This window comes from Cryptomeria japonica, chromosome 8, assembly GCF_030272615.1.
Source record: "Cryptomeria japonica chromosome 8, Sugi_1.0, whole genome shotgun sequence".
Taxonomy (NCBI): Eukaryota; Viridiplantae; Streptophyta; class Pinopsida; order Cupressales; family Cupressaceae; genus Cryptomeria; species Cryptomeria japonica.
In genome coordinates, this window is record NC_081412.1 from 734,724,489 (window position 1) to 734,796,577 (window position 72,089).

Below are 72,089 nucleotides of genomic sequence, written 5' to 3' on the forward strand. Positions count from 1 at the left end.
GGATCTATAACACTTCTTGATAATGGAAGATGAAATGATGTTTATTGGGTTGAAGGTTTGAAATACAATTTGTTGAGTGTAGCACAACTAAACAACATAGGTTACTGAATAAAATTTCATAAAGGAATTGTCAAAGTTCATGACAAGAATGGAAAGTTAGCTACTACCAGGACACAAACAAAAGGTAATAAATTTCACCTTGACTTAACTCAAAATATGTGTTTGCATGCAAAAATTGATGATACCTGGCTATGGCATAAGAGGTTTTGTCATGTAAATTTTGATAATCTGATCAAAATAAGCAAAAAGCATAGAGTAAGAGGTCTACTAAGTCTTGAAAAACCTGAGAATGCTATGTGCCGAGGATGCTAGATGGGTAAGATGACAAGATCAAGTTTTACAAGTAAGTCTTACACTTCTAAGGGAATTTTAGTGTGTGGGGGAAAAAGTGAAAGTAAGCAAACATGCCCTAATCTCACTTTCAATCACACATTTGTGGAATACGAAAGAGCCTAGAGGTATCACACAATTGGCTACTTCTTTTTGTGAAAGAGAGAGCCACGGGCTACCTATTAGGGTTTCTATTCCTTTGTTGTAATTGAAAGATAAAATGATGCAAGTTCAATTCCTAACCCCAAAGTGTAAGTATGAACTAATAACAAGATTGCAGAATTGAACTTAAACTATGGAAAGCTGTAAACACAAGGACAAGACAAAAATGCAAATGCGTACCCAGAGTCAAAATCTGAGTGGAAATGTTTGGGACGGGGGCGTGGGTGCCACTGTCCTGATTCTGCACCTGAAACTACCACTTTGCAACCTGGAAAACGGTCCGAACTGCTAAAAACTATTGTCTGTCAGGAGGACCAGGGCGCCCAGCGCCCCTATCCCAGGGACCAGGGTGCCTAGCGCCCCTGTCTTGGCAGGACCAGGGTGCCCCACGCCCCTGTCCTGGTCTTCTGCTCTGAAACTTGGTGTGTGGTTCCGTCTCCATCTGCTTCTTTCAGATCTGCAACTTGCGGCATCGTCTGAATCCCGAAATCTGCACTTATATCTGAAAAAGGTGTTTGGGCGGCTATATAGGGTTTTGCCTTAGTCAAACCCCTGCTTCGGTGATTTCCACCTCCACGAATAGCCAAGTTGTATTGTAAAAGTAATGTGTGTGCAGACCTTGTGTCTGTGCAAGATCTAAAATGCAAGTAAGCAAACTAGAGCAACCTAGAAAGTAAACCCTAATTGCTTGTAAATGACAAAAAAAATGCTCCAAATCAAGATGCCAAGTGATCTAAAGCATGAATGTAAGTGACATAATGAGGCTTATGCAAAGACATGAAAACAACATGAAATCATACCCAACCCCAAGGGAGGGGTACAAGCCAATCTTCAGTCGGTGATCCCTTATTGCTCTTCAATGACTTCAAAGCCCTAAGTGAATGAATGAAATTGATGGATGCTTGATGGATGGATGTTGAATGTTGTTGAAGTCTTCAAAGATCTGCTCTTTCGCTGCATAGAAGGTCCCTTAAACCAAAAATTCTGATCCTTTCAAATGACGAAAGAGAGCTCTTATATATGAAACCCTAGGTCTTAATTTCAACTTTTGGCTGACCTAGAGATTGAATCTCCTGCCAATTTGTTGGGGTTAAGCTTTATTTTATGATTGGATTGCGCTCCTAAAATTTCGGGAAAAATGTCCAGGACCATGTGCACTCCGGGCGCCATGGTCCTCTCCGGGCGCCATGGTCCCGACAACTTTTCACCAAATTTTCAGGGCCGTCGGATATGATGATTTTAGAGAGAATCCCAAAGTTATAGCTGATTTCAAGATGTTTTGACCCCCGAAATCAAGCCCCCAAGTTCAAAATAGGACCTAATTAGGGTTTTAGATTAAATGATGTATTGGAAGAATAAAATGAAAGGGGCACACTTTAATGAAAAGGGCCCAACTTTATGATATGGGAGATGATAAAATAGAACCTTAGACCTAATTAATTTAACTAATTAAGTGCTAAAGGGAAAATGCAATGCAAAATGAAAAATGCGCCAAGGCGGGTGCTAAACTAGGTGTGAAATTGTACCACCCTAGCAAGTGCGTACAATTTATGACGCTACATTTAGCCCCCACTTTAGCGGTCATATGAACACTACGTGCATATGCAAGCTAAAGTACAGAAAAGTAAACATTATTTGAAAAAGGATATATCCACAATTCTATCGAACGAAGCCCCTAGCGGTATCTGCAGTACACAGTTAGGAACCACACCCTACAAAACACACATTAGATCACAAAATCACCTAATGCTTACTAAGGAAGGTGATGAAAATTCGAGGGTAGCTATATGCCCCCCCCTATTTCGGCTTGCTAATTTTAGTGAGTTGAAACAGGGTATCATGTTTACCACTTCGAATTGTTAAAGAATATTGATGACAAATACTCACAAGAAGATTTGATATGAGATCAAAAACTAATGGAGAATCATTTGGTAAGAAAGAGGACTAAATCTCAATTCCAACACAACAAAAAGTGTGAGGATTTGATAGTTCTCTAACACAAGATGAAGGATGTAAATGGAAACAAAATGCAAAGAGAAGAAAAGAAAGGAAAAAAAGCATGAATACACACATTGGTGATCCATGAGAAGAATAGTGAGAGAGAAAACATGGACTTCTCGCCCCTAGATCTTGTCTAGGTGATCCATGGGAAAAAGGACATGGAAAACTAGCCCCTAGAGTCTGTCTAGGTGATCCATGTAAGGGAGGAGAGTGAGAAAGTCTAGCCTTATGCCGCTAGTTCCACTCAACCTCGTGCATTTGTGTGTAAGTGAGGTTAGAAGCACCTCATAGGAGTCTATGCCCGAGTATGCTACAACCTGTATATGTATAGTACAAAAGCGTGACATCTCGCTCTAAGAGTCTGTGCTCTGGTTCCAAGAATAATCACCCTACATAAAAGAAAAATGGAGACATCTCGCTCTAAGAGTCTGTGCTCTGGTTTCGAGAATGACCCATTGCTCAAAAAGTGTAATGTTTATGTCATAAGAAAAGTAGAACAAGGATACCTACCTTCATCACAAAAGAAGATACCCCAAAAATGCAACAATGTCATAGATCCAAACAAGGGAGTTTTTGCACTCTTTAAGCAAGGATAAGATAGTTGAAAAGGGATATCTTGTAGTATGTGTAGAGGAGATCCTTGGAGGAGAAGAGATCTTTGTACAAAAGACACCTATCCCTAAGAGGAATTATCTTAGACAAATATAACCCCTTCTAGAACAAGACAAAGAAGAGAATAAGAATGCAATACTTCCTTCTTTTGCGAGGTGAAAGTGATTCTTAATGAAGGATGACGCTCTTTTTAACCCAGCTGGGAGAGTGAATTCATTATGGATGTATTTTACCAAGTGCAAAAGAGGTTGTAGTCAAGGACTTACACCTCTTGTAAGAGAGAATCCTTGAACAAACAACAACAAATGCATACAAGGAATAACATCAAGTAATAAAGTTCACACCATCCACGAAATAGGGAAAAGTGGATCCTTAGATAAAAATAAGAAAAGATCATTGCCTCCCAAGGATAAGGACAATGAGAAGGACTTACACAATCTTCTAGGGAGAGATATAGACATAAGAAAAATGTACTACATACTCACATGAGTTCATGCAAGCAAGACATTAGTGTATGTAAAATGCTCCTCACAAGAAGTGGGTAGGATAAGAAAGAGAATACACACTATTACTCCAAAGGGAAATTTTAACCATAAAAAGAAGAGATGTATGAAATCACTCTTGTCCCCATAGGAACAAGAGATAACATAGAAAATTAGGCTATTCTGTTGCTTCAAAAATATGATTGCACTTGAAATTGTACCATCATGAATGACAATGAGCCCCCAGTAAATGAGCTACCAATGTCACATAATGATGAGCAACATAATAGCCATTAATGTTATTTAAAGACATGATAGACTGAATGAGGTATTTGAATATGACATGCTAAATGCTCAACTATAAGTGAGATCAAAAACATGTATAAAATGATAAAAATTGAAGAAGAAAAGTCACAAGAAATCTTAGAAGAGGGATGAGTGTAATTTATTAGAGCCTTATCCCTGGAGGAAAGGACTTTATGATGAATAGGAGATAAAGATTCATAAGTGGATTTAGAAATTTGAGGGGATTCATAAAGAGATTTGTTCATCGCCAAGATTTCCTTATGAGGGGAATGAGAGTTGATAGAAGTAGAAGATGATTTAGTTGAAGTGAGATCATCATCACTACTAAATATAGCACTCACATTGAGAGATGGTCTTTTAGATGCTTTGGTGGGCTTAGAAAGATTATATCCAAGTCCAAATGAATATTCATGCATGTTATGTTCTAAAGGAACTTTAATTCCTTGTTCATTTGTGCCACAACCATTTCCACTATAGCCACTCTTAGCCAAAATATGAAAACCACGACCATAACGATTAGCCATTTCAGAAAGAAAAGGTGGTTTTTCATAAGATAAAGAATCAAATTCTTCAGAATTAGAGGTGTGAGGAGAAGAAGTTTGAGAAGCGGCCACAAAATTATTTCTCATAGGTTCTGGTAAGACTGATTGATCTCTAGTTTCTTCCTTCTTTTTAACTTTAAGCTCTCTAGGAGGAACCCTATACTCACCTACAAAGGTGGGATTAAAATCAAGAGATCCCCAATCATCTTCTGCGAGAACCTTCTCAGGATCAAAAGCCTTTTCATGTGTAGATTCAAGTTGAGAAGAATCTTCTTTAGGAACTTCAGACTCATCCAAATAATTTTGATTATCAGAGGGTGATGATTCATCCATAGGTATCTTGTTTAATGAGTCATCACTAGAAGAGGAAGGCTTAGAAGAAATCCCTTTGGAAGTAGATGTTTGCAAACAAGCTTGAAAATTAGTATCACCTATCAAGGTATATGTCTTATTGTTATAAATAAATTTAACTTGTCTATGCAATGTAGAGGGGACAACATGTATACTATGAATCCAAGGTCTCCCTAATAACAAGTTGTACGTTAGATTTCCCGACATAACATGGATAGGAGTAGGCAAAGTAATAGGTCCCACTGTGATGGGTAAGGTGATAATACCTAATGAAGACTTAGCCACATTATCAAAGCCTCGAATGGGACGAGAGTCAAGCTCAATAAGGGATGTATCCACATTCATCTTATGCAATAGATTAATGCTACACACATTAAGTCCAGAACCATTATCTAGCAGTGTTCATCTTATAGCTGTGTCATTTATGATAACCACAATCATCAAGGGATCATATTGATGTTGAATTTCACTAGTAGGTAACTCATCTTGAGTAAACACAATTTGAGATTTAGGATTCATCACAGAGTTAACCAAAGACACTATATTACTAGATGTATTAGGTGGAGGACCATTCATGTCTTTCAAAGCATCTTGTAACATTCCATGATGAGCGGAAGAAGTTTGGATCAAATCCCAAAGGGATATCTTAGCAGGGGTAGCTTTAAGTTGTTCTACGAGATCATATTCCTTACTAAGAACTTGTGAAATACGTGGAGCTTGCAGAAGAATAGGTTGGGAAGGAGTAAGTGAAGTTGGGATAACTGGAGGAGGACTAGGTTGCCTATTGTTTCTAGTATTATAGGTATGAGCAACCGCATGATAACTCTCTCTAGTTAATTTCTTAGCATACTCATAAGGGCTCTTAGTAGAATAACCTCCTTGCACAGTAATAATAGGTTTCTTAGGAGTGCAAAAAGAATCATTAGCATAACCACCTTGAACCACTAAGATAGTCTTATTTAAAGGTTGAGAATTTTGAGAAGGACAAGCACCTTGGACAGTGAAGAGAGGTTTGTTAGGTATTTCATTCACATGTATCAAATTGATTGAGGATGGTTTAGAGGAATGAACAAAAGTGTTGGAAGAATTATTGATAGTCTTCTCTTGCACTAAAATCTCATCACGGATTAAATCAATTTTAGGAGAGAGACAAGGGGTAGGCATTGATGTTCTAGTAGGCAGAGTAATACTAGGAAGGGTCATATCATCCTCTATCATCAAAGGATCTACATGGGGAATAAACTCTCTAGGAGAAGGATCAACATTACTCCCTAAAGTCTCACTTTTGAGAGGGAGATCTTTGAAAGAGATGTTAACCATCTTGCTTTGAGCTACGGTTTCCTTATGAGTAGAACCAAGTTGAGGAGAGGGAGATGCTTTATTTTTAGAGGGAGAATAATTGAGATTCAAGGAAGGTGAGAAACTATCAAGGGAGTTTTCAATCTTGATTTCATCCCCTTTGGCTAGGGTTCTCTCATGAGGTAGAGAATAATCTACACCTTCTTCTAATGGTTCATCCCAAATAGTGAAGTTGTTGAAAGGAATGTTTGAAGTATTGTCAATTTCGAGAGAGGAGATAACATTGTTTATTAATTCCTCATTCTTAGGAGGGAGAGCATCAATAGATGTGTTAAACTCATCCTTTTTCCTCAAAATATGTTCAATATGATCTTTAGGGGAGAGAGAGTTAAGGAAATTGCTTATTATTTCATCTTCTTTCTCTAAGGGATGCTTATGGGTAAGACAAACTTTAGGAGAAGGGTAAGCATTTATCATTAATTCATCATCTCTAGTGGGAATTTTGTTGGAAAAGGAAATGCCATCACTAGGAAATGTAGGGATAATGTCATCTTCTTGCACAAAAGAATCCTCATGAAGGGAGTGTTTTTTAGGAGGAACATGAACATATTTCTCCAAAGATTCATGCTTAGGAAGGAGATCTTTGAAAGAAGTGTTCATAACCTCTTGTTGCACTAACATGCCCCCATTGGAAGGACCAACTTTAGGAGAAAATAAGTCAATTTCCATCAATACCTTTTCACTTAGAGAGGAATCATGTAGGGAAGATGAAGTAACATTAAGAAAGGTGTTTATGATATCATTCTCTTCCTCTAGGATAGCTAAATAGGAAGGGCACATTTTAGGAGAATTGTCAAAGTCACTCTTAAAGTCTTCATCCTTAGAGCATGGGAGAGTCTCAAAGGGATTGGTAGAAACTCTTTTAGGCACTAAAATGTTGTTATAGATGGGGGGAGGTTCTTTAGGAGAAGGAAAAATTGAAACAAGGGAAGCTAACCCATTATCACATCTATGAAATGAATGCATCATGACAACAATTTTCCTCTTTCAAATGATAACACATGCAAAATAGAAGGAAATGTTTAATGAAAGCACTTAGAATGTAGATTTAGAAAATGAAATTTATGATTCAAATGAGTTCCTAAATCAGATTTGAAATTAATTAAGCTATCCACAAGTTCAACTTTGAATTTTAGCAAAAATTTCCTCTAAATTTTTGAATTTTGTAAGAAATTAAAACTTGTAAATACAAATTTGAATTTGAAATAGCATAAATACTCAAATTTGAAAACATAAATCAGAATTAGAGAAGATTGGAGTTCACGTCGGGTTCACCAAAATGTGTGGGGGAAAAAATGAAACTAAGCAAACATGCCCTAATCTCACTTTCAATCACACATTTCTGGAATACGAAAAAGCCTAGAGGTATCACACAATTGGCTACTTATTTTTGTGAAAGTGAGAGCCACGGGCTACCTATTAGGGTTTCTATTCCTTTGTTGTAATTGAAAGATAAAATGATGCAAGTTCAATTCCTAACCCCAAAGTGCAAGTATGAACTAATAACAAGATTGCAGAATTGAACTTAAACTATGGAAAGCTGTAAACACAAGGACAAGACAAAAATGCAAATGCATACCCGGAGTCAAAATCTGAGTGGAAATGTTCAGGACGGGGGCACGGGCACCACTGTCCTGATTCTGCACCTGAAACTGCTACTTTGCAACTTGGAAAACTGTCCGAACTGCTAAAAACTGTTGTCTGTCAGGAGGACCAGGGCGCCCAGCGCCCCTATCCCAGGGACCAGGGCACCTAGCGCCCCTGTCCTGGAAGGACCATGGTGCTCCACGCCCCTATCCTGGTCTTCTGCTCTGAAACTTGGTGTGTGGTTCCGTCTTTGTCTACTTCTTTCGGATCTGCAACTTGCGGCGTCGTCTAAATCCCGAAATCTGCACTTATATCTGAAAAAGGTGTTTGGGCAGCTATATAGGGTTTTGCCTTAGTCAAACCCCCGCTTCGGTGATTTCCACCTCCATGAATAGCCAAGTTGTATTGTAAAAGTAATGTGTGTGCAGACCTTGTGTGTGTGCAAGATCTAAAATGCAAGTAAGCAAACTAGAGCAACCTAGAAAGTAAACCCTAATTACTTGTAAATGACAATGTAAATGCTCCAAATGAAGATGCCAAGTGATCTAAAGCATGAATGTAAGTGACATAATGAGGCTTATGCAAAGACATGAAAACAACATGAAATCATACCCAACCCCAAGGGAGGGGTACAAGCCAATCTTCAGTCGGTGATCCCTTATTGCTCTTCAATGACTTCAAAGCCCTAAGTGAATGAATGAAATTGATGGATACTTGATGGATGGATGTTGAATGTTGTTGAAGTCTTCAAAGATCTGCTCTTTCGCTGCATAGAAGGTCCCTTAAACCAAAAATTCTGATCCTTTCAAATGAAGAAAGAGAGCTCTTATATATGAAACCCTAGGTCTTAATTTCAACTTTTGGCCGACCTAGAGATTGAATCTCCCACCAATTTCTTGGGGTTAAGCTTTGTTTTATGATTGGATCGCGCTCCTAAAATTTTGGGAAAAATGTCCGGGACCATGCTCACTCCAGGCGCCATGGTCCTGACAACTTTTCACCAAATTTTCAGGGCCGTCGGATATGATGATTTTAGAGAGAATCCCGAAGTTACAGCTGATTTCGAGATGTTTTGACCCCCGAAATCAAGCCCCCAAGTTCAAAATAGGACCTAATTAGGGTTTTCGATTAAATGATGTATTGGAAGAATAAAATGAAAGGGGCACACTTTAATGAAAAGGGCCCAACTTTATGATATGGGAGATGATAAAATAGAACCTTAGACCTAATTAATTTAACTAATTAAGTGCTAAAGGGGAAATGCAATGCAAAATGAAAAATGCGCCAAGGCGGGTGCTAAACTAGGTGTGAAATTGTACCACCCTAGCAAGTGCGTACAATTTATGATGCTACATTTAGATCTAGTGCACATTGATCTTTGTGGTCCTATAAAAGTTCAAAGTTATTATGGTGATAAGTATTTCATATTATTTGTGGATGACTATTCAAGGATGATGTCAGTAATGTTTTTAAAACAAAAATCAAAAGCTTTTCAAATGTTTAAATGGTACAAGGCAAGAGTTAAAAATGAAACAAGAAGCCAATAGAAATGTCTTAGATCAGATAGAAGAGGAGAGTTCACATTTGATGAATTCAACTTATTCTGCAATGATCATGGTATTAAAATACAAGTCTCTACACTGAGAACTCCACAACAGAATGGAATAGCTGAAAGAAGAAACAGACCTATTGTGGATTGTGCTAGAACACTGATGATTGAGAAGAAGGTGCCACAAACATTTTGGAGAGAAGCAATAAGCACAATTGTTTACACCTTGAACCGAGTTCAATTGAAGAAAGGTACTTTGAAGACACCATATGAAATCTAGTATGATAAGAAACCTAATGTTAGTTACTTTAAAATCTTTGGAAGTAAATGCTATGTTCATAAAGATGATAGAAATGGCAAGTTTGATCAGAAAAGTGAAGAAGGAATGCTTCTAGGTTACTCTTCTAGAAGCAAAGCATTTAAATGTCTAATCAAATCATCTAACAAAATAGTAGAAAGTGCAAATGTGAAAATTGATGAATTTGCAAAAAGAAATGATGAAGGGAACTCCAAAGAACCAGAAGACTATGATGAATTTGTCTATGTGCAACCAAGAAGTCCTACCAAGAAAATTGTTGAAGAAAATATCCAGTTACCGAGTGATGAAGAAGATCATACAGAGCCTACTGAGCCTGTATTAGCCAAGTATGTCAAAAGACATCATGCACCAAGTCAGATTATAGGAGATAAGGATGATCCAGTGATGACAAGGAACAAACTGAGATAGAACACATGTTTGATATCTGAATTTGAACCAAGAATAGTAAAAGAGGCATTTAACAGTGAAGATTGGGTAAATTCTATGACAGAAGAGATTGATCAAATCAAGAAGAGTGAAACATGGACACTAATCCCAAGACTGAAGGACAAAAATGTAATCGGTACAAAGTGGATTTTCAGAAACAAGCTAAATGAAAAAGGGGAGGTCATTCGAAACAAAGCAAGATTAGTTTGCAAAGGTTATGCACAAGAAGAAGGAATTGATTATGGTGAAACTTTTGCACCTGTTGCTAGACTTGAAGGAGTAAGAACATTGTTGGCCTATGCTGCTTTCAAGAACTTCAAGATATATCAAATGGACGTCAAAACTGCATTTCTGAATGGAATATTAGAAGAAGAAGTTTTCATTGAACAACCTGAAGGATTTGTTGAAGACAATACTAAATATCAGGTATGTAAATTGAACAAAGCTTTATATGGTTTGAAACAAGCACCAAGAGCATGGTATGAAAGATTGCACTCTTATTTGATTAAGATTGGTTTTATAAGGACAAGTGAGAACAACAACATGTACATGAAGAATGATGAAAATGGAATACTGATCTCAGCCATATTCATTGATGATATTATATTTTGTGGAAATGACTCTTTATGCAAGAACTTTGGAAATGAAATGAGCAAAGAATTTGAGATGTCATTAATCGGTGAGATAAAGTATTTTATAGGTCTACAGATACTGCAAATGAAAAATGAGATTTTCATTACTCAATCCAAGTACATAAAGGAAATCTTGAAGAAATTTGGAATGGATGATTCAAAACCAGTAAGTACTCCTATGACTACTAACTGTAAATTATCAAAGAATGATGAATCTGCATCTATTGATGAGACACTCTACCAATCCATGATTGGAAAACTACAATATGTTGTTCACAGCAGACTAGACATAGCACATGCAGTAGGTATAGTTGCAAGATTCTTTGCAGATCCTAAGGAAACACACATGACAACAATCAAAAGAATTTTTAGATACTTGAAAGGCACAAAGGATTATGGCTTAGTATATCAGAAAGGAAATGATTTTGATTTACAATTTTATACTGATGCTGATTGGGCAAGCAACATTGATGACAGAAAAAGCACAAGTGGTGGAGCTTTCTTTTTAGGAGAAAGACTAGTGAGTTGGCTTAGCAAGAAACAAGGATGTGTTTCACAGTCAACAACAGAAGCTGAATACATTGCTGTAGCATTGAATTGTACCAACATTGCATGGATCAAACAACTATTGGAAGGTATAAATGAGAAAGTTACCGAGCCAGTAACTATATTCTGCGACAATACTAGTGCCATTAAAATTTCAAAAAATCCTGTTATGCACTCTAAGACAAAGCACATATCTATCCAATATCATTATCTTAGAGAAGAAGCTCAAGAGAATAAAGTGGTATTGGAATGTGTTAGCATAAAGGAGCAAATAGCAGATATCTTCACCAAGCCACTACCAAAGGACACTTTTGAATATCTCAGAAGCAAGTTAGGGGTCCTACCCATATCTTCTACTCACTGATCGAGTTCAGTGAAAGCATCAATCTAATGACTCTATTGAATATATTTTTGGGAGTTGATGTTGAGTTATACACTTTAGAATGTTTTCTAAAAGTGTATTGGAATTAATACTGGAATTACTATAGAGAATATTACAGGGAACAGGAATTGAAGACAAATGCTTTGACTGAGACTCAGTTGATACACAACCACAGGAAATCACTTCTTACAGAAAGAAATTATGTTTTAGTTCTTTTCTTTTTGGCATTGTTGTCAAAGGGGGAGAATACCTATGAAGGCAGAGAAGACCAATATAGGGGAGAAGACCTATTAGGAGAAGACTAAGAGAAAACTGAGCAGACTATAGATTGGAAAGAAGACTGAGAAAACAAGAGAAGTCTAATGTATGGGGGAGAGCATTTCAGCATTTCAGAATCATAGGAATCCAAATCTACTAAGGTCAAATCAATTGGTTTTGCCATCAATGCCAAAGGGGGAGATTGTTGGCAATACTGTATTATAACAGACAATGAAAGATTGTTGGCATTTCTTAAGGATATTGAGAAGGTTGTTGATGATCATGGACATAACTGATTAAAGATGTTTTACTATCTTGATATTATTATTTTTTCATTGATGTCAAGAAATTAATTTTCTAATTCAGTATGATGTTGCCATATCTTGAGAAGTATGATATGAAGAAGTCGGTGAAAGACACAGGAAAGAATATGATCAATAAGGGGATGAGTAAGGTATTCAATGGGCAACTAGTACCGAGTCAGACAATGATGAAATCATGATGTTTTAGATTGTTTTAACATCATAGATATGTTGTAAAATGTAAAGGTTAATACTATACTATGTTATCAACCAAAGAACCTAGTCGGTAAACCCTAAGGAACCTAGCCGGTAAACCCTAAGGTTATCGCTATCGGTTAATGAAGGCGGAATGTCTACCAAGTGAAGTTTAGTATTCACCGAGTTGTTACCAAGTTGTAACCGAGCTATAACAGAAAGCATTAAATGTTTGCATGCAGTATTTAATGAAAGAAGCTAATGAGCTGGAGCGGATCAATGATTGGTAAGCCATGGAAGAAGTTTGTTAACAAATCTAAGGCAATGGAAAGTCAGCATGAAGATCTACAGCTCAGATTGAACTACAATACCCTGGCACAAGTTCCAAGACTATTATGCAAGTTACAAGGTGGGGTAAAACATTTTCAAATCGAAAGATGCATTGAACCTAGACAAGATTGAAGATTTGATGGCTATTATTGATCATGGGAAATGTGATCAAGGAGATTAAGCGGTAACCTAATTGTTTATAAATAGGAAACTATTGATAAACAATGTATGCGGGCAAGTGTATGCATAGGGATGCTACATAGTGATTACGGAGCACAGAAGCTTGAAGACCTATTAGAATAACATAGTTTAGAAGCCCAGCAGATAGACAAGATTAGTTCTATGTCTAGATTGTATTGAACAAATAAGAATCTGCTTTAGCATTTTAGATGTGAAGTTGCAGATAGATTTTTATTACTGTTATTTTGTGAAAGTGACATAAAATCTCTTAACCGAGTGGACTTAACAGTATTATATGTAAATCCAATAGCAAGGTGACATTATGATAGAGTGTTTGAAATCCTTTGATAAGGTCAATTCTAACAAAGTGAAGATCCTAACAGATCTAAGAGAAATCCCTTAACTGGGTCACATCTAGCAATGTGCTTGTAATATTTAACAGGATTTGCTTTTAACCAAGCATACTCTAGAAGAGTATATTTCTTAGTGGGTCCGAAATCCCATAGTGGCTTTTCCCTATTTGGGTTTCCACGTTAAATCTGGTGTTATGATGTTTATATTTTTCATATGCTTTTGAGTTTGCATGTTTAATAGTTTTGGATATATGACTGATATATATGTTACCGAGGTTGAATCTGATGTTTTTATGGATGACTAAGTTTGTATGATTCACCCCCCCCTCTCATCTTGATGCCTATTGGATCTGTACTTATATTAAGTATCAGAACTATCAACAAGGACAAAAAACACCAGTAGAACATATGCAACAACTCACCGGTATAGTTCAAAGAATAGAGGTAGCATTGAAAGACAGTAAGAAATTTATGGAAAGCATAAATTTGGTTTTGGCAAATATTTTTCAAATTGTAACCACCCAATTACAAGGTTGAAACATGAAACCATACTCTATTGACACCTTGACAACCTTTGTCATTGATGCCAAAGGGGGAGTAGTGGTATGAGAAAATAATAGATAAAGACTCATCTGCTCAGGGGGAGTTTACACATTTTTGGTTCACATATTTTTGGACACAATATTTTTTGGATGACACATTTTTGGATTTTCTCATGAGTGTTGCCATCAATGCCAAAAGGGGAGATTGTTGGCATTTGCACACTCCAATGAGACATTGTAGGTGATTGAAGGTTTTGTCATTGATGGAAACCTTACAATCCTATGACACTGGCACCAGTAAGATTAGACTCTACACCGACACTCAGACCACCAGCACTGGCAGTAAAAGGAAGCATACCGACACAGGAAGCTGACATGATTTTTGTTGTAATATAATTTATTTATTATTGTAAAATCATTGTAAGCCGACTTGGGATGATTTAAAATGACTCCTATATAAAGAGAGATCATTATAGAACATTGTAAGAAGCTATAAGCGAGATATGGAATGTAATTAGGTAGACCTATTATGCAAATTATAGGTTAAGGGTTTATGTAAGAAGCAGAGCAGAAACTGATACTTGATATGGCATTATAGATGCTATTTTGAAGTAGTACAAGACACTGGATTTATACAATCCATTTTGTAAGTCAACGAGACTTCTATTTTGAGCAGTGTGCTCTAGGCACTTGGCCTTCCTGCATGTGCAGGCCCCTCTTGTAGTAGTAATATTCTCTTATTGGCTAGTAAGTGAATATTGTGGGTCACAAATCCCACTGAGGTTTTTCCCACACCGGGTTTCCTCATTAAAACATTGTGTTATGGTGTGTCTTTCATGTGGTTGTTTATATCTCTGTTTATTACATTACTTTTTTCTTACTGGTACATAGTTTTAATATGTTCTACATGTTTTAAGTTAAGAAATTTGATATACCAGTTAGATACTAATTCACCCCCCCCCCCCCCCCAAACCCTCGTAGTATTTGTGGGAATCCTAACAGTTCAAATAATCTTGTTTCAAAAGAGATGGTGAATAATTTGAAATTGAAGAGATTGAAACACCCCAAGCCTTATCAGATAGCATGGATTCAAGATGAACATAAGTTGTTAGTAAGTGAACAATGGTAAAATTAAAAATTAGGAATTATCTTGATGAAGTCTTGTGTGATATTATGCTTATGGATATTTGTCATCTTTTGTTGGAAAGACCTTGGCAGCTTGATAGACATGAAGTACATGATGGGAGAAATAATACATACACTATTGTGGCCAATGGGATGAAGGAAACCTTGTTGCCTTTAGAGGAATATTTGAAGAATGAAGTCTGTATGAATACTAGAATTTTTTTAGTAGAAGGAAGGAAATTCATGGATAAATTGAGACATGAGAATGTGTGTTTTTCCTTTATTCCTAAGAAGACTGAGAGACCAAAACTGGAAGGAGAACACCTGAAAGAGATAAGAGATTTACTGATAGAATGTGAGGACATCATTTCATATAATGTACTTGATGGATTGCCACCTATTAGAGAATGAAGAACCGAATACACAAGTGTAGGATCTGTTGAAGAAAGGTTTGATCAAGGATAGTCTAAGCCCTTGTGTAGTACCAAAAATATTAGTGTTAGGATTCCCAAAGATACTAAGAGGGGGGGTGAATTAGTATCTAATCGGTTAATGGATTTTTTGATCTTATTAAACAAATTGCATTCCAAAATAGTGTACCAATAAACCAGAATTAATGCGGTAAATAAGAACAATAAGCACAACATAGAAAGCACACCATAACACAAGATTTTTGATGAGGAAACCCAATGTGGGAATAACCTCAGTGGGATTTGTAACCCACAATATTCATTTACTGGCCAATAAATGAATATTACTTTCAATAGGGGCTTGCACATGCAGGAAGGCCAATTGCCTAAAGCTCACTACTTAATTACAAAAGAGAAGTCTCACTGACTTACAAAAATGGATTATGCAAATCTAATATCATGTACTGCTTTGATTCAGCATCTGCTATGCCAGGTTCAATACCGGTTTAAGCTCACAAAATAACCATTAGCCTTACTCCAAAATCTTCCTTAATATTCGCATGTTTACATCTACCTTTTCTTACTTGCTACACAAATGATCTATAGGATCTCATACTTATATATGAGTCCTATTACAATTCACCTTATCGTCTTACAAAAAGATATTATAATTAAATACAAAATGCAATAAACAAAATCCTGTCGGCTGGGGTGTCGGTAGTCATCTTTGCCACTGTCGATAAACTATATGCTAGTGTAGAGTCTATCGGTATCAGTGCCATAGGATTACAAGGTTGCCATCAATGACAATACCTTAAATCACCTACAATTTCTCATTGGAGTGTGCATTTCCCAAGAATCTCCCCCTTTGGCATTGATGGCAACACTCATGAGAAAAGTCAAAATTGTATCCAAAATGCGTTGTCCAAGAATCTTCCAAAATTGTCTTACCAAAACTGTGTGCTCCCCCTGAGAAAATGATCTCTTCTGTCATTTATTTTTCTCATCTCCACTAATCCCCCTTTGACATCAATGAAAAAGGTTGTCAAAAATGTCAACTAAGTGTAGTTCTCAGTTGGAACCCTGTAACCGGTGGGTTACAATCTGATATAGATCTGCTAGTGCAAAATTAAGGTTGTTAGTGAACCTTTCACTATCATTTAATGTTGCTTCTGTCCTTTGGATGGTACCGATGAGTATGTGCATTTTCTATTCCGATGTCTTAAGTCCTGGAACAAGTGCCTCTGAAATCGCTTTTCTCAAAGAGATGAGGATGTCAATTTTTGGACCTAGTCTATATTTTAGTTCCTTAGCCTTGAATTTTAATCTCTCCTTATCTTTTTCAAAATTTTCAATTTTCTCTTCAAAACCTGCAATTTCCTACTCTATTACTGATATGGGTTTTGATGAACCTATGAGATTATCAGCAATATCATTTATTTTCTTTTGTGCTCTATTGATCTCTTTATCTATGTCCTTTATCAAAATGTTAGTCTTGCATGAATCCCTATACAACTTTTTAAAGTCCATTATTGTTTTTCCTAGTATCGGTGATAATGTATCAATGTGTTCCTTTCATCTATTTATGGACTCTTCAAAGAATTTTTCTTTCTCTTTATTCATTTTATCACTGAATGTTTCCTCATTAATCTGATCAACTGTCAAAAGATTACTGGTGATATACTTAGACAATGTGTCTAGTTGACTCAAAGAATCTTTATTTTCCACATTACACTTGGGTGCTATCAATTTCAATAAAGAAATTCCATCATCAATAGCCTTATATGCCTGTGCATTACACTCTGTGATTTTCTTGATGGAGTCCAATTATACCTTCGTTACATTTTTTGGTCTTAATTTTGTTAAGGAGGAACCACATGACTGTCCAACTACCTTAACAATCTGCAATCCATCAGTGCGAGTAACCTCTTTACTTATGTTGACCTTTGGTAGGTTAGTTTGAGTCTACATCTCAACTAGCAAAGGTTTGGGTTTCTCAGCTATTGTCGGTGGCACTATCTCTATCTCAACCTTTTTCTCTTCATGTTTCTCATAATGTACCTCTATCGATTTCAATGAGCTTCCCATTGCCAGTTTCTATGATTGTGTCTCAATGTTATCTACCAGTTTCTTTGTATGTACCTCTGAACTGTCCATTTCTAGTTTTTCTAACTCAGTATGTTTCTCATTGTGTGAACCAGTCGTATCTATCTTTCCAGTATCTAGGGGATCATTTGATTGTTCAGTGTGTGTTTCAATCCCAATCTCAACATTTCCAACTGTATCCTCAACATGTGTTTCTACAGCAATATCCTCAGTTGGTGGCTCAGTTGCCACATCTTTCTTCTCAATGGTTTCCTTATCAACCACAATGTTTACTTCTTGTGTATTGACATTGTATATAACACCTCTGAATTAGGATTGGTGTCTTCATGTGTTATCTTTGTTGTTCTCAAATTCTGATTTCCCCAATCCCCTCTGTAAGAAAATATGAAACCTCTGTTGCATATGGAGAGGACAATAAGAAACTAGAATTCTAGAAAAACATATAACAAGGTTTCTACAAAACCTTCTACACTTTAAGCTTATCCAAAGCTCAGGTGGGTATACCTCTTGTGAATACTTTCACAATTTTAATATGAGATCCATAGCAAACCAATGCTAAAAACCTATGAACCTCATCACCTCGATAATACTAAAATATTAAAAGAAAACATGTGTTCATTTTCAGTTTTGACCCCAAGAAAGATAGAAAAAACTCCACAACTGATATCAGTGCCTTATCCAGGCTACAAATTCACCCAATTTAAACAGGAGTTCCAAATTTGGACATTCTCATACATCTCATCACTTCGGCTTTCATTAACCTAATATATGCCTGACATATATATAAATTCTTTCCCTTTAAGCTAAAAACCGTTTATCAAATTCAAAGTAGCAAACAATTGATTTACTAACAGAGATATTTCAAGTATATTTAATTCCTCTCCTGAAGAGAAAGGCCTAAAACATATCTGTAAGATTGCCTTGCAATCCCTATTCAATCGAACAACCCTAAATTATTCAAAAGAAATTAGTAAACTAATGAATGCACACCAAAAGACAATGAAAATTTAGGCTCAGAAAGTTCTGATCTATATATTAATATTCATTTTGAAAATCTTACATAACTCAAGGTAATTTCTGAAAGAACCAGAAAACCCTAGATATATTTTAGCAGAGTTTCTTTATAAATTCTTGTGATGCTTTTTCCTAAAGTCCTCGTATCCATTTATAATGATACGGATGCAAAACAAGCTTCAGACTTTCCTAGGAAAACTTTGTTACAACCATTCTGAATTCCTAATGGCTTTGAAGTTTGTTATTTTGCTACAACATCTTCTAATTATTCTTGAACCTCCTCTTCTTATACTGCATACTTGTTTTTCCACTCTTGGAACACGTCATCACTAGGCCAAGAGAAGTTAACAATTTTATTCTTTAGTTTATTTAACCTTTTCCATGTGTTTCTTAATTGCTTAACCTTTGTCTCCAAAAAACCATAATGTGACTTTACTTTCTCAATTTCTTCAATTGTCTGGATATATAAAGATGTATCATATGTATTGGTGACTTCATTTATCCATTGAGACAAGTTATATCCTAGCTCATCAAGCCACACCTTTTCATCTTTTAATTGAATTGGACTAACAAAACCCCCAGGAAACAATTCATACTTATGGTTAGCATATTCTTTTCTATAAAAGTTGGCCTTTCTCTTTACACCGGCCCTTTCTTCTGCTAACCTGGTCATGTTTTTCACTAAATCACAAGTGGATTTAATATTTGCATCAACCTCTTCCTCTTCATAAGATGAACACATAAGTTCTAAATCCACCTCTCTAGGCATCCACTTATTCAAAACTAGCTCCAAAGTAGCCTTGTCTTCTTTCAGATCAATCAACATATTCAAAATTCTTTTCATATAAATGTACACCATAGAAGCTCCTACTATGTCAGCAAATTTTAAGATTGTGCCTCTAACCTTTTCCTCATACTTATTTGAAAATAGGGCCTGAGCCTGTTTCAACTTTTCCATTTCATCTTGTATGGTCTCAGTTGGTTGAAAACTAGAAGTCATAGGAGAAGGAGGAAATTCAATGATTGGACTGGTAGGTAGAGGTTTTGCTGGAGAAGAGGCAATCAATAAAGTGGAAGATTCACCTTTCTGGTATTTCCCTACTAATTGATTATTCAACTTGGCAATGATACTATCCCTATGGGCTATCTCTCCTTTGGCTTCATTATAAGCCTTTAGAATCATCTCTACTTTTACCTAGAGATCAACCTTTTCCTTGGCTTCCTTCTCAGCTACTACCACACTGAATTTTTCTGATTCCAAAACTATGCTGGTAGCTTCTACTACCCCTGTATCCTGCACTCTTTTCACAACCATACCTCCAAGGTAGCTAGACCCTGAAGTGTCCTTTCTCTTTCTCTCTCATCCCTCCCTAGAGACCACATGACCAAAGCAGCATGGTCCTTGCTAAATGTCACTCCTTCTAAGTGTTTTGTTTCTTTCCTTACTGATTCAAGGACTAGTGCATCTGCTATATCCCACTCAGGGAGAATTAGTACACCAACTTTTTCTACCATTTCTCTCCCCTGCTTAGGAGTAATGGTTTTGAATTCTGTCATCATTTGTTGTTTTACTTCTTCCTCCATTGCAGATGCATTTTTGTGGGGCTATTCATTTTGCCTCTTCTCACATTTGGCTTTGAATTTTTCTATATTTTGCTTCCAAACAAATTGCATGAAAGATCTTATTGTAACAAAATTATTATCATCCAGGAATCCTTCACTGGCTTGTTTGATGATAGGGTCTAAATCTTTTCCTTTAAACTCATCTGCAGTCAAATCCATTTCAACACTGGGTGGCTCTTCAGGCATCCCTTCTTGTACTTCTTCATAAGTATAGGCAATCTCCCCAAGACTTCCTAACTACAATAATTGCTTAGCCACTGCATGTTCATCTCCCACATGGATTGGGGATTGGGATGGAGAGTATAAAGGCTCACTTGTTTGCACCTCTTTTCCCACCCTTTTCCTTTTAGGGGAATGTTGGATTTCAACTACATCTTCTATTTCTCTTTTCCCCTTTGAAGTAGAAGGCTCACCCCTGACTAACACTAACACACTGTATTTTGGCCTCTTGTGCATCACATATTCACCTAGAGGGATGTCCTTAGCAAAGGCAGGCTTGGCTAGAACCAACTTAGCCTTTTCAAGATCATTTTTCAATATAACTTCCCTTTTCTCCCTTAATGTCTGCATTAAATCTTCAAAATAAAGTATCAAAAATTTAGCCTTTCCTCAAAGGGAGTAAAACTAGACAAAGGGTCATAACAAATATCAAATTGGTCGATAAAATCAAGAGCCCTCTTATATGTTATCCTTTTCTCCTTTCTCAATTCCTGTTCATCAAGGTTGAACTCATTTTTGATCAAATCCTCAGGAAAATGGAATTGGTTTGGTTTGCCTTTACATATGGCTCTCTTCCTAAACATACCATTAAAAATATCTTCAAGGTCATCAAACCTTGATACTACAGTAGACAACCTATATGGCTAAAAGAAGTCATCAAAATGTTTCCCACCACCCTTGGTGATTACAAATTAATGTGCAACTGTGACAGTTGGGAAAATTGTCCCTTTCCCCCTATTTGTTAATTTTGCCTCTTGCAAACGCCCAATTTGCCTCAGGACCTCTGCAATTCCTATCTTCAATGGTACTTGGTAGGGGAGAAAATATGGAGTTCCTCTGAAACCATAAACTCTAAACATAGTAGAGACAGGGTACAAGTATATATCACCCCAGTTGTGAACAATCTTAATATCTTGAGAAAATTTCTTAACCCTAAGGAATTCAAGGAGAGCTTTAGGAATTCTAGGGTTTTAGGGGCACAAGAGGATCCTAAGCCTAGAAGCAAAACATTCATCAAAATTCAAATAACTCGCATCCTCTCTATCCCAAGACAAAATTGTGCTCCATAATTGAACAGGCATCTCCTCATCATCCTTTTCCTTAATCAGGTCCATTTCACTAGCAAAATAATGAACCCCTTTGAATAAAAACATGTGCATAAGAAGAGAATACCATCCAAAAGGTCTGTCTACCTTAGCATTTTTTATCCCCATCAACCCTTCATGAATGGCATCAGTAAGGTAGGGTGCAAAGTCAAAAGTTATTGCCAAAGATTGATTCAAAATTTGTGCTAACATAAGCATATAGTGGGTTGGCATGGTTGTTTCAACATCTTCCCCAAAAATCTGACATAGGGACCAATACATCCCTTTAGCCCTCAAAGTGAATAAATTTAGAGAGAAGGGTTTCATGGTGCTAGGGCCTACAACAGTCAGTCCTCCTATTTTGACAAAACATTCTTTCAAAGGGCCACTCCTAAGGTGATCTCTCTGTACATTATATACCTGTGCAAGTGTTTCAAAATTGATGAGTGCTAAATAATTTGACACCTCACTAAGTCTAATCACTTTCCTAAACTCATCATCATTTATCTCAATTAAATATCCCCCATTTACATTTCTAACACACCTGGAAATAGGATCATAGTTATTTGCAATCTATGTCAATAGGTCCAAATCCATGAAAACCCCAGGCACTATGAGCTTTCCAACATCTAACTCCCATATACTATTCATTGGAGCAGAGGCATTTCTCTAGCCAAATCCCACTTTGAAAAGTCCCAGACCTGATATCCCTATCTGTGAGTCCCTTAACCAGTTCCCTTTGTCATACAAACCGTCACCAATTCTCAAACGGGGAGCCTTGGGCACTAATTCTTTCATTTTAGCTACGGTATTGGTAGACATAGTTAATTATTCTATAAAATCAACACAAATGGCTCTATCCTAGTAATTAAACTTCCCTGTGAAATCTCTTCGTGGTGCCATCTCAAAATTATAGCTATTTCAATTAAACTTAAACAAACCTCTGAGAGTTCAAGCACCCAGGGATATCAATTCAAACTGTAATTGTCAAGCAATATGCAGAACTTACTTGTTGCCTGAAGAAATTCGCTCTATGCATCGGTTCCTCTATAAGACTTTTCAAAATGATGCCAATGTTTTAGCTCATGTGAAGATTATTACAACAACTAAGCATTGAATAGAAACATTAAGCCACATGCTTCGACAATAAATTCGCAATTGAATTTGAAAAATGGCTCCAATGGACCACAAAGAATTTTATAACTATCTTGCCTTTTCATTGCTTCGTGAAAGATAAAAACCTCGCACCTTTTCATTGTGAAACAACGCCATCCATCGGATCTTGAAATATGTGCATATATTTTACCTTACTTGAGTCATCTTGCTTAGAAATGGGCCCCGCCTTCTTTTTTCTATTTTGTGAAGCATAAATCTCGTGCATCTTTCCTTTATGAAACAATGCTGACCGTTGGATCTTCCACCATCCGCTCGACCATTATTCTCCACAATGACCACTAGTCTATTTAACTAACCATATGAAACCATCACCGCTAATGGTTTTCACTATTTCACAAAGGTTAATCACCTCAAATCTTCACCATACGAAACAACGTGCAATGTTGGATCAATTTTGAGATGCACATCTTTTAACTCCTTTAACCTTCAAAGTGGGCCCTCCTAGCAAAATCCACTTGTCCTACCAATATCCAGCAAATATCCCCCTTGTTCTGGCCATTCATTTGTTTGAGAACTCTATTGGACTTCACATCTGAACCACCACGTGTCTTAACTAGCCATGAATTTCATCAATATTTCTTCTTAATCAAACGAGCCCCACACAATCTCCTAGGAGCCATGTGTCCAACTGACAGATCACCTTTTGCCTCTGCCAGACATCTAGCTGTATTGCCGCCTTATCCGCCATGTAACTGCGAGCTCTTTTTCGCTACTTTGTGAAATGTAAACCTCGTGCTACTTTAGGGTGTGAAACAACGTGCACCATTGGATCTTCTCAGAGATGCACTTCTTTTATCTTTCAAGCCATTCCTTCCCTGGGCCCCAGCTCTTTTCGCTACTTTGTGAAAGGTAAACTTCGCGCATCTCTACCACGCGAAATAGTGCCAACCGTTGGTTCTTGAACAAGATGCATGATTTTTTAACTCATTCTTTAGCTTACATACCGAGCCCGCCAATCTTTTGCTACTTCACGGAGGATAAACCTTGCCCATCTTTTCATCATGAAATAACGCGGACCATTGGATCTATCGGAAGATATTCAACCTTTAGCATTCCTTACAACTGCTTTACTCGGGCCTACCACCTATTTGCCATTTCATGGAGCATATACCTCATGCATCTTTCCTTTGTGACATCATACACACCGTTGGATTAGTTAGAACTTGCACAACCTTTACAAAGCTCGATAAAGAAATAAAAACATAGGAGAATGCAAAAAACATTATTAAAACCTACCTAAAGCAAAACTTAAAGGGGGGGACCTCTCCTTACGACGGACCGACCCTTCCACTTAAGTGGAAAAATTAACAAGGAAATAGAACACAGGGATTTCGAGATAGAAAAGGGTAAATTGCAAAAACCCTAAACCCTTAGGCCAACAACCCATAGAGGCAAAATGAAGTACAAATCACAATTTTGCAATTTTTTAGCAGATTAGAGAACAAAATCACCCAATAGTCAAAATAGTGATAACAGTCTCCATACTCTCAACATTATTAGTTACTGGTGGTGTATCAAAAGTTTGTGCCAGTGGAGTATTAGAAGGAGGTGGGGGCAAATTGTCTGTTATTTTTATGCCCAGAGGACCTCCTACCTTGCCTTTACCTTTATCCTTTTCCTTTTGATAGAATCTGAAAGTCTTCGGTCTTTTAAGTTCTTCTTGCTTTTCCTTCTCTACAAAGAAGATATCCCATTTGTCTGTTGTCTCTTCAGTGATCTCATTCACTCTGCCAGCCATTGAAGCTACATGTCAGTGACCAGTGGAAAATATAGTCTTGTTAGCCTCACTTATCAGTTCATCAATTTCTTCTGCTGATTTCATTGGGTGAACTACAAGTAATTTTTCTACCTTAATCTTCTTGTCTAATTCCACAATTCCTAAACTTTTTGCATCTAATCTTCTGTACAAGTCACTTGGTAAGTCATCTACAACTTCTATCAAAAATTTCTTGTAAATGTCTAAATGTAGAATAACACAGGTTTCTATGCTTTCCTTTTCTTCATTGGTAAAAGTATTATACAATTTGATGATATTGGACAAGTTTCCTTCTTTAGTAATTTCATTTAGAAGATTATCAAGTGGAGGAATAACTTGTTTTTCCTTCTTCTTCCTGGGTGTTATTTTCTTTGCTAGAGGTCTTACTACCTATTGTTTCCATCTTGTTCTCTTGGGTGTAGGAGCAAGTACCGGTGAAGGTTTCCTTTTTCTTTCTACTCTCTCAAACTCTGCCGATATTTCACTGTCAGAGGAGGTGCCAACCGGTGAAATATGTGCTTCCGGTTGTAACCCTTCCAAGTCACTTTCCTTGATACCAGTCTTTTTCAACAAGTCTTTCTTGATTTCTTTTGCCTATTTAGTTACTTTTCTGATTGTTTTTTCTCTTCTTTTCCTTTTTTTCATGGTTTTTACTCTTATGTCAATGGTTTCAGCATTTCCAAATACTTCTTCTTCAGGTTCTCTAGGGGCTTCAAGGAGGGCTCTAGCATATGTCTCTATTATGATTTCATCTACCTCATAACCCATTTCAGTTACCCAAATTGTTCTAGGAACCAATTCCTCCATCCAAATTTCATCCTTCTTTATAACAAAACATATCTCCTTTTGGTATTTGTCAACTATGGCTTGAGATATTCTTTCCCTAGTCTTCATTCTAGCCTTTAATGCCTGAAAGTGTTCAATTATGTTCTTTTCCCTGTCATCTCCATGTTATTAAAGATATTCAAAAGTTGTTTCCCTACTGGTATGTCAAAACCAAATTCTTTTCTACCTATACTGGGAACTTCCTTAGTGATGTATAGCAATAGACATACAAGAAAGTTAGAAAATATGAATGTGCCTTTCTTTTCTCCATTAATTTTCTTCAGATTGTCAATTTCTTCATCCTTCAGCCATTCACATATGTCAATTTTTGCATTACTTTTTACCATGTCATAAGAACTTTTGATACATAAACTAGAAATAGAGTTTAATCTGTTAGCATGTCATAAGAACTTTTGACTCTTAAGGATCTTCTATCATCTATTGTATCGGTTAGGGTCATCACAATATCATTAGAGACCTTGTTTCCTTTTTCTATTCTGCTCGCAGTGGAAGGTAAGCCAATCACTTCCCTAACTTCTTCTTTTGTAATCTTATGGATGAAATCTAGCCAAAAGAACTCCCCATGAACTCTTCTCAATACAATACTTATAACTTCCTTGGGAAAATTAGGAATGCTAAGTATCTCCACAAAACCTAGGGTTTCAATTATCTTGTGTTCCACTTTCACATTACCATTTTCATCACAAATTGTAGTCCTATACATGTTCATAATCTCATCAACATCAAGTTCTTCCATATGACAATGTATGTATATCCTAGGGTCTTCATCATAAGCAACTCCTTTGGGTATTTTAGAAAATACTCATAGGGTATCATCCTGCTTCGCAACTTCGGGGATGATTTTAAATACAGGCCTAGGGCATTTAACCACTTCGATTACAATAGGGTTTGCAAAGAATTTAGGTGTAGAGGAGGAAGCCATTTAATAAATACCTTAATCTGCCTTTAGGTTTGATGCTTGAATGATTTGCTTCACTTCTCATTGTGGATGCCTCCACTCGGGTTTTTCACGCTCTTAGGAAATTTGAATGCTCGGTGAGTGAAAAAGAGTGAAAAACACTTGCTTTATAATGTCATTTCCTTCATCCACCATAATAAATGCCTGCTGGTTAAGTGCAAACTTAAATCATCTATCGGTAAAGAAGCATTTCATCTTCTTACCATCAACCGAGGGTAAGCTAGCATGTTTGTCAATTTGTTGCCATACCCCCAAGGGATTTCTTTTCAATTAGATGAAGAATCTCCTTTTGGTGGAGTGATACTCTATTTTACCAGTGAAGGAATAGCCTCATCAACATTTTGATCTCTCTTTCTAATCCATTGTTTTGAAAATTCTTGCTTTACCTCATCAACCTTATCTTTACCTTTCAAACTGGGTCCTTTGTTATTTTTTGGTGATGCCTTACTTCTACAAAATTTTGCAATATGTCCAATCTTGTTACATTATTTGTCTAAATATCTTTTCCATATCCTATGCAGGCATGTGTTCTGCATTGATTAGATAAGTGTCCAAATCTTCCACAAACATAACATCGTACATTCATTCTACAATTTTCTGAATTATGACCAATTTTGCTACATTTAGAACATTGACTGGTGGGTGCATTAGTGTTCTGATAGTTTCTAGATCTACACTAATTTTCTCTATGACCATACTTGTTACAGTTAAAGCATTTCCCATTAAATTTGTAGGTATTAGGTTTTCTTACCAGTTTGCTGTGATCATGATTGATTCCAGTACCAGAGCTTTCACCAACTTCAAAGCCAATACCATTAGTATCTCCATTAGGTTTCCAAATTTTCAGCATTTCATCAAGTTCTTTTGAACTTTTCTTGAATTTCTCCTTATGTTGATTTGTAGTAGCCAACTCATGAGTTCAGTTTTATGATGTTCCAAGTAAATTAAATCTGTCTTCAACATATAATTTTCATGATTGAGTCTTAGATTTTCATTTCCAACATCATTTATTCTCCTAGTCAAGTCATCTTCATTCTTCTTTCTATCTTCAGTGTCTTTACAAAACCTTATAGTCATATCTTGCATCTCATTCCTCAAGGTCATGTTTTCTTGCTTCAACTTGCTTACAAGATCATTAAGAGTTTCTTTTTCATCATCATCGCTCTGTATCTTCTCATGAAGTTCTCTTCTTGTTCTTCTAGAAATAGTAAGATTCTTCTGAAGTCCTTGAATGATTTCCTGTGCAGCCTTCGGATCATCTTAAGTTTGATATTCTTCAACTTTTCTGCATCATAATCTACAAGAGTTGTTTCCAATTACTTTCTCAAGTTATCCATTTGTATCGATGTTGGAATATTCCTCAAGATATTAGGCTTTTGGAAAAAGAGGACCAGGCTCTGATACCAATTGTTAGGATTCCCAAAGATACTGAGATGGGGGGTGAATCAGTATCTAACCAGTTAATGGATTTTCTGATCTTATTAAAGAAATTGCATTCCAAAATAGTGTAACAGTAAACCAAAATTAATGCAGTAAATAAGAACAATAAGCACAACATAGAAAGCACACCATAACGGAAGATTTTTAATGAGGAAACCCGATGTGGGAAAAACCTCAGTGCAATTTGTGACCCACAATATTCACTTACTGGCCAATAAATGAATATTACTTACAATAGGGGCCTCCACATGCAGGAAGGCCAACTACCTAAAGCTCACTACTTAATTACAAAAGAGAAGTCTCACTGGCTTACAAAAATGGATTATGCAAATCCAATATCATGTATTGCTTCAATTCAGCATCTGCTATGCCAGGTTCAGTACTGGTTTAAGCTCACAAAATAACCATAAACCTTACTCCAAAATCTACCTTAATATTTGTATGTTTGCATCTACCTTTTCTTACTTGCTACACAAATGATCTATAAGATCTCATACTTATATATGAATCCTATTACAATTTGCCTTGTCGGCTTACAAAAGGATATTATAATTAAATACAAAATGCAATAAACAAAATCCTGTCAGCTGGGGTGTCGGTAATCATCTTTATCACTGCTGGTAAACTATTTGTCAGTGTAGAGTCTGTCGGTGCTGGTGCCATAGGATTGCAAGGTTTCCATCAATGACAATACCTTCAATCACCTACAATTTCTCACTAGAGTGTGCATTTGCCAACAATTAGCACCTAAGAAGAATGTAGAATAGAGAATGTGTATCGATTCAAGAGCAATAAACAAGATCATAGTGAAATAACGGTTTCCTTTGCCTAGCATGGATGATATAATGAACTATTTGAGTGGAGAAAAAAACTTTACAAAGATAGATTTGAAGAGTGGATATCATCGGATCAGGATTAGAGAAGGTGATGAGTGGAAGAAAACATTTAAAACAAATGATGGACGGTATGAATAGTTGGTAATGATTTTTAGATTGACTAATGCACCGAGTACTTTCATGAGGCTGATGAATGAGGTATTGAAGAAAATATTGGGTAAGTTTATTATTGTGTATTTCGATGACATCATGATTTTTAGTAAGACAAAAGAAGAGCATTTGTTGCAGGTAAGACAAGTTTTGCAGATATTGAGAGAAGAGAAGTTGTTGATCAATATCAAGAAGTGTACTTTCATGAAGGATGAGTTAGTCTATTTGGGATTTGTGATATCTGAGGATGGTTTGAAGATAGACCCAGAGAAAGTAGAAGCAATAGTTGAATTACCTACATCGAAAAGCATTGGAGAGGTAAGATCATTTCATGGATTGGATAATTTTTACCAGAAATTTATCAGAAATTTCAGTGTAGTTTGTAACCCTATGACTAAGACCATGAGAGGGGATCGGAAAGAATTCAAGTGGATCACCAGAGCAAACAAAATTTTCAACTGTTGAAGCAGAAAGTGACTAAGCAGCCTGTGTTATATTTACCGAATTTCAATAAAGTATTTCAAGTAGATTGCGATGCAAGTGGAACAATAATACGAGCAATCTTGAGTCAAGAAGGAAAAGCAGTAGCCTATTTTAGTGAGAAATTGATTGATGCCCAGAGGAGATATTCAGTTTATGATTAGGAGTGTTTTGCCATAGTTCATGCCTTGCGGAATTGGAGATATTACCTGTCGCATAAGGAGTTTATGTTGTATATAGATCATCAAGATTTGTAGTATTTGAATATTTAGAGTAATCTAAATCAGAGACATATGAGATGGGTAGAATTATTGTAGAGTTACACCTTTGTGTTGAAGCATAGAAGTGGAAAATATAACAAAGTTGTTGATGCATTGAATAGGAGAAGGAATTTGTTGATAGAGAGGAGAGTGACAATATTAGGATTTGTAGATTTGAAGACCTTGTATGACGATGACCTGGAGTTTGCAGAACCTGTGAAAACATGTAGAGAACTGGTTATGGTAGATAAAAGCAAATGGTTGGATTATTTCATTCAGGATGTGATGTTATTCAGAGGAGTTCTATTGTGCATACCTAAGAGTTTTATGAGGGAGAATCTGATAAAGGAGAAATATAGTGGAGGATTAGCTGGACATTTTGGAATTGACAAAACAGTAGCACTGGTGAGTGAGTAGTATTATTGGCCCTAGATTCACAAGGATGTTAAGAGATATGTGCATAGTTGTAGAGTTTGTCAAGTTGCAAAAGGTAGTGTATATGGTGAAAATGGATAACAACAATAATGAAAGACTAAATGAATTCAACCACAAAACCCTAGCCTAACAACAACAAAGATCCACCATAACATATGAAGATTACCTAAGACAATGCAAATCAAATGAAATCACAAAGATTATACCATCACATGTCCAATAGGGTTTGAATCTCCATTCTTCCTATCTCCATTGATCTTGCTTGATATATTTGCTCTCAGATTTTATGTGCACAAGAGCTCAACAAAGAATGGAAATGTGGTTGCAAGTAGGCTTGATTGCATATGCAAGTTCAAAAGTGTAGTCGGGGCTGAATGCATAGTCAGGGTTTGATAATGAAGGAAGCATCTCCTTATATAGAAGACACTATATGAAATGGAGGGATAAGATTGAGAGTTGTAAAAGAGGTCGGCTATGATTAAAGGGTAGGTAAAAGAAATAATAAAATAATGAGAGGGGTAGGTAGTGTATGAATTAAGAGATGAATTACATGTGTCATGGGTAGAAAAGGCTAATGAATTAATTAAATAAATAAAGATTTATTTAATTAATAGAAGAAGTGGCATCAATTAAATAAATAAGATATTTATTTAAGTTAGGGAAAATGATAATTTAAATAAATAAGGGTATTTATTTAAATGAGAAATAAGGTTAGAAGTGGATAAATGAATTAATTAAATAAATAAAGATTTATTTAATTAATAGAAGAATTAGGCTAAAGTAATTAAATAAATTAAATATTTATTTAATTAGACATGACAATTTTAGGTGTCTACATTTTGCCCCTCTTTGAGACAATGCAGCTTGTTGCATTGTTTCAAAGAAGATGATATGAACTGATACAAAGTTGCCCCAAGATGGGAATGATATGCCCCCTCGAGAGATTGGATGAAAATGTCTGAAAAGATCGCAGACAATCTCTCAATAAGAAAGAAAGGCTAGAATGGACTGACCGGATAGGATAGAGTGACAGAATCACGGGATAAAGAATACTAACTCAGGAAACGAGGGCTAGGGCTAGGGCAGTCTATAAAATAGACCACGAGGAGAATACATCCTCATTGTCATCCACACACCTAAGAGATCAAAGTGCAGAGAGAGAATAGAGCAGCAACAGTCAGCAGCGATGGCATTGGTGCATAGATTCGACCGCATTTGCCAATTTCAGAGGCCAATAGATGCAGGAGAGTCGGTAAGTACCACAAAACCTCTTTGTACTTTGGTGCATTAAATGTTGTCATAAATGCATGTTAGGTAGTGCAATAAATGCACTTTAGGATAATGTCAAAAAATGTCAAAAATGTGCAGGCGCATCTACGTTGGTGCCAGGCGCGTCTAGGTTGGCTAGGCGCGTCTGCATAGGTGCCAGGCATGTTTGTGAAATGTGGCAACATCTGTGCAGGATAGGCATGTCTGTGCAGAGCATAGGAATGTCTGTGTATTTTAGGCACGTTTGTGCAGAGCGGGCATTTGTGCAGTATGTAATTGTGTTTATGTTAAAATGTACATTTATGTCTTCAAGGTCAAATCGGTAGTTCTGTGATGAACATACGCTATCGATTGGATAAGCTACTGAGAGGATACACTCAAGCAGGTCCTTTAGGGAAGACTGGAATAGCATATAGGGCTAGGATTGACAATTCTGTGATAGAACATACATTACCAATTAGGAAACTACTCAAGAGGATACACTCAAGCAGAGGCCCTAAGATAAGATAGATCAAGGCACTTTGTGATGAACAGTGAGTACCAAGACATAGTACTTTGTGATGAACAGGGAGTACCAATAGGAGCAACACTTTGTGATGAACAAGGAGTGCAAATATGAGCAACACTTTGTGATGAGCAAGGAGTACCACTAGGATGGAAGCAACACTTTGTGATGAACAGTGAGTGTCACTAGGATAGATAGCAACACTTTGTGATGAACAGTGAGTGTCACTAGAATAAATAGCGCCATATGATAAATATAAGCACTAGGATAAAGAGAAGCATTTTGTGATGAATAGGGAATGCCACTATGATTGACATGATTGATTTGCTTGACTGCAGGAGTATCTACCTATGTTGGAGTCACGAAAAAGATTCCCATTGACGCAGAGATTACGACCAGAGCTAACATTCAAGGATTGAGCTGTTATTGAGGTTATGGGTTTGAGATATATTCTGTATGCGCTTGAGTTTCGGGTGAATATGGGATTGTTGACTGCATTGGGTGAGAGATGGCATTCTGAGACATGCACATTCCATTTGCTGATGGGTGAGATGACAGTCACCTTAGAGGATGTATACAGGATACTGAGGATACCAATCGATGGGGAGTTAGTACCCTACAATCGAGATAGAGACAGGGATGCACTAAGACGAGTGTTCCAGGATTCAGGATTAGAGATGAGTGTTGGACATGTGGCATAGGACACAATGACACAGATTGGATTAGCATTACCAGCAGTACTGGTAGGAGTGATCAGTGGGTTTCTCTGTCCAGATAGGGTGACATGAGGATTGGCTATAGCCATATGTATTTTGACATCATTGTATCATGACACTTATGATTTTGATATATATATGAGATGATTCATCCTTGTGGCAGCTATATGCATGTGTACCTATGTGATGTATGTTTCTATGTGGTGCTTATGATATGGATGCAAATATGTACATGATGAAATGCAATATGTTTTTGTTCTTTTATGTTTTTAATGTTATGAAAATGTCAATGTGAATGTATGAAATGCAAATGATTATTTACATGATGAAAATGTAAAATGTGCTAATATGTGTTGTGTGCAGGATGTGATGCAATTGTGATATCTATATGTATGTATGAAATGCTTATATGTGGTAATGCAGGTGCAACTACATGAAATGCAAATATGTTTGGCATGTCATTATACTCAGTCATGTGATAGTAGGCTACACAGACTCAAGAAGGATGATGGAAGTCAATCAAGAAAGGGGGATGAAAGATAGAAGATATGGAAGTGAAAGAGCTTCTTGTGCATTATCATCATTGAGCTTTATTATGGCAAAATAGGTTATGACAATTGAGGCATATGTTTGAACTAGAAAGTCATTGTACCTGTTTGCATGGAGATAAGATAGTCGCAAACAAGGAATTCCCCATTTCATACTAGACTCATAGTGTCCTCATATCCTTGGACAAGTCATAGCATTACTAAGAGACAATCCACAGACAGCAAAGAAAATAGGTGACGATACCCCATCCTTGCCTTTCTAGTCAAAGACATCCTAGAGATAGAATCTCTAGTTAGAGACATCCTGGAAAAGCTAAAAGACATGTCACCAGAAAGATAAAATCAAAAGAAAACCAAAACTCGACACCAACATCCACTGTAGTCCTCAAGTTTTAGTGTCTCTTGTCACTTGTATAAGTCTTATTTGATTGTGGTCACAATGTTTACTTTCACAAAAATGATAGATAGCATTGAACCATATGTTGTCTGAGTCTGTTGAAAGATTTGATTTATTGAAGGCCATTGTTCCTGCTGTGTCTCATCTGAAACTGACTGAATCCATGAAACTAATACTTTATTGCGAAGAAGATGGAACTTTATTGTGGACTGGCGATGCAAATGTTGCTTTATTGTGGATTGTGTGCAGATAGACTGAAGAAGGTTGGAAGAGATTGTACTCCTCGAAACATGTTATGCTCTCAGTTCCACACCCATTACTAGATGTAGGATTTGCCTGAGCCACAAATAGGAGCTGATTTATTATGGATGGAAAGGGATGAAAACGAAGGATTATTATGAATGGCTAACCAATCTTGGGTAGATCAATAACAAGCCATGATGGGAATGTGTAAAGTTTATTATGGATAGATAGGTTGTGAGTGTGTGCAAAGTGAAGGATGAAATGGAATCTTGAAGGAGGGAGGAGCAATGTCTCTATGCATGGCGTCGATGACCCGGTTTTCACCATGGTACTTGCCTAGGGCACCACCGAAGTGGTTTTCACCATTGGATGAAATTTTTTTCTGTTTTTCAATTTTTTCATTTTTTTTTTGTGTCACAAGGCGCCTGTTTGCCAGGTTTTCACCAAGTAACAATTTTTTTATTTTATGATTTTTTTGTATTTTTTATTTTTTTGAATTTTTTTTGTATTTTTGAATTTGGGATACTCTGAAGAGCTATGTGTAGAACCTGCGAAGGTGCATGCTGTTGATAGGATCCTCTAAGGGTTCACCCTCTGTGGTTGAGAGTTGATATGCACTAGATCCATATGCTGCTATGATGATGTAAGGACCAAGCCAGTTTGGTTTGAACTTGCCCTTCTTCTCTTTGTCTCACTGATTTTTAGGATTTTCTTTGAGAACCAAGGCACCCACCTCAAATTTGTGAGGCTTAACCTTATGATTGTAACTACAATGTTCCTTGACCAAATGATGTGTATCTCGAGTGACTGTCTTCCTTGATGAAGGAATTGAGATAGAATTACTAGCATGTGGACTACACAGGCCCATATGCATGTCACCTAAAGAAGTTTGGGCATCCCTAATAACAAAATCCCTCGAGGAAGCTCCATTAAAGGTCCATGATGTATTTCCAGGAGGGAAAGGATGTGTGGAACAAGTGGATGAGTAATGAAGGCTTGTGATTGCAAAAAGAAGTGAAAGTATCATGACATGTTGGAGACTTAGGATCAACAAGTATTCTTTTTGACTTGAAATTTTAGAACTTTTGCCCCCAGTTATTTTGATATTAGGGGAGATCAACTCTTGTTCTTTTTCGTTTATAGGATTTTTATCCTTGAATTTGATTTTTGCAGAGTCCAATAGCTTTTGATTTTGATTTGGACTAAAGGACTTTTCTTTATTTTTGACTTTTAGATTTTTCTTTTCAAAGCTTGATTTTTGATCGCCAATGAGTAAGGGCTTTTGTAATTCTTGTTGATCCAAGTCTGGAAGTGGCGTGGAAATGGAATGAGTAGATGAAATGGTAAGGCTATGTGAGTTTTCAAGAGGGCTGGCAATATGCTCAATAGATTCTTTGCTGGAACCACTCTTAGGACTATTGATATCAACAGATGCTTGCACCACTATAGGATATTTGCATTCAGACTTAGTAGCCACAACACTAGGTGCTTCGTACCTAGATCCTTGGCATTGAAAATTGTTTGTAGGTTGTTCTTGTAGATTGGATACCTTAGGAGATAATGGGAGTTGATAAACATGAAAGATATACTCACCACATCCAGGGTCTTTAACCTTGAATTTTTCTTTGAGCTCATCTTGTTTGGATGTAGAAGCTTTTAAGGATTCTGGATCAACATATGCTAATGAAGGAATAGCTTGTCGATTGACTAGAATTGTTATTTCTAATCTAGGTCGCAAATTGTTGCAATATATGAACGGATTTGGGTTAGCTTTGATGGTCACTTCAACTCCATTATGAGGGAACTTGATACATTGATGATATGTAGATGGGACTGTGCTCATCTCATGAATCCAAGGGCGTCCTAGTAATATGTTGTATGTGAGCTCTAGATCAAGGACTTGACAAACCACATCCTTTGTAACCGGTCCAACTCTGAGAGGCAAGGTGACTGTGCCTTTCGATGAATGCTCTTCATCATCATATGCCTTGATGGTAATTTTGTTTGTAGAATTCACAGCTTTATCCAAATATCCCAAATTTTTAATAGTGCTCAATGTACATATTTTAAGACCTACTCCTCCATCTATCAGGACTCGTTTTATTCGGTGTTTATATAGGAAGGCTTCAATGTGTAAAGACGCATTATGTGGTTGGTTCATAGAGGCATTGTCAGCTTCTGTGAATGTAAGGGAGTGTGGAACGGAAAGGTATCCCACCATGGCTTGAAACTGGTCCATGTTTAGATCGGTAGGGATAGAAGTGTCTCTCAAGATTTTGTCAAGATTAGCTTTATGTGCGGGGGATATGCATAAGAGCTCAAAGATTGAGATAAGCGTGGGTGTCTTCCCTAACTATGCTACAAGGTCATACTTAGGCTTGGTTGATGAAGAAGTAGTGTTTTTAGCTGGAGCACCTTGCAAAGGGAATTTACCTCGACGATTTGTAACATTACATTTAGAGGTAGGTTCAGAAGAAGATCCGATGCCTTTCAGGATGATCTTGGGTCTTTGGGTAGAGTTCTTAGGCGTTTTGTCCTTTATGATAATGGTAGAGACATAATTGTCCATTGAAATGTGATTAATAGTTGAATCATAGTTAGAGGATGCTCTGGTATAGTTGGTTTGATCATCTATGTCTTTAGCTTTTCCCTTGTCATGCTTTGGGAATGGTTCCTTAAACATTCCATGTTCTTGATTGGATGAGTGTCCCTTGATCTCAATGTCACCTCTATCAATGAGATCTTGTATGATGTTCTTCAGCCGATGACAATTTCCTGTCTTATGACCCTTTCTCTTATGAAATTAACAATATTCATCATCATTCCACCAATTTGGTTTAACCTTTCGTTCATATGGAGGAAAATCTAGAATAGTTATTATTTTGTTTGCCACTAGCTTCTTGAAAACTGATTCTAGTGGTTCTCCCAATGGGGTGTACTTCCTTCGTGACTTTGAAGTTGTTTGAGTATTCACTTGATTGTTTGTAGAGCTTGATCCAGAAAAAATGATTTTTGGTCATATCGTATTGGCATCAACAACACCATCATTGACTGTGTTCTTGTTTTTGTTCCAAAATCTTGGCTTATCTTTTCCTTTAAAGTCATCTTTGTTTTCCTTGAATATCTTAATGACTCCTTGTTCAATTAGGACCTTCTCTGTTGTTAAGCATTTTTCAATGACATCCTTGAAGGTGGACAAACAGGCTTTCCTTAGATCATAGCCAATGTCTTTGTTAAGATTTTGGGTGAACATTTCTACCATTTGTTTTTGTGGAATTTCACAAGAGCATCTACTGGCTAGATTCCTCCATCTTTGTAAAAAAGATGAAAAAAACTTTCCATCTTTTTGCTTGATGTTGCACAAAGTAGTGACTAATATGTCTATCTCTATGTTGTAGGAGAAATATTGAATAAATGCCTCTTCTAAGTCACCCCATAACTTAATACCAGGTGGAAGTTGAGAGAACCATTCCATAGCTTGATCTCCTAAGCTTTGTGGGAATAATCTCATCAAATATGTCTCTTTTGAAGCTACCTCAATGAAAGTTGTGAAAAACTTTCTTATGTGTGCCTTAGGATCCCCTTTTCCTCTATACTTATCAAACTTAGGTGTCACAAAGTGTGTGGGAAAAGGAGGCATTGGAATGCTCTTGTTAAATGGATAAGGACATATGTCTCTCATTGTGTATGTTGGCTTCGGTGTATTTATGTCCTCCATTTTCTTTTGTAAGTCCCTGATTTGTTGCTCCAAATTATTCTTAGGTGGAGATCGACTTCTTGAACCATACCCCATGATTGAGGCACCAATTGGAGGAGGAGCCTGTTGCATATATGGATGATATTGATCATACACATGTTCATATGGAGGAGGTCTATAATGATGCTGCGTATATGTATAAGGACCACTTGGTATAGAGTCATGGTGAGGAATGGAATATCTGCTTTGTCCATGTATACCATACTCTATAGGCATGTCATGAGTTTGTTCCAGTGTGTTGCCCCTAAATTTGACGCGAGGTTTCCTTGTGTCCAAATTTTGAGCATGCCTTTGAATATCCAATTGCTTTGGTGGTTGATCCTTAGCATTGGTATGTGATTGAGCATATTTTTCTGCATAAGACCTCCATAATGGTCTACGAAGGTGAGTATCATATGCTTGACCATGTGTGTAAGGGACCTATGGTTTTTGAACAAAGATAATGGTGATTCAGGCACCATATGTGGTCCTCTATTGCCTCCACTATTAGGCCTCTTTTGATCCATGTTGGAGTGAGTTTGTTGCAAAGGTCAATTTTCCATTATTTGAGACATGTCAAAATCATGAGGTATCTTGGCTCCACTTTGTGCCATCACTTGTAAGAAATATTGTCTATCCCTCCTCATTATTTCCTCAACCAATCTATTGAAATGGGGATTCATAATGGTGTCTTCCACTTCTACTAAATGTATGGAGAAGTTGTCCATATTGTCATTGTGTGTATCATTGTTGTTTGTAGTGTCCATGTGCTCAACATTTGGAATGTTTCTATAAGTATCTATGTCAAGTAATGTAGTATGATCAGAATTGAAAAAGATATCATTGTCATACTCATAGGAGCTCATGTTTGTGGACTCTTGAGCCTCTTTAGTTTCTCTCCTAGATTTTTGGAAATGGGTTTCAACCATGAACTAGGTATTGACCGAGATGTTTGAGACTAGATGAAAATGGAAAGAGTGTGGAAGACCAAGAGTTCGATGGAATGTAAATGAATCTGAAGTGTACTTGCAATGTCTAAAGTGTAAGACCAAGTATGTATTTAGTAGAGTAGGTGTGGCTTCCAAAGAGATGATAGTTTCTCTTGATGAGGTAAGTTGACCTTGACTTTAAGTAAGACCAAATGAGACCCAAAGGTGATAGAGCTTGATGAGGGACCACTTAGCAAAATGTTGTTGTATGTAGTGTGTTGACAGAGTATGATGAGGACAAGCAAGTGACCTTTTGACTCAAGTTTAGACAAATATGAATGTAATGCAAGGTGTAAAGCAATGATGGACTTTGTGAGACCCAAAGATAGGTTGAATGCTAGATGAAAACCTGAAGAGATAGCTTAGGAAGCTCAAGAATTCTGAAACTGATTGCTCTTGTTTGTTGGACTATAAATTTTTCCAATTTGTGAAGTTGTTGTGTATGTGACCAAATCTGAATTATTTTGACTGTTTTTTGTGACAAGAGGACACAATGTTGATGAAGACTCAATGCTTACAAGTGTTTAGACTCAAAAATGACTCAAAGAAAAGTGTGTTGTTTGATGTTAAATTGTTTTGCATACACTTGAAGACACAAAAGACACAATGTTTTGATATTTGATCTTGAATGTTTGATTGTTCAAAATAAGACAAGCACAATTCTTATGGTTGGCCAGGACAATAGTTGTTGATCCCACATGGAGTTTCCCCCGAGGCTATGCTATTCAGAGCAGATACTTAGAAGCTTGACCCCACTGGCTCCACCCTCGGTACTCACTTCTCGGGGCAGCCAAGCATCATTCCCCATGAAAACTCCTCGTGGTGAACTTTGTATCTCTACTAAGAATCATATGTGTGTAGGCTGCTACCAGAGGTCCGACCTCCTACCTCAACAACTAGAAGGATTTTGGCTTCTAAAACAAAAAGGTGCTAGTAAGGGCATCCACTCGTGTGGCCATACATGTAGCACTTTCAGCTCTGTAAATACAGAAGGCTCCCAGTCGGTAGGGGTTATGCCCTACAAATGATCAAATAAATTTGATCAAACAGGTTTATGGGGAGACATAGTGTCGGTATGAACTAATCAACACATGTTTTGCATAGTTTTCACCATGAATACAGTTGTTGATAGTGGTTTGGAAGAGGATGGCTTTTCCTCACTACCACTTGGGTCGTTCTCTCCTCACTAGTATTCCTAATGACCACACGGGGAGACAGTCCCTCTAAAGATTAAACAAAAAGAGCCCATTGCCCAAGACACAAAGGACACTGGTTCAATTTTAGTGCACCAATTGAAGTGTTTGATAATCTATGAAAACAAGGTACACAATAAATATCAAAAACCCTTGCCAAGGTCCTGCGACAAAGATCTATTAGTAGTTTGGATTGTTTGAAATAATCACCCCTTCCTGCAAGCACACAAGTTAGGTAAATTTTAGATCCAAAAGACTTTATGAAATAGGGGCCTTCAACAATGCATTTTGTTGACCAATTCAAAGATCTGATTCATCATAAAAAAAGACCACCTATAAAATTTCAAGATATTTCCAGAAATGTAAGAAAATCCAAAAAAATTGCTAATTTTCTCCAAAAATTAATTTTTTATCAAACATCATAAAAAATTCATATAAAATGAAAAATCGATCCAAAAAATCTGAAATTTTTACTGGAGAGTTCTGATGGTCTTCCAAACCTGCATAAAAATATTTCTGCAACAAATCCAAGTAGTTTGTGAGATATGAGTAAAATAATGTAAAACCCTAATTTTCAAAGATCCAATTTTTGAGGAATGATTTTGCATAAAATTTAAAATCACAAAGAATAGATCCTATGTATAATTCTGAGAGATTTCCAAAACTATAAGAAAATCCAAAAAATTCGCTAATTTTCTCTCAAAATTAAATTTTTATGAAAAATCATAAAAAATTCATATAAAATGAAACCAGTGATCCAACAAATCTAAAATTTTTATTGAACACTTCTAATAATTTTGCTGACCTGCAAAAAAAATGTGATGCCAAAATTCGAAGTAGTTTATGAGATCTGATCAAAATAAGGAAAAACCCTAATTTTTAAAGATCCGATTTTTAGGTAAATATTTTGCATCAAAATTAAAATCACAAAGAAAAAATCCTATGTATAATTATGAGAGATTTCCAAAAATGTAAGAAAATTTGAAAAATTCGCTCATTTACTCTAAAAATTAATTTTTTATGAAAATTCATAAAAAATTCATAGAAAATTAAATTGCGCTCCAATAGATCTAAATTTTTCTTTGCAAGCTCTTGATACTGTTTTCAAGCTGTAAAAACAATTTGGTCTAAAATTTCCAAGCCGTTTGTGAGATATGATCAAATCTCTCCAAGATCTTGATTTTGTGTCCAAAACCCTAGCTGGACAAGGTTATTCTCCAAATTGTTTTACAAAACAACAATATAGGGTTAGAAAAATATGCAAAAAACACAGATCTAACAAAAATCCATGTCCCACCGGGTGTGCCAAAATGTATATGGTGAAAATAGATAACAACAATAATGAAAGACTAAATGAATTCAACCACAAAACCCTAGCCTCACAACAACAAAGATCCACCATAACATATGAAGATTACCTAAGACAATGCAAATCAAATGAAATCACAAAGATAATACCATCACATGTCCAATAGGGTTTGAATCTCCATTCTTCCTATCTCCATTGATTTTGCTTGATATATCTGCTCTCAAATTTTATGTGCACAAGAGCTCAACAAAGAACGGAAATGTGGTTGCAAGTAGGCTTGATTGCATATGCAAGTTCGAAAGCATAGTCGGGGCTGAATGCATAGTCAGGGTTTGATAATGAAGGAAGCATCTCCTTATATAGAAGACACTATATGAAATGGAGGGATAAGATTGAGAGGTGTAAAAGAGGTCGGCTATGATTAGAGGGTAGGTAAAAGAAATAATAAAATAATGAGAGGGTTAGGTAGTGTATGAATTAAGAGATGAATTACATGTGTCATGGGTAGAAAAAGCTAATGAATTAATTAAATAAATAAAGATTTATTTAATTAATAGAAGAAGTGACATCAATTAAATAAATAAGATATTTATTTAATTTAGGGAAAATGATAATTTAAATAAATAAAGGTATTTATTTAAATGAGAAATAAGGCTAGAAGATGATAAATGAATTAATTAAATAAATAAAGATTTATTTAATTAATAGAAGAATTAGGTTAAAGTAATTAAATAAAATAAATATTTATTTAATTAGACATGAAAATTTTAGGTGTTTACAGGTAGTAGTTAGAATGTGGGATTGTATAAACCTTTGATAGTGCTAGTAAAACCTTGGGAGGATATAAGCATGGATTTGGTACTTGGATTTCCTAAAACACCAAGAGAGAATGATTTTATATTTGCGGTACTGGATAGATTCTTAAAGATGGATCATTTCGTACCTTGTAAGAAGACATCAAATGCATTGTATGTAGTAGACCTATTTTTCAAGGAAGTGGTGAGATTGCATGGAATACCTAAGAGCATAGTTTCAGACAGAGATACTAAGTTTGTTGGCTATTTTTGGAGAACACTTTGGAAGAAGATGAAGATAGATTTAAATTTAAGTTCTACTTTTCATCCACAAATTGAAGGACAGACATAATTTGTTAACCGAGTTTGGGAAACTTGTTGAAATGTTTAGTGGGAGATAAAAATGAAAGTTGGGATTTGATTCTTGTACAAGAATAGTTTGCCTACAAAAATTCAGTGAATAGAAGTACAAGAAGACCACCTTTTGAGATTATTATCAAAGTGCATCCTAGAGGGATATCATAATTGAGAAACACTAGCAGTGAAGACCGGAGAAGTTAAGAAGCAGAAGACTTTGCAGATCGCATGACACAATTGCATATTCAGGTTAAGCAACATTTGGAAGACATGAACAACAGGTATAAGGAAAAGGAAGATGAGAAGAGGAGACATAAGGAATTTGAATTTTTCGATGAATTCATGGTATATCTGAGAAAAGAGAGATTCCCAATTGGAACTTATAACAAGTTGTAGATGAATAAGTTTGGACCTTGTAGGATTTTGAGGAAGTTCAGTTCTAGAAATGCATATGAAGTGGAGTTATCAGATAATCTAAGTATTTCACCTATACTCAACATTCTAGATCTTTATGAGTACGATGAACGAGAACTCAGTGAGAATAGTGTTGTAGACTTGGAGAAATAGTTACCTTGGAAGGAACTAGATCAAATTGAAGAGATTTTGGACAATAGGATTGGACGTAGTACCCGAAGCAGTTAGTATAAAGAATATCTTGTGAAGTAGATGGACAGAGAAGTTGAAGATTCATCTTGGATTTCTCACGCAGTGGTAGATTGCCTTGGTTTCCCTCTGACCCTGACAAAGTGAGAGGATCAATTTTTCAATAACCCTGGATGTCTGATGCAGGAGCATCCCTAGTTCATAGCAATCTTGCATCAACCAAAAATATTTTCCTTTTTGTTTTGTTTTCTGTTTGCAGTTTCAGTTTTTCTTTCTGTGTGTCTAGGTTTAGGCTCATCGAATCCTATGGATTTGGATTTGATTTGAAGACTTGATCATCCTTTTCCTTTCTAAACCGCATTGCATTTGGATCATTTTGCGGCAATATATCACTACCAATTTCCATGACAGTTTCCTATTACTAGTTGTTCCTTTGTTACCGGTTGCATGAGACCTATTCTGGTGATCTATCAGAACCTATTCCGAAGCTTATAGAGCCTTAGGTGTTGATTATGATGTTCCTTGGTATGTGGCCAACCTTTTCCTATGATCTATGTTTCATCTTTTGGATTTTATAGAGGAATCTCTTGGCAGAGGCCGACCTTCTTTATTTTGCATGTTAGGTCTTTTTCTTCAAGTTTTGATCCCTTTTTGGGCTGATTGGATCATTTGGATTGATATATATATTTGTAATTACTCATTAGAATAAAATTCAATTGGAATCAATCAAATAATCAAGTAGCTAGACTGTGCGTAGAAGATAGATCATAAGATTCAAGGTCCCAGTTGTGACCTATTATACCAGGCCTGTCAGTCGGTATGTTCTAACCCGGTTGTTACGGATTGGATGTAATCAAATTTTATGAAATAAAAAAATTTGTTCTGTATTGCCTCTATCATATCTTTATGTTTCCATTGTGTTTACTCTTGCTGACTAGTCTAGATTGATGTCTTTGAGGTCCCTCCTCACCGGTGACTATTTTATAGAGCCATGTTGTGTTTCCTTATAAAGTGAGATTTCTCCTTGCACTATCCACCATCTTCTATTTTGAGAGCACTATCCACCATCTTATTAAATGAAGGATGTACTTGCACTTGAACAATGTATATTGTAACTCAAGAATCGGATTGTTGATAAAGATGTCCATCTTTTAAGAATTAGGAATGGGTCGTGAATATCTAGAGAACATGTTTCTCCAACATTGAAGGAAAGTGAGGAAATGTTCTCCTATGTTTTGTTTTGTATTATAGAGATCAGTCATGGTGACTGGATGACAGATGTTGTAGGAGTATGTTTAGAGAAATAGTTCGACCAACTCCTCAAAAGATTTAATTATCATAGGAATTTTTGAAAACCATTCCATAGCTTGTCCTCCTAGACTTCTTGGGAAGAAACGCATAAGATATGTATGTTCATGCATAAATTCTATACATAGAACTCAAAATTCTCGCACACGGTCTTGAGGATCCTAGTTGCCATCATATTTGACAAATTTAGGAATTTCCATTCTTGAAGGAAATGGAGGCATGTGAAGATTCTTGTCAAATAGAAACGATCAAATTGTGTCTAAGGAAGATTGCATAGAAGATTTATCTTTTCCTTTCATTTCTTTGATCTTAGATTGCAATGCTTGCAATCATTTGGTTTACCAATGACAGTGATGACAGCTCATTTTTCTTGTCTTTCCTTAGATGTATTAGAAACTAATGGTTGATCAAAGATTGGTTTGTTTGAAAATGAAGGTTTGTCAGAGGTTGGTTGTTCTTGAAAGAATGGATTAGTTTGCAATGAGTAAGACTACCTCTTACTTTCGTCAGAATTCTTAGAAGAACTCCTGGTTTGAATAGGCATTTACAATTGATGCAGTCGAGAGCTAGAAGTGATACATATGTCAAGATCAAATCGAAGCTAATTGTTTGTTTGAGGTGATAATTAGATGAAGAGATTGAGACCAAGTTTTTTTTTAGGAATGATCTACCCTATATAAGAAGTGATCTAAGTGAATTAGATTGATCAGATTCATGGATGATTGATTGAATGAGCTAGGATATAATCGACAAAATCACGTAACACAATGACAGGGGTACACTATCAAGATTGCTATGCTCAAGATGAAAAAGACTAGGTATATGCTCACTATGATGTATTAGGAATGATCAGACAAGTATGATAGAGATCTAAAAAGGCACGCAGAAACACAAGTTTATGGACTAATGAAAATAGATATTCATAGGAAAAACTGCCCAAGACCATACAACAATGAATAGGTTACCAGATGACAAACAGGAATACTCGTACAAGATGCAGTTTTAAGTTGTCAAAAGTTCTAGTAAATGGAATAGACTCATACGACCATTTAGGTGTTATCAAATGACTATTCTCACGAGACAGTACAACAAACTCGAAAAAATAGGACACTAGGATTCTGACTCATACGACACGGGATTAGACAAAGGATAATTTTTTGACAAGAACAGGGTTTTGACCACTATGTTTTGATGTTTTGATTGTTTTCCCAGTTTCAGTTGATTATTCAGGGTTTTAGTTTTAGTTTCAAGGATAATGACACAACAAACACACAAGATGTAAAATGAATTCAAGCACAACACACTAATCCTAAGGAAGTTGGCTGAGAGAGAAAACCTTTGCTTGCAAACTTAGGTACACACCCAATAACTAATCAGAATATGGCCGCTGAGTCTCATGCAATAGATTCTCAATGCCATATTAGCCGACTCCAAATGCTAATTTGGGCACGATATGGCAATTATCTTGGGAGATTTACTATCTCTCTTGCCCAAAGATTATCCCCCTTTTGGAGGTGAACCGGGTAGCTTATATCTTGAAGTTTTTAGTAAGTATTTCTATTTGAAATTACCCCCTTGAAGTCGTGCAAGAATGATTGTTTCCTATAGCTCGACAAGGTACTAAAACAAGATGTAGTCATGCAAGTGTGATTGAGACCGTGGGGCCCTACAAAACGTCTGATATGAGAGATCTCAAAGAGAAAACTCAAATAACTCTATCCTTCGAGACTTTAATCTCAAAGAGGCCTATTTATTATAGTGAGTCAAAATGCTTGGGTTTAGCTGTACTCAATTGGGTTGTTCTCACAAGATGATTACTTTTTCACACTATGACAGGCTCGCTAAAAGGAACACAAATCTCAAACTAGAAAATCTTCAAGGGTCTAGATTTTTGATTGTTTGTGAAGACAAGATCATACTCTACTACCTTTTAGACTTTTCTCAAACACGAAAAACATATTTATTTAATTACCATATCAAAATTTAGGTTCCTAGAAAATAATTAATAATACACAAAATTTACTTGCATCTCCATAGGCAACTTGTAAAATCAACGAATTAGTAGTCATATTATTTTTGAGAAATAGATTCTTTGACAAGCGTAAATTTGAGCGATAGATTCTTTGATGAGAGTTCTACAAAAAAATGTTAGGCTATCCAAAACATCAAATAAACAAAGAAAATAGAAGGGTTAGCGTTAGCATCAGCAAATTCACGTCAGAAAACCCCTAAAAAATCTCTCTATTTTTCATATGAGAGAGCAGAAAATCATATGAGTTTTCTCCCCTAACCATACAATAATTCTCACCAGACCATATGACAAATGATAAATACTCGTACAACAACAGAACATAAATTTGTGTGAGTTTTCTCACCTGACCGTATGAGAAAACAGTAATTCGTATGAGTTTTGTCACCTGATCATACAAAAAAAGATAGAATATCGTACTGTATTGAATATAATGTCGTATGAGATTTTGTAGAGAATGTATGGACAAAATCCAAAAGATGAGAATTTGATGATTTGCAAGGCCAAAAAATTGAGTTTCCTGCCCCACGGTGGGTGCCAAAAATGTGTGTGAAATTTGGAATATGTATGTGAAACACAAACATTCAATAAATCATTACATGCATGGTTAGTTGATCAAAATCAATAAATGTAATACCATAACAAATCAACCTATTGCCTCCTAAAGATCTGAGTATAGACTTGCTCTCAAATTTATCTAAATATTACCAGTGACTAGACTACACTAAGATGGAGGATTTAATCTATCTGAATGCAAGATTAAGTAAATTAAGCTAGATAGATGCAAGATTAAGAAAATTAAGCTAGATGATTAAGTAAATATGCAATAAACTAAGATGCAATATTCTCAATGTGCAATATTCTCAATGACTCTAGAGAAAAACTAGTATGATAACAATATAATCTCTAGAATAATTGATTGAGAGATGAGAGCCTAAATTTATAGAAAATCTAGAGAGAAAGAGACAGTTGAGATTGATTGATGATGAGCAGCCGAGATTCTCCAAGAGGAAGCACAATCCGGGTGATTTGATGTGATTGACTTCTTTCTTCATTTTTGAAGGAAATAAGATTGAACGAGAATTAAGATAAAATCAGAAAAACTGATTTATTCTTTTTTCCTTTCTTAAAGAATTTTTTCTTTGATTTATTCCCTTTAATTCAATTTTACTCCTTTTTTGAAATTTCTTTTTCAAATGATCTCAAAGTGATTTCTTTTTTAAAATAATTTCTTTTTTATGATTAATTTCTTTTTGATGATTAATTCCTTTTTTGAAATTAATTACCTTTTGATGATTTAATGGCAAATTGATTTATTAATTAAATATTCTAGGATATTTAATTAAATAAATAAGATAATTGATTAAAGTGATTTTGATGATATATTTAATTGAAGTGACTAATTTTCCATGTGACATTGATGATTTAGGAATTAATTATTTAGGTAGTCAAGATTGATTTAATCGCCTTTGGTTAGGACCTTGGTGATGTAGTCAAGATTAGGGGCCCATGGTTTAGATGACCATTTTTAGGGTATTAGAGTATCTAGGAACTCATCCATAGGCGCTATCATTTATGTAGCAGCGGAGCTGGGTTGGGGGATTCACCAGATGGATGTGAAGACGACCTTCCTCAATGGAGTAATTGAGGAAGAGATTTACATAGAAAAACTAGAGGGTTTTGAGGTGCATGGGAGATATTCCCATGTGTGCAGGTTGAAGAGAGAATTGTATGGGCTCAAGCAGGCTCCCAGGGTGTAGTGTGCTCTTATTGATGGTTACTTGCAGAGTGTGGGATTCATTGAGAGTGATGTTGATCCAAAAATGAACTATGTTCAAGTGAAAGTTGAGCTTCTGATATTGGTGTTATATGTTGATGACTTGCTTCTTATAGGGTCTGAAGAGCACATAGCACATTGCGAGCGGGATCTTGTAGGAGAGTTTGAAATGAAGGACTTGGGTTTGATGCACTACTTTCTAGGATTGGAGTTGTGGCAGAAAGAGGGAGAAATATTCCTTGGACAGGGGAAGTATACAATTGATATCTTGAAGAGATTTAGGATGGAAAATGGTAAGCCCTTGTCCACGCCACTTGTGACCAATTGGAAGAAGGTTGATTCTTTTAAATCAAAGGTAGTGGACCCAACTTTGTACAGACATTTGATAGGCTCTCTAATGTATTTGGTCAACACTAGGCCATATATTTATTTTGTAGTAAATTCACTTAGTCAGTTTATGGTGGAACCTAAATGTGTGCATTGGGTAGCTGCAAAGTATGTTTTGAGGTATCTTTGAGGCACATTTCATTTTGGGATGAGGTATATTCAACAAGATGGAGTGAATCTCGAGGGGTTCATTGATGTAGATTGGGAAGGTAGTACAACTGACAAGAAGAGCACTTTAGGGTGTTATTTCAATTTGGGATCCAGAGCAATTCCTTGGTACAACAAGAAACAAAAGTCAGTTGCACTAAGTTTTGTAGAGACCAAGTATATAGCAGTCAGTATGGCTACATGTGAGGCTATCTAGATTCAAAAACTTCTAGTTGGGATCTTTGATCAAGAGATAGATCCAATGGTCATTTACTGTGATACTTAGAGTTCTATCAAACTCTTTATGAATCCAGTGTTTCATGACAAGTAGAAGCATATTGAGATCAAGTACCACTTTATCAGACATTATGTGGAGAAGGAGACAGTGAAGTTACAATACATTCCTACAGATGAATAAATAGAAGACATCCTGACAAATGCCTTGATGAAGAGAAAGTTTCTATTCTTTAGGGATAATCTAGGTGTTGTGCAGAACACCTTCCTCACTAAGATGAAGTGTTGAATTTTTTGTAGTTCAGAAGGTGTGCATTGTGGAAGTTTTTTAAGTGCAGCTCGTGTTGGATGTGCAACATTACCATATTATTTATTCTAGAATTAGAATATTTTCTAGAGTTGTGAGGTTAACACCAAGAGCAATTTTATGTGTGAAGATAGTCTAAGTTGTATGAGAAAATTTTCCTTTCTCTCACTTCATGTAAGGAAAGTTCTAGTTTACATTATGTAAGGAATTTTTTTCTTAGGATGTGTTGTATAAGGAAAGTTTCACTTCTCTTGCATAATTGATGTTTTCATCAAGAAGGATATATATGTAAATTGTTGTAGCAACTAGGATGGTATTCGAAAGGAAAGTTCTCTCTGGAAGCTAAATAGAAGATTCAACATTTGGAGTTTTTTTCCCGTATTGGGTTTTCCTGGGTATATCGGTGTTATCTGTGTTATTGTGATTGGCTTGTTATTTTTGCTTCTATTGTTATTAGCTGTTAAATAATCCAGTGCATTAATTGTTACAAATCAGATAGCCAAAAATTATTCTTGTTTCTTTTCTGTGATATTTGTTAAGCAATTAATCTGTTGTTGGCTTATAGAAATTAACAAAGAGAGCATCAGAAGACTTGCAAAAAGAGAGCCTCTTTACAACTTCTTTTGGTTAGAATTCATGAGATGGCATGGGCTGCATCTCTTGTGGACCATCACCATGTGGTTTTTAATCGACATTGTCTTCTATATTCAAAACCTATTTCAGAAGGACCTCTTGATGGCCGTCTTGTAGCTCCCTTCAAGCACGAAAATGAACGTCATTGAAGAAGTGTATCGGGTGGGAAGAGATTAGTGCATCATTGCTGTGTGTTCTACGATTGTCGGTACTGGTTCATGGTCCCTTTCGTCGAATGTATCGGTCGAGTTAAATAGATATGTGTTCTATGTTCCTCGGGTATTGGGATTTTTTTTCATGATTGTATTTATGTTGGCACTCATCATTCCATACAACCACTGGCACAACACCACTGACAATCATGTTGGTATGTTATTTTCTCCACACGGATGTAATCAATTTTAGTTCATTGCATGAGATAAAAATAGAATATTGGTAATCTCTTTCATTTGCAGGGAAGAACTCTAGTTTTCAAGAGCTAAAATAAGAGCTCTAAAAATGAAATTTAGATCAAGTTGTTAACTGCAGTTAAGAATATGTTTTTCTAAAAGTATATTTTGCATAAAAAGCTAACTACGTGTTTGCTTTTTTTTAGCCAGCATTCACGTGCCAAAGATCTATATATAAGGAGTTAGATTGTACTAAAATCTTTATCTCTGATCATTGATTCTTGATCATGTGATCAAGAAGTGTTTTGCATGTAGTTTTGAATGAATATAAAGTAATTCTATGTTTATTTCTATGTAACAATTTGTGTATTATTTATTTGTTTCAATTGGTATCAGAGCCATGTTCTAGATAATATCTGGGTTAAATTGCTAGAGTTGTAAAAAATCCAAAGAGATCCGACTAGTAAGAAGGAAGGTTGATGATAGGAGAAGATCATCATTTTCAAGATGAAGCTTTCTTACCACATTTGAAGTCGTAGGAAGATCACAAATCAAACAAGGATGATTTCTACGTTGAGGGTTCTTGTAATGGGAGTCTGCCACGACTAATCTAAATGTTCATTTTGAAGACAACCATAGGTGTTGAAGCATGAAGTCAACACATAAAATGAAGGTGAAAAAGTGAACCTAATCTACATAGGAGGACGTTGAAGTCAAAGGGATTTACATTCCAACAATAGAAGGAATTGAGGCTTTGAATAACCACATGTTTGAGAAGATCCAACCAGCAGCAAAGTTTGAAACCACCTATGAATGGTGAAGCCCTCAATTTGTGAGGAAGCCCAACCATGGTCTTTGAAGAGGCCATATTGATTTTTGTCAAAAAAAAAGGATATAAGACTTCTACAAGAGGAGAGAAGATCACAAATTTTGTGAAAGATGGAGAAATTATTTTAAGCCACCGATATGCAATGGTGTGAGGAAGTCAGATTCAAGTCTTAGAAAAGGCTTGAATCAGTTAAAAGTCAAGAATTTGCAATCTAAATAAAGATCGCCATGTGATGGATCATGTGAGGAGTTGAGCTCGTTGAAGTCAGATGAAAATACAATTGTTCTTTGTGTTAAATCGATTAGTAGTTGAAATCAAGGGGGAGAATGTTGGCATGTTAATTTACCCACATGGATGTAGTCAACTATAGTTTGAATTGTAGTTCATTGAATGAGAAAAAAATAGAAAATTGGTAATCTCTTCCACTTGAACGGAAAGAACTCTAGTTTGCAAGAGCTAAAGTAAGAGCTCTAAAAATGGAATTTACATCAAGTTATTAACTGCAGTTAGGATATGTTTTTCTAAAAATATAATTTGCATAAAAAGCTAACTGCACCAAAGACCTCTATATAAGAAGGTAGATTATAATGAAATCTTTGTATTTGATCATTCAACCATTGATCCTTGATCACGTGATCAAGAAATGTTTTGTATACAGTTTTGAATGAATATAAAATAATTCTATGTTTATTGCTATGTAGAAATTTGTGTCTATTATTTATTTTCTTACAAATCATGCGGCCTTTGTTATTCTTTACTGCTTCACCTACTTCTTCTCCCCAATGCCACCACTTTCATCATCGGAAAGCAGAAGCCATAGTCGGAGCTCTTTCCTGCACGACTTCGCACGACATGCCACGGAATATCGGCTGCGACGGGGAAAGCAGAAGCCATAGTCAGAGCCTTCAGTTTTCTGTGCGCTTCTCAGAGCATCCATAGTAAATAATACAAACCATACTGTGGTGCAAACCAGATGGTTTAGTTTGTGTTTCCGACAGAAAATACAAACCAGAGCTTTTATTTGCTATGTGCGCTAGTCTCGACCGTCATGCTTATGTTTAATAGCTCTCTCCATGATTGTAGGAAGGAAAAGCTTAATTTGTGCAAATGTAAAGGGTTAACTGTAGCTCATAAATCTGCTTGGGTTACTCTCATTCACCACTGTCTATCTGTATTTTATTAATTTACTAATTAAATTGATTTCAGAAAACAATTGTATTCTGATTTTCAATTTAATTAATTAGTCAATAAATTAATAAATACAATTAAACATGTAATATGATCTGTGGGTAGATGTTGCTTTCTTATTTACAGACTATAGTAGTTGATTGTAAGCAATAAGGTTGGTTTGCATTGATGGTGTTAGAATCTAGTATCATAGCTATCAAAGTTTGTTAAGTTGACTAGGGGAGAGGGGTCATGGTTGTATAGGGCTCAATTGTCGTTATAGTACTTGTGCTTATATCATTCAGTCTTGCCACATATTTATACTATATATTGTAAATAGATAGTGTAAAAATAATCAAATCTGGTCAAGATAGACCCATTCTTGAACACATGAGAACCAATGAATGTTATATTAAAAAATAAAAACTTTTGTTTTGTTTATTAGTTATACTTTATTTGACATATTTTCCATGTGTTCTTATATTCAAAATATACTTGTTACAATGTTTTAGTTTGTGTTTCCAATAGAAAATACAAACCATGTATCTTTTCCTTGGTTTTTATTTTCTATTTGCACTAGTCCCAAATTTCATGCTCGTGTTTTATTGTTCTCTCCATGATAGTAGGAAGGAAAAGCTTAATTTGTGTAAATGTAAGGAATTGACCGTAGCTCATAAATTTGCTCGGGTTACTCTCATTCACCACTGTCTATTTGTACTTCATTTATTTATTAATTTAATTGAAATCAGAAAACAATTGTGTTCTTATTTTTAATTTAATAAATAAATAAATACAATTGGACATATAATATGATTAGTGCATAGATGTTTCCTTCTCATTTACAAGGTATAGTAGTTGATTGTAGGTGAGAAGGTTAGTTTGTATTGATGGTGTTAGAGTCTAGTATCATAGTTATCAAACTTTGTTAAGTTGACTAGGGGAGAGGCATCAGCGGCTACATAGGGCTCAATTGTTGTTATAGTACTTGTCCTTATATTATTTTGTCCTCGCACACATTTATACTATATATTGTAAATAAATAGTCCACATGTAAATCTAAATATAATCTATTTGTTTTGTTTATTGGTTATACTTGATTTGACATGGCTCTTATATTCAAAATATACTTGTTCCATGATGTCCCTATTTTCCACATGCTTACAGTCTTAAAAAAATTTCTTGGAAGGCCTTGGGGCTTGGTATAGACCTTGGGATTTAGCACCCAATCCTTCAATACCAAGTCTACCCATCAATATGCCTTTGGAGCCTCTCCTTATTATGCACCTTTCTTTTTCCTCATCAAGTGTGAACCCATAGTTGGAATTAGCACCTGACAACCTAGTTCCATGATCTAAGTTCCTTTTGCCTTATGAATCCTCAATCCCTTTTTGTTACCCTATCTTATTATGTTACCTCAAGTTATGGAACTTTGAGTAGACATGAGATATTATAACCAACTTCCAACATCTCAGGTTTTTCTTGAGGTCCCAAGACCCATTTGATTCTTATTTACGATTGAATTCCTTATTCCTCTTGGTCCTTTTCACAATTCCCTAATTCCTTAATCCCTATTCTCTCATTTCACCAAACATCACCCACTTCCTCTTTCCTCTTGTTTCTTAGTCCATTTCAAATCCTACTTCCAAAAACCCCCACCCTTCATCAAAAACCAAACGTCCAAGAGATAGTGTAATTTCCATATAAATATTAATTATTATAGTAAAACAAACATATATAGAGAGACCTTGATACATGATACCACATTAAATATACAATATTTGTTGGGAAAAAAATTTAGATGGGAATACCAACTATTCAAAAGAACAAATCTTTTCTATTATCTGCAAAATAAAGTAGCTACAATAGAATGCCAACACTAGGGTTCTCAATAGGAGTCTTGAACAATAAATCCAACACTTTTAATCAATTCAGATAGCATTATAACATTACCTACATAAAACCTCACATAGAAAATGCTCTAGAAGAGATCCAATTTAGAGAGAAAACATGAATGGAGGAATCTTCTAAACCAAGCCAAAAGAGATGGGTATCCAAATCCATGGGGCACATTTCTCAAAATCCTTCAAGCATGCAAATGACACTTGTGCAAGATTCTTTAGCCCCTCTTATATGCCTCCAAAATTGGGTGCCCATTTTTCTCAAAAATAGTTTTGACAAATGCTCATACACATCTTACAACTATCATAGAATTTTTCATAATTGGAAATGCTTAAAATTATAGGAGTTTCTAGAATAAATAACTATTAATAGATAATTATCTTACAAAATGTCATTGGCCAACTTGAGTGCCCACCTCTTCATGCAAAATATGCCTCTTAACCCTTGTCCAGCCTATTACAGAATCTGATTCTTATGTGTCATAACTTATCATACGAATCTATCATTCATCATGAGTCATTATAAGCTCTTACATATTTCTCAAGATGTTGGCATATGAAAGATAATATCTACCACAAAGTGGGATGCATACCTTCTCATGTGAGAAAAAAATATTTTGGTCATCTCCCATGTCACCTTCAAGCATGATAACTTATCATGCCAAGTCACACTAAAAGATGAAATAGGATGTGCAAGAAAAATACTAACATAGGCATAAATAAATCAATGTTACAAAATACTAATGTTGAGACACCTTAATTCCCAACATTCTTATACTTTTTGAATACCTTAGTAGAACCAATCTGAAAATGATTTTATTATAAGGGGTTATGAGGCTGGTAGACTTTGAGCATCATCTAAAATTCTTTGTGGTCATAGGTTTTGTCAATATAGTTGCAACCCTCATAAAAGTTTCAACCTTGTCTAATTTTAGCTTATCATCTTCCACCATATCTTGAAAAAATTGAAACTCAATATCAATGTTTTTTATTCTAGCATGTAAAGTTGGATTCTTTACTAAACAAATGACACTCTAACTATTAAAATAATAATTATTCTTGCATAAAATATAATATTATAACACAACCATTTAAGCCAAATGGCTAACTTACAAGAATGAGTAATTTCCATATAATCTAGTTCTATTATGGACAAAAATACTAGAACTTGTCACTTGGGTTTGTGCAAAAAAATTGAGTCCACTTTTTGGCCAAAAACTGGAATTGTTTTCCCCATCTTTTAGAATTTGTCCCAATTGACCTTAAATTTTGAAACACTCCAAGAATGAATCTTGGAAAAAGGTCAATAATATAAAATGTATTGTTCGAAGTCTAGTTTCCAAATATGTAATTTATTTTAATACCAAGATGATAAAAATTAAGTTTCAATAGGTTTTTCTAAAACCTATAGTTTAAAAGTCACTTTTTGGGACCATACCATGATCATGTATTGCAAGCATAATCTGACCTAAATAAAAATATTTTCCTAAATACTTTTGAGAAAATATTTGTATCACACTCATCTTTGATGAGGATATTTTTCGTAATTTTTTTCTGAATATTTTGTTTTTAATTAAATTTTTATTGGGCATAATTTTTTTTTTGAAAAACCTTTGTGTATGACAAGCATAAATTGACCTAAACATATGATTTTTAAATATTTTTAAAGTGTATAAAATTGTGTCTAGTTTGATGATATATAATTTTTTTTTTTAAATCTTAGAAACAAAAAATTAATTAAAAAAATAAGAAACCCTATTATTTCAAGTTTCTTGACATATTTCATTAGAAATTATTTTAAAAATAAAAAACTAATCTAACTTTAAAATGAATTATATATTTGGAATCTAGTGAGTCTCTTCTATAATGGGTTTTAAATTCTTTAAAAAATTCTACAAAAAAGGTCTTCATATATATACCCAAAGTTGGTATTTTATATGGACACTAACATGGCCTTCAAGTTGTAGGACAAACTAGGTACGAGGCTAAGGGTCTACTCCCCAAGCATTTTTCCAAAGCAAAAATAAATACTATAATTCATTTTTTTAAAATAGGATCCTATTCTATGCATAGTATCTTGTTTAGCAAGAAATGGGCACTCATTTTCTATTTGTTGTTATATTGTTTAATTTTTTATATTGAGAATCACATATAAAAATGTAAAATAACATTTTTGTTATATCACAAATGAATTATATATTCATTAAATATAACACTTAATTCATATTTCAATATGTCTTTTCCCCTTCCTATACTTTAAGTTATATTTCATGTTTATATTGGTAGAAAGTTTGAGAGGGGTTTCAGATTTGTAGGAGTTATAACATAAATTCTAGATTTTAAAAGATCTTATAAATTTTTAGATATTTAAATTTCAATAATTAGCTATCCCCTATTAGTATTTTGTCACTCTCTCTATATCACTCTATTTATCTCCTCCGAGCTCTAGACCTATCTCTCTCCATATCACTTCCTTTATCCCCTCTCCGCCTCTATATATCTCACTATCTCCTCTCTCTCCTAAAATCTAGACCTATCTCTCTATCTCTCTCACATCCTTAAGTCTCTAATCTTTTCCTCCTCACTCTTTATACACCTCCCCTCTCTCCATCTCTACCTCTATTTCTCTGCATATACATCCCTCTCTAAATCTCTCTCCCAACCTATTTATATTTCTTTACACATATCTCTATCCAACTCTCTCTCTCTCTCTCTCTCTCTCTCTCTCTCTCTCTCTCTCTCTCTCTCTCTCTCTCTCTCTCTCTCTCTCTCTCTCTCTCTCTCTCTCCTAGTCTCTACCTATCTAGTTCTCTCACTCTAATTCTTTCTATATCCTCTCTTTGTCTCTATATCTGTATATCTCTCCACTTACTCTACATTTATAAAATTAGAGAGGGAGGGAGGAAGAGGTAGGTAGTGTGAGTGAAAGGGGAGATAAAGAGAGTGATTGGAGACATAGGTTGATAGAAAGTAATAGAGAGGGGAGATAGAAATAAGTAGAGAGAGATGGATAGGTAGAGAGGGGGAGAGTGTGAGGGGTGGAGAGGTAGAGAGAGATTGGGAAGGAGAAACATAGTCCCGGTGAAAGAGAGATGTATGTAGATAAAGAAAGTTGGAAGGAAAGGAGAGTAAGGTATGTAGAGAAAAATATAAAGGCATTTGTAGATAAATATAGGTAGGTAGGGTGTGAAGGGAGGTCTACAGAAAGATAGAAGACAAAGAGTAGAGAGTTAGGGATGTTAGAGAGAGATAGAGAGATAGGTCTAGGTTTTGGGAGAGAGAGAGAGGAGAGAGTGAGATAGAGAGATAGAGAGGGGGTAGAGGGGAGATAAAAGTAAAGAGGGAAGGAGGGGTAGGTAGATAAAGTGAGAGGGGATATTAAGAGAGTTATTGAGAAGATAAATTTATAAAAAGAGAGATAGAGGGGAAGAGGGATGGAGAGAGGGGTGGAGAGGTAGATATGAATAGAGAGAGAGAGAGAGAGAGAGAGAGAGAGAGAGAGAGAGAGAGAGAGAGAGAGAGAGAGAGAGAGAGAGAGAGAGAGAGAGAGAGAGAGAGAGAGAGAGAGAGAGAGATCTAGGGGATAGATAGTAAAAAGATAAGGATGTGATAGAGAGGTAGATAGAAAGGTGTATATTTTGGGAGAGAGAGGAGATAGATAGAAATGTAGAGAATGGATAGAGGTGAGATAAAAGAGACATAGGGAGAGATAGATAGGTAGAGAGAGTGAGAGGGGAGATAAAGAGAGTGATTTGGAGATAGATGGATAGGAAGAGAGGGAGCAGGGAGATAGCAAGTAGAGAAAGATGGATAGGTAGAGAGTAGGAGAGAGGGAAGGTGGGAGGGAGGGAGAGGTACATATGGAGAGAGACAAGGTGGAAGCGAGAAAGAGAAATTTATGCAGAGAAAGATAAATTGGTAGGGAGGGAGAGAAAGGTATGTAGAGAGAGATAGAGAGGTATATGTAGAGAAATAGAGGTACATATGGAGTGAGGGTAGGTGTTGGTGTGAGAGGGAGAGGTAGTAAGATAGGTCTTGATTATGGGAGAGAGAGGAGAGTGTGAGATAAAAAGGTAGAGAGGGGATAGAAAGGAGATAAAAGTAGAAAGGAGAGGAAGGAGGGGTGGTGTGAGAGAGAGAAAGAAATAGAGGGTTGAAGAGATATGCATGTAGAGAAAGATAAGTTGGTAGCGAGGGAGAGAAGGTATGTAGAGAGAGATAGAGAGGTATATTTAGAAAAATATAGGTCAGCAGGGAGTGAGTGGAGGTACATGCAGAGATAGAGGATATGGAGGGTAGAGAGTTAAGGATGCGAGAGGAACAGGTAGAGAGATAGGTCTAAATTTTGGGAACTTAAGAGGTGACAACCAGATAGAAAGGGCATAAAGGTAGATAAAAGTAGATAGGGAAGGAAGGAGGGTTGGTGTGTGTGTGTGTGTGTGTGTGTGTGTGAGAGAGAGAGAGAGAGAGAGAGAGAGAGAGAGATAGGTATATGCATGTTATCCTATCATTCATCCCTCATAACAAGAGTAAGCTGCCTTGCCAAAAAATTTATTTGAGTCTTTATCTTTTCAGAAATTCCTTGGTTCAATCCTTAATTCGCTGGTAAATTGTCTCTTAATCCATAGCGTCAAGTTTCAATGGTCGGTTTGAACCTCATGAACCCCTTGAACCATTTTGAATAGAGTTCAGAATGTTCATTTAGGTACCCCAGGTTCAACGTTCACTCAAGTTTTTTGCAGCAGTTCTACTTCACGATCGCGGGTGATGTTTCATTTTCTCTTCCTCCAGGCTGTGAACCCTTTGAACCTAGTTCAAATAGTTCAGTGGTGTTCAACATGTTCAATGAAGTTCAAAAGGCCGGCGACACTTAACAGAGTTAATCTTTTCAAAGAGAATTTTCTTAGCATAGTATAAGCTTTGAACTACCTAAATCCTCATGAAGTCAGTTCAAATTGTTCATGTGTGTTCAAATCAGGTGGGTCCCATGGACTAAAAGACATGATGGTGCATTTATTGATAAGTATGATGAAGATTGAACCATATCTCAGGTGACGTCAACTGGCCGATTTTTGAAGGCAAGTAATCATTTTTGAGAATTTGCAGTTAGTCCAAAAACGCCGCCATGCATTCAATGCACGTGTGTGATGTCAAATCCCAATGCTCAGCACATTTGAGTTGAAGGCTGAAATTAATGAATTAAATGAGCTTTTATCACTTTATTTTCTATAAGGTATGAAGAGATTAATTTCTGAAACTTGTTCTTCATTGTTGTGGAGTGTTTGATAGAATTTTTATTTGCTGGTAGTCGTTCAATTGGTCTCAACTGTGAAGGTGAGTTTTGTTTCCTATACTCTCGAGTGATTTTTATCTTCTTTTCTCTCTCGTAATAAAATTTGCTAGGAAGAACAAGGGTTGTTGTTTATGAATTATGAAGTCCACTCTACACCTTTTCGGAAATATTTTCAGTCTTGCTTGCACAAAACCCATTGTTAGTGATACAAATTTGAATGGAGAAAATTTGGAAGTTTTAAAGGAATTGACTATTCATTTGGTTTAGAAATTCTAAGTAGTGGTCTCATAGAAGCGGCAGCCTTTCCTCCTGCTATCCCTTGCCCAAAATTAGTTAGGGAGTGCATTACGAGGTATGATCCTATTTCCAAAAATATCAAGAGAGATAATGGTGAAACCCTTGTCGCGATTAACAGGGAAGTTATTTCCTCTGTTTTCAAATTGCCTGATTATAAGTTCTCAAATTTTTCTCCCACCCAATCAATCACTGAGTTCAACGCAGATAAAACTAGACACCAGAATAGTATAGCGAAGCATTGGTTGAAAGTTCCTCAAAGGGGTGGCTATAGGTTACCTAAGTATCCCAACAAGAATCACATGCTTCCCCATATCTGTGATGTTATGTTACTGTTACATTGAGTTAGAGGTTTAGCTGAGGCCTACAACTTCGATGATTGGATTTATTGTTATGTGCAACTGGTGTTGGAAGGAAAGGAGTATCTTGACTAGGTAGAGCTTATTGCCGACTCCATGAGAGAACAGCTGAGCATGGTGAAGAAGTTCAAGCAAAATTTCTTTATGTCCTTGTATTTGATATATTGTCTAGCATGTGTTAAAGAAATAATGGGGATACCTCGGTAGCTTGCTGAGGGAGATGTTTTTGTGTATGACTTTTACCCCATGTTGCAAAAAGATAATTCATTGCAAGATTTTAGTAGAGTACATAATGCTTTCCTGGGAGATTTGTGTTATGAGTTAAAGAACATGAAAACTAAAAGGATGTCTTAAGATGGCCAGGAATTAGTGAAAAGATATGGTAGTTGCTTTGTTCAGTTTTCTCATTTCTGTTATATAAGGGTAGGTGGTTTTGAAGAAGAGCCTTTCAGACTTCCTCATTTTTGTTCGTATTGTTTTGTCCTTGCTAAGATCTATAGGTAGTTGTCTACCATAATTAAGAAAGCTCAAACCAGAGATAAATGGGAGGATCATTTTCCTATTCAATTGGGCATTTTATCTTGTAGTTCAATGTTAGATGCGTTGAGCATAGGAGCTGACTTGAAGAATTTCAATTTTCCACTATATCATGAAAGGAAGGGTTTTGATAATAAAGGTTTTTCACAGAGTCTTGGTTTGATGCCGCATCTTCCAATCCTACACTTAGAGGACTTTTGGGAAGATTGCGGTGATGAGCTTGAAGTGTTCAAAAGAGCAAATATGAGAATGGTTCTAGAACATGTAGTTTCACTGTAGGTGAAACTTGATATAAGACGGATCGAAGAGGATTATCTAGAGATTTTTGAACCTAGCTGAACCAGAAATGTCCTGCATTAATTAGGATGTGGAAGAAGAGGATGATATACAACTTAGAACAAAGAGAGTTGTGGAAAGAATCGCAGATAGGGTTAATAAGAAAAGAGCAATGAAAATAGGCATCAAGATTGATCCTACAAGAGATAGTGAGGTTCCTCTACGTCCCCCAAAACATTTTTCTAACCCCACTTCTATGCCTATTCATGCAGGTAAAAATAAGAAGTCATCTCACACCAAGCATAAGCCTAATCTAGCTTTGGACTTTTCTGCTCCACGATAAACAAGGTCACGGAGTGCTACGCAAAAGAAAATGGACCAGGTCAAAGACACAGAGGTAAAAGACAAGATCCTTAATACTCATATTTTCAAAGTCGAGGACCTTGATAGCAACATTATCAACACCATGGATTCTCATGTGATCACTCTAGCCATGATGCTACCATCGAAAGCAACCAGAGGAACAACTAGTTCAAGTGCAACTCCTAAATGGCTAACCATTTTAGTAAGCAAGAAACAGAGCTTCATTCTAGTGACTATCCCAATTCAAGACATGGTGGTCAAATACACCGAGAAGGGTCCCAAACAAAATAAGTTCAAAACAACTGCCAGATTGGATGCTGATGAAAAGACTGGGAGGTGGGTTGCTGAAATTGCTTTCTATAAGCCCAAAGATGAGAATAAGGAAGTAAATGCAAAGGAATTTGAGGTCACCAAAGTGGATGTTAGGAACATGAGCAGGGATTCTGATAATTACCTTTTCCAAGTATCAGCTAAGAAGATGCTCACCAGGTCAGAAAAAGATGGATAGGAGAAAAGAGAACTGAAATGACATATCAAGATTCTAGCTCAGTTCATTGATAGCATAGGTTGTTTTGCAGCACTTCCCATATCGCATGCTTCAGAAAATTTTGACCCCACTTCACCAAAGAATAAGAAACTGATGAATCAAGTTCAGCGAGCCAAGAGCATCGCAGGGGCCATAGAGAAATGGATTTAAGGAGTGATTAAAGATGGTGAAAAATATATTACAAGCTCCAAGAAGCTATGTGATGAGATGCGAAACCTCGCTGCAGAGATTCAGAATCAAATTGTGCCATGAGAAAAAGAAGAGCATAAATGGGAAAATGTATTACCCATGTTCACCAAGATAGAGGAATATGGAGCTAAAAAGTTTTTAGTAGAAAATTCAATCAAACTGGTAACTGATGAGTGTCAGCTTTTTGTACTAAAGAAAACTATAGCATGGTAGGTAATTACATTCAAGTCTGTGATTTTTGATACCAGGGCTTCTATTTATGAGCTTCAGGAACTTGAGAGTAGTTTGGTTAATGACAATAAAGTGGTTAACACAGACCATGATTGGCAACTAAGACTTTGTGGGCTGAACACGCAAGACGCGATAAAGGTATTTAGGTTGCGCATGGATAAAGTTAAGGCCAAAGGCAACTTCACTCTCAAAGATATAACATGAATCGCCTGAATTGAGTCCATGACGTTCATTGGTAACAATCATTTACCTAAGCATGCTGAGAAAATGGTGAAACATAGATGGGAGAAAGAAGCCACAAAAGCAAAGATCAATGCCATGAAAAATCTGAGTCACTCTATAATTCAGGAGCTTACAACCACCCATGATGCCCAGAAAAGTGGAGGAGAGGATGACGATGGAGAAGAGGCATAGCATGATGCTAATTCTTTGTTTTTATTTTATATGTTTTTCATAATCTTGCAATGACTTCGGGACATCTGTCCCTAAATACTATGTTGGTTTTTATAACTATCTCATAGGAGGTCGAGTTTTCAGGGAGACCTCCTTTGTTCTTTAAAAAGCTACTATAAATTAGATGAAGGGTGATAGAGAAGGGGTTAGAACAGTAATCTTAGATTTTAGAAGTTTTGGTTTTGTTGGAAAGAAGTGATCAAGTCTTTCAGAATCTGAACTTGGAAAGAACTTATGTGTGTATTGTTGTCTTTGTTGCATGAAATATATATAAGATCAAATGCATTTTGAGGTGGAAAATCTTTGGGTTTGAATCCATGGAGTGGTATTTCTTTGCAAATATAGGTCTAATCAAAATGTCTGTGATTAACTTTCTGATGGTGGATGTTGATATTAGTATGAAGCTTTTTTCTGTGTTGTTTAGAAAGATTTTTAGTTGAAGAGAGACTTTGCTTCTCTTGTCTATTTTTAAGAAGTGTTGAAATCAGTGTTATTAAACTTTGCTTTAATTTTTTCTGATATTTGTGGTAAAGCATCTTGTAGAAGATTATTCTGAATTATTTTACATATTACCTGGCCTCTCATCTAAGAATGAAGTAGGCAGCCTTACGTGTTTTCAGGTTAAAAGCATATCAGTTTATTTAGTTAGATTATTCCCTGAATAACTAATGGAGGGAGTTGTACCTATCTAAAATTCAGAGGCAAGTGATGTATGTCACACTTGCCCAATTGTTTAGTTGAACTTTTATCTTTCAAAGGGGTAATAGAGCTTAGAATCAAGTCAATTTAAAGAAAGACAAAATCTGTTCACTAACAATGCAGAGAAATATAGGTAGGTGGGGAGTGAGGGGAGGTGTGTATAAATGGAGGAGATAAAGAGTAAAGAGTTAAGGATGTGAGAGAGAGGTAGAGACATAGTTCTATATTTTGTGAGAGAGAGGTAGAGACATAGTTCTAGATTTTGTGAGAGAGAGAAGAGAGTGAGAAAGAGAGGAGATAGAAGGGAGATAAAAGTGGAGAGAGAGAGAGAGAGAGAGAGAGAGAGAGAGAGAGAGAGAGAGAGAGAGAGAGAGAGAGAGAGAGAGAGAGAGAGGGTATATGTAGAGAAATAGGGATAGGTAGGGAGTGAGGGGACTTGTTTCGAGAGAGAAAATATATAAGTAGAGAGTTAAGGATGTGTGAGAGAGGTAGAGATAGCTATAAATTTTGTGTGAGAGAGAGGAGAGAGTGAGATAGAGAGGTAGAGAGGGGATAGAGAGAAGACAAAAGTTGATAGGGAAGGAGCGAGGGGTGAAGAGGTAGAGAGAGATCGGGTGGAAAAATATGTATGTAGAGAAAGATAAGTTGGTAGGGAGGGTGAGAAATATATATATATATATATATATATATATAGAGAGAGAGAGAGAGAGAGAGAGAGAAATAGAGGTAGGTAGGGAGTGAGGGGAGGTCTATAATGAGAGAGGAGACATAGAGAAGAGAGTTAAGGATGTGAGAGATAGAGAGATAGGTCTAGATTTTGGGAGAGAGAGGAGAGAGTGAGATAGAGAGGTAGAGAGGGGATAGAGGAATAATGATATGGAGAGAGATGGCTCTAGAGCTTAAGGAAGATAAATAGAGTAAGACAATGTTGATAGGAGCCTATTGATTACTAAAATTTGACTGTTTGAAAAGTTCTAAGATCTTCTAAAATCTAGAATTTATATTATAAAACCTAGACATCTAAAACCACTCTCAAGCATCCTACCAATATATACATGAAATATATCTTAAATTTATATTTCATGTATATGTAAGTCATTTTTAATATAAAAAATAAACAATATAAAAAGAAATGGGATCCCATTTTATTTTTGAAATGAGATCTCGTTTCATAGATTTAGGCTTGGGATCCTCTTTCAAACTTTGGCTCGGGACCCCAAAGCATAGTGGGATCCTATTTCATTCAACACTTTTTCATTTTTTTGGTTAAGTCTAAAACTTCCACTCTAAGTGGACTCAACTTTGTGCATTTACCAACCTAGTCATCCAACTAATCGCACAATCAAACATAACCATTGGTGGACCTCCTCCTATCAACATCGCCTACCCAATATAAACCTACATATCTGTGAATACTCATGAAAATCCAAGGTCTATTAGGATAGTCATGAAAACACATAGAATACTTATAATTACCCCTAAAATATTTGAACACTCTCTTAACAACATCACAATGCACCCATCCATGATTAGCCATATATCAACTTGGGGATCCCATTTCCTAGGAAATGTTTGATCTAGTACAAACAATCACATACACAAGATTACCAACAACACTCACATATGGTATAGTACCCATATCCTCCACCTCATTAAGATATTTTGAACATTTCTCCACAAATAACTTCATTCCATGTGCACGAAGAACTAGCATAGATCTAGAAGTCGTTATGTGGATCTCTCCAATATTGAATTCAAATAATTTCTCTGTCTTATCCAAAGCTTTTTGTTATCTCTATCTCTTTTTGTCTCCATTTCTAGAATGTACCTACTGTACCTAAAATGTTCATTTCAAACTGGTTAACAATTGAGACACAATTAAAAATAAATGATCCATTCCCAAAGAGTAACAGATCATCCACATATAATCGAATAATGGGAATGTGACCATTATCAATTTTTAAATAAACATAATTATAAAATTTAGACATTTGAAATCCAAAACTCAACATCGAAGTATGAAAATTCTGGTACCACGTCCTAGGAGACTATTTCATACCATAAATAGATATTTTCAACTTACACATTGGATTTTCTTTACCATTTTCCATAAATTTCTCTAGTTGTCAAATATAGATAAAATCCTCCAAAACACCATGAAGGAGTGTTTTCCTTACATCTATTCATTCAATTTCCTAACCATAAGGTGTAGTGAGTGATAATAAGATTTAATGGATATCAGATTTGCAAAGAGAGATAATATTTCACCATAATAAATTCCCTCCACTTATGAATACCACTTTGTAACCAATAATACTTTATTCTTGTCAACACTACCATCAAGGCATCACACTTTATTCCTATGTATTATTTTTATTCAAATAAGACATCTCTTCATCCAAGAAAATGCATAACTCATACCCATAGCCTTTCTCAAAATCCTAAGCTCATAAGTATTAGAAATCAAAGAAAAAATATAACTAGAATCTAACAATGAATAACCAAACCTATCCATTCATCGCCTAATTCTTTTAGACCTACTTAAAGGCCCAGGTTGAGGTTCTTCTTCTTCTTCTAAAATGTTAGAGCTATTGGGGATTTCCTCATCATTAGGTCCATAAAGAGCTTTTATTTATTCTTTAATTAGACTAGGTGGAACTTGAACTAGATCCTTCTTCTATTTCTCTAGTTATAGATCAATACTGAAACATTTTATCTCTTTGAAAACAACACTTTTTCTAAAGAGAACCCTCTAATTCATAGGATCCCAAATCTTGTACCTATAGACACCTATAATTGTCATGTCTAATTAAATAAATATTTTATATATTTAATTAGTTTATCCTAAGTCTTCTATTAATTAAATAGATTCTTATTTATTTAATTAATTCATTAATCCTCTTCTAAGCCTTTCCACGTTTAAATAAACTTTTATTTATTTAAATTATCTTGCTCCTAAATTAAATAAATATTTCAATTTATTTAATTGATCCCGCTTCCTTAATTAATTTAAAAAAACTTTATCTATTTAATTAATTCATTAGCTTTTTCTTCTATGACACATGTCACTTATCTCCTAATTCTCTCTTACCTACCCCCTTCATCATTTTATTGTTTCTTCTACTTACCCTTTAATCTTAGCTGCCCATTTATCCTCTTCACCTTTTAATCTTATCCCTCCATTTCCTAAAGTGTCTTCTATATAAGAGGATGCTTCCTTCATTATCAACCCTAATCAACTAATTAGTCAATCAATCTTATGCAATCAATCCTTCTTGTGATCAAGCTAATTCAATGATAATTCGTTATTTGTTGAGCTCTTGTGCACACATTAAATTTGAGAGAAATTATATCAAACAAGATCAATGGAGATAGGAGACAATGGAGATTGAAACCCTACTTGATATGTGAATGGTAATATTGGTTAACTTTGTTGATTTACATAATCTTAGGTATCTTCATCTTCATTGGTGTATGGTGAATGTTTGGTTGTAGAACTAGGGTTTTATTGTGGTTGGATCTTTATAGTTTTACAATAGGTTTTCATCAACACTTTTTACTGTATACAGTACCCTTTTATACCAACACCATAGTTGATAAATATACACTTAACAACATTGTTCTTGAACTTGTAGTTCTTCTCACTCAAAATATGAGCATAGTCTTTGCAACTAAAAACTTTAAGATGTCTTCAAGAAGGCTTATTAGTTGAACACGCCTCTAGAAGAGAACAAAATATATTAAGAGTGGGATTGAATCAATATATTAATAACAATAGATCCAAATATAAACCCCAAATCATTAAAGAAACATATACTAATATTTCGATGGGTTGTTTGAGGAGAAATTTTGATGGGCTATCCAGGGGCAACCCGGGTTGGGGCGAGAGTGGTTGGAGTGATTAGAGATTCATGTGGCAACTTCATCTTTGCCTATGTGGTAAATCTCAAAATACAAACTTCAAGCATGGATGAAGTGAAAGATGTTTATCATGTGTTGATTGTAGTCATGAAAATGGGGCTCAAGTGTATCATTATTGAAGGTGACTTGAGAAATTAAATCATGATATTCAAAAGGTCAGCAAACTAGATTGGAAAACTAACCCACTCATCACTAAGCGTCACCTTCTCCTTCCCTTACTAGAAGACATTAGGTTTTGCCATGTGATATGGGAAGACAACTATGTGGTAGACAAGCTGGCAAGGATGGACACGTATGTTAATGATTTCAAAATTTGGATCCACTTGCACAAAATCCTAGTGGAGGTTCACGGCATGATCTTGAAGGACTTATCTGTTAATGATGCATAATCCCAAAGTTGGATTTTTTGTATTTTCCTTTCTCGCCTTTCCTTTCCTCACTGGTTAAGTCAGTAGGATTTAAAAATTATTGATGGTACTACCTACCATTATATTCTCCAAGCTTGTCACTTTCTCAACCTGGTTTCCTATTTTGCAACTATGTGTAGTGATTTGGTTCGGACTGAACCTAATAACTGCTCCAAATTTATGAATAATGGGGAGTTGTGGGACAAGGTGATTAAAGGGAACCTTGACAATTATATTAAAGGGATGACCGACCATGACCCTAAGATCTCTACTAATTTTATTAATGCTTAGGATAGTGGTAATGTGAAGATTGGTAGTGTTACTTTCATGGTTTTGGAGGAGACTATTGTGAGGGTGACAAGAATGACCCTTGATGGTATTTTCTTTCCCAAAAAAACCCAAACGTAATTACAATGATGACTTTGATTGGTTATTTCAACCAAGAGAAGGTGTTTCCAAGCTTCAAAGTGGCTACAATAGGGAGGATCTTCCCAGAGCTTGGAAGGATGCGACTCTGCTAATAATGAAGTAATTCATCTTTGCATTGGGTAATAAAAAAGTTTCCCCTTCTAGATTATGTCTTCTTTGTCTTATTTTGTTTGTAATGCCATTGAAAAGGGTAACCCCCTCTTCACTAGGGTCTCATTTGAAGACTATACAACTTCCATTTGTCTTTATCCCCCTTTGATGGGGTCCCTTCTATTACGGTTGGGTCTTCTTATAATCCCACTCTGATTGTTGACCTTATTGTTACCCCCTCTAATTATGGGGAACGAATTATTCCTCACTCTAGTTCTAAAATGCTCACTAGGAAAAAACTTGCTAGAATGGCCAAATTTAGGGCCATTATTACCACCAAAAATGATTAGGATGTGGGTTTCCAATCTGAGATACAACAAGATGTGGTTAACAAGATTCTTTATGATTCTAGCTCCTAGTCTTTACCCTTGGAGGATTTGGACTCCTTAGATACTTTGGGGTCAAATTTGTCCCTTGCTAAAACTAAAGGAAACCCTAGTCATCCCCGTAAACCCTCCCTTCCTTGGTAATTACAACCCTCAGAGCACAACTTTGGCTCTAGCTAAAATTATGAATGACCTACATGAGTGTGCCCAAGGACATAAAGAGTTGATAAAATGGTTCTATGCACAAATTAATGTGGCCATTAAAATGATCAATTGACTGGAGATGGCAGCCCAAGTTGAGGCTAGGGCCAATAGTTGGCTGATGACGTGGATGAGGAAAAAGTTTGGAAAACTATGAATGATCTTATGGGCATGATGGGGTAGTGGGAAACAGTGGGCAAAAAGATTGCTAACATGGACTCTAGGATAAAGAATGAGGGTAGCAAGTATGTGCTAGAATAAGTCAAGAAAACCTATGAGGCCCTTAAAAATAAAATTGAGGTCCATTGTGCTCATAGGGATGTGTCCATGGAAATCACAATTCCTCGCTATACGATATCCACAACAAGATGGAAAACATAAAGGTGACAAAAAGAAGACACATAGATTTCCTAGTCCTGGGCTTGACCCCACCGCTTCGATGGTTATGGCCACCCTTGAATCTGCATTGGTCTCCTTTGGCTATGGGATTAGATTGAGTAAAAATGTCTCATTTTTTGATAAATTGTTTAGTTTACACCAATATTGGCAAGACAAGGTTACCCCCATGCAATAGACCATCACTTTGTGTCTTTGTTGGGCGATTGTTTAGTGTTTTGGTGGACCCATTTTTTTTCAATATGCAATATTTTTAGTTTAGTTTCTATCTCTCTGTTCACCCTACTAGGTTTTGGTTGTCTTTCAATAGAGTTTTTTTTGTTGGTTGCACATCCCTCATGCACTCTTGGTGTCACTTTGCAGATTTGTAATGGTACGGGCCTATCTAGCTTTTATTAATAAAAAAATTTACTAATATTTCCTTAAAGGTAAAGCAATTAATCAACACATAAGAACACATCCATGCAATGAACACCATTTTTACATGAAAACCCACAATGAGAATAGATACTTGGATCCACTACCCAAATCTCACCCCACCAAATAATGAATGACTTACAATATAAAGTAGGAACTCACCCACCAAAGACACTAATCCCTAATTATATTTTGGGCAACTAGCCTATAGGAGACACCAATCCCCTACTTCAAGATCTGAGTACTAACTCAGTAAGTGAGATGTCAATCCCATAACAATACAAAGATATGAATTGTGGACCTTCAAACTGACTAAATAACTTACATTTCATATGTTCAACCACCAGATCACTCTCCCACATAACATATGATCTCTTGATTAAATCATACAATGATTGGAATGTGCCTCACATAGCATCACCCTCATACTCGCTCATTAATAACACATACTAGATAATTATATTGGTACTCATACACTCATTACATTAGGAATTAACTTAGTTTAACTATATATATATATATATATCTATGTGTGTGTGTGTGTGTTATAATTATATTTATATTCATTTGTTGGTCTGAGAAAAGATTATTGCATCTCCATGTTGGCCTCAAATATAAATAACCAACAAATGTGTAATAGGCCATGTCTAGAAGCCCACATATTACTCCAAAAGAAACAAAATGTTATTTGTTACCCAATGTAGACTTATTTGGTCCCAAAAATCATTCACATGCTATCTCGAGTGAGCATACATTATAAATCTATGGTGCATCATATCAGAACAACAACCCAGTTAATCGACTAGCACAATGACCACTTTGTCACTTCAAGCTCTTTGTCCTTTAAAGATCAACTCTAAATACTCTAGAATCTAACAAAACAAGTGTAGAGATACTCTCCTTCCAAATTTAGGTCATAATACTCAATATGGGTAGAATTCAAAGCATAGGAAATTGCATGGGTAAACACACTGGCTAAGGAAAAGACCTCAAAAACATACCACAAAATTTCTCAATCAGCTTCAATCCCAAGAATGGATCCAAGATGATATTGCAATCATCCACCAATTGATGTTAAAAATTGACACTATGCTTCCAAAACTCAAATTCTTAAGTATAAATATTATGATAGTTGTTGTTATACAATTAAACATGTTGATTCAACCTCATAGTGAGCTCCTCATGATCTACTTAATCCTTTGTCACATCTTTGACATTCCTTTGACATTAATGGCAACATATGTTCAACAATCTCCCCCTTTATCATTTATTGTGTGGAGTAAAACATTGAATACTTATTTTCGATTTCTCCTATGCCTTTGTAGCCACTTTACTGTCCATTCCCCTAGTATTTGAGTAGTCTCATTTAAACCTTTATATCATCCCTTTCCTTCTCAAGATGCTTTGGTTTTTTTTTAGTAGATACCATTTAGCATCACTTTTGCATTAACTAAAATATTTTCTTGTCTCTCATTATTTTTTTGCATAATTTGTCTTGATATTTGCATGTCACACAAATGTCTATGTGTTTTGCTATCATCTTGTGATATTTAAACATTCAAAATTTATTTCTAAGTGATTTTCCCACTTGTCAACAACCTCTTCTTTCCCTTTCCTTCTTACTTTTAAATCTAGTATTTTATTCAAAGCAATCTCTCTTGGTTCTCTCTATAATTCTCTCTAGTTCTCTCGGCTCTCATAAATTTCTCTTATTGTCTCTTGCTTGCTAAATTAGTGTCTAACTTGTTACAACAATCTCAAACTCCTAGAATAACCTTTTGCAAATCTCTTGTCTTTCTGAAGCCTTGCCAATGATATATTTCTCATGTCTTTTAACATCTTGGGATTTATCACATCCCTCATCTTTTAAATTATTTATCATTTATATATATATTCGTCTTTCATCTATCTATCTATCTTGTTGTTGTGGAGGTAGAAACACCAAAATAGGGACTTGGCAAAGACAAGTCTCCAAACAATCTCAAACATTTTTCATCTTCTTTCATGTGTATAGGTTCATTTAAGGTATTCAATCACATGGAGGTTTGTTTTACTTATTTGTTTCTAATATCTTTAATCTAAATATATCTTTTATTTTTTTACATCTCTATTATCTAGTATTTTTTGCTACATTTCTAACTTCTGGATTTTACAAATTGGTTGAAGTATAGAGTTATGTTTTCTCTAGTTTCTATTTTTTCTACTTTAGTTTGTATGAGAGTGCATTGCACCACACAAAAACCTACATGACACACTAATGTCCTTGGCCAAGACACTTAGATTTGGACCGGAATATCTTTTTCATCTATTATTTATATTTATGTATTAGAATCTTCTTTTTACTTATTTGTAATTAAACATCTTCACCAGTTTAACTAGTTGAAGGTATTTGAATGTATGAAGTGAAATTGGGTTTCAAGGGAATATAGCTTTCCTTTTTTAGAGTCATATTTCCTCCATTACAGATGGAAAATAATAAAATGCTTATCAAAAAAACATGAAAAAATACTTTCTAGATTTTTCACTATGTGATACAACAACTAAAGCTTCTAAGCATTTGAAGCATTTTAAGTTATTTACTCCCCCTTTGACATGAATGGAGAAGGACAATATTTCATTTATACTTTTAATCTAAATAATATATCATTTTGGATATATTTTTCCCTTGAGTTCCACACTTCATGGACTCATCTAATCTTTCTATTTCTATCCAAACTATATTTTAAAACACTCTACAAGGCCACCAAATCTAGTAGTAGTAGGGACTAAACACTTCCCCTAAAATTGTACTTCCTCTTGATTCAAGAGGAGAGATAAAATACTCCTATATTATGTAGGAGATACTCAAAATTATCCTTAGGAAGGGGCTTTATAAAGATGTCTACTATTTGTTCCTTAGTCTCAACATAGTCCAACTTCACCTCTTTGTGAGAAACCTTCTTTCTCTGAAAATGATATACTTAATTGAAATATGTTTTGTCCTTGAATGAACCACTAAATCTTTAAAATATTTATTGTACATTTTTTCTCGTCACAAAGAATAGAAATGGGCTCATCAAACTCTACTCTCATCTTCTTTAAATTTTGCTTCATCCATAAAACCTCAGTGTGA